Source organism: Pyrus communis, chromosome 6, assembly GCF_041283825.1.
Source record: "Pyrus communis isolate YQ-2024b chromosome 6, ASM4128382v1, whole genome shotgun sequence".
NCBI lineage: Eukaryota > Viridiplantae > Streptophyta > Magnoliopsida > Rosales > Rosaceae > Pyrus > Pyrus communis.
This window is the reverse complement of record NC_142570.1, coordinates 7,480,812-7,549,956: the sequence shown is the minus strand read 5'-3', so window position 1 is coordinate 7,549,956 and position 69,145 is coordinate 7,480,812. Positions and strand designations below refer to the sequence as shown.

General features: G+C 36.6%; 3 protein-coding genes across 3 annotated transcripts; 1 reads left to right on the top strand and 2 right to left on the bottom strand.

Annotated features, from left to right (window-relative positions):
- Positions 1-34,238: 34,238 nt before the first annotated feature.
- Positions 34,239-35,068, bottom strand: LOC148696206 (uncharacterized). The gene is made up of 3 exons (XM_088696144.1): positions 34,842-35,068; positions 34,442-34,750; positions 34,239-34,353 (listed from the first exon to the last, which is right to left on the bottom strand). Exons 1-3 carry the CDS (start codon positions 35,066-35,068, stop codon positions 34,239-34,241), a joined length of 651 nt encoding a protein of 216 aa, XP_088552270.1.
- A 563-nt stretch (positions 35,069-35,631) lies between these two features.
- Positions 35,632-37,107, bottom strand: LOC148696205 (uncharacterized). Its single transcript, XM_088695161.1, has one exon. The coding sequence runs from the start codon at positions 37,105-37,107 to the stop codon at positions 35,632-35,634; it is 1,476 nt and encodes a 491-aa protein (XP_088551287.1).
- A 17,301-nt stretch (positions 37,108-54,408) lies between these two features.
- On the top strand, positions 54,409-56,421 carry LOC137711733 (transcription factor bHLH14-like). The gene is made up of 2 exons (XM_068450989.2): positions 54,409-55,203; positions 55,457-56,421. The coding sequence occupies exons 1-2, from the start codon at positions 54,477-54,479 to the stop codon at positions 56,134-56,136; spliced, it is 1,407 nt and encodes a 468-aa protein (XP_068307090.2). The 5' UTR covers positions 54,409-54,476; the 3' UTR covers positions 56,137-56,421.
- The last annotated feature ends 12,724 nt before the right edge of the window (positions 56,422-69,145 follow it).

Below are 69,145 nucleotides of genomic sequence, written 5' to 3'. Positions count from 1 at the left end.
GTTTAAAGACTGTTTTGCTTAGCATTACACTGAGATGCCAGGTTTAGATTCAACCTTAATAGAACACATAATGCTTATTAAAGAGGCATATAAACCTGTGAAGCAAGCACCACGGAGGATGTCAAAAGAGATCGAAGAAAAAGTCAAAAAAGAGATTAAGAGACTGGTAAAGGCTGGATTTATTAGCTCACCAAATATATCGAGTGGTTAGCCAACATTGTACCTGTATTAAAGGCTATAACTAATGCAGTTTGATGTTGTGTTGTATAGAAACATTAACGGAGCCACACCTAAGGATGAATATCCCATGCCCATGGTTGACTTATCCATAGATGCAGTTACCAAACACAAAATCCTATCTTTCATGGATGGGAATGCCAGTTATAATCAGATAAAAATGGCTAAAGAAGATATACACAAAATAACTTTTAGGTGCCCATGACATGTTGGAGCATATGAATACTTGGTAATGTCATTCAGGCTAAAAAATTGTTGGGGCAACTATCAAGGAGCGATGAAAGCCATTTTTTATGACTTGATCGGCCATAGCATGGAAGTATACATTGATGACATCGTGGTGAAGTCTAAAACTGAAGAACAGCACTTGGTAGACCTCAGACAAGCCTTAACAAGAATGAAGATCCATAAGCTGAAAATGAATCCAAAGAAATGTACTTTTAGTGTAAGGTCGAGCAACTTTTTAGGATTCCTTGTTCATCAAAGAGGGGTGGAGGTTGATGAGAACAAAGTTCGGGTGATAATGGAATCACCTCATCCCACCAATAAAGTACAACTGCAAAGACTACTGGGAAAAATCAGCTTCTTAAGGAGATTCATTGCTAACTTGGCGAGCAAGATTTAACCGTTAACTCATTTGCTAAGATTGAAAGACAAAGAAGAGTTTGAGTAGGGCCCACCACATCAAGAGGCTTTCGACAGCATAAAGGCTTACTTGACCTCTCCACCAGTGTTCATGCCACCTCAGAGGGGGAAGCCTTTAAAACTTTGTATTTCTGCCTCTGAAAAGCCAATGGGAAGCTTGCTGGCCCAAAACAATGAAGAAGGGAAGGAACAAGCAATAAATTACCTTAGTAGAATCTTTACTGAGGTAGAGATAAGATACAAATCAGTAGAGAGGTTGTGTTTAGCTCTATACTTCACTGCCTGAAAGCTAAGACATTACATGTTACCTTGCCACATCCACATCATCACCAAGACAGATGTGATCTCTGACTTTGATGTGCAAGGAAATGCGTGAATAAACTACTATCTCTAAAAAGGGCAATATAGTAAAATCCCAAAAAAGTAAGTATGGTTGATTGGGAAAGAGATCTTCTACGAATCTTTTCCATCAAGGACATCAGATCAAGTGATCCGGACCCTTGAAATTTGATCCAATGGCTAAAGTTATTATAACTTTTAAAGGAGACCTCTGTTTTTCGCCGTTCGATCAAATGTCAAGGGCCCGGATCACTTGATCCGGTGGCCTGTGAAAGAGATACGGAGAGGATGTCCTTTCGGTTGATTGAACCTCAAAATTTGAGTACTCAAATTTTTAGAGGTTGTCGGTTTGCCCTTCAAACTTTTAGGGTGTCAATTTCTTTTCTTGACTTTGATTTTAGCCGACTACGTCTCTGAACTTTTAATTATTTAATTTCCCCATGAAATTTAACTTTAGAATAACTTGCCAATTCCCTTAACATTAGATTTTTTCAATTTTTTTCAAATTTTTTCATCCAATTTTCATCCATTCAAATTTCTATTCTTTTTATCCCATACAAATTGTTATGTGTTATTTGTGAGATCTAAATAGGTGGAAAATTGGATGAAAATTTCGAAAATCTAGCGTTAGGAGAAATTGGCTATTTATAAAAGTTCACGAGGGTAATTCTTACAATTAAGGTTCAATGTGAAAATTGGCTAATTATAAAATTTCAGAAAGATAATCAGTTAAAATTAAAGTTTAGGAGAGAAATTGAAAATTCTATACAAGTTTGGTGCAAATTGACAAATATGCCTTTTTTTTATTGAGTTAGGCAAATACCGATTACTTTTGCCAAAATCCCATATTTGTAATTTACTTCCTGACAGTTTCACCATTGCAACGTGCATGTACTGCACTCAAAACATTTTGCAGTTATGCAGACAACAAATCTTTTCTAGTCTTGCTTTTGGACGAACAAGAATTAAGAGTGGGCGGTAACTTGAGGGTTCACGTTTAGGTGCACTGACATATGATCTGACTTTGCATCCGCTTAACAAATTCATCAGAGTCAAGAGGTACAAAATTTCTTATAATTCAAACTGATGCGCTGAAATAATGTAGTACGTTTCGCTGAATAATTCATCCCCGTGATGCATGCTAATTCATACTGTCCCATTCAAATTCTATGAGACAGAATAATCTCTGTTGTACGAGGGACCAATTAGCCAACATTGAAGTGCAAACATGTGGGAGTGAAACATGCATATCCACAAAATAGCTAATCACTGTACCACGTTGCACAATATTAGGATCTTTCCAATTGGGACCATATTAGATATCTTGTAAAATCATTGGCCCACAAGAATAGTTGGAGTACTGTTTTAGGAAATCGAAGAAATATTGTTTTTTTTTTTTTTTTTTTTTTTGGGTTTTTATCACCAATGATCCTTGATATTGACCAAACTCATCATTTTGGTCCCTCACTTTCAAATCAATCAATGTCGTCTCTGACATTCACTACTGCACATCAATTTGGTCATTCCGTTTAGATTCTGTCAACTATTTCTGTTAGTTTGCATGTGGGAATGACAAATCTAATAAAATGGTGACACGTGGATTACACAAAAAAAATAATTTTTTATCACAAATGGTCCCTGGCATTGATCAAATTCCTTATTTTGGTCCTTGAGTTTCAAAAATCAATAAAGTTGGTCCCTGACTCTCACTACTGCACTTCAATTTAGTCATTTCGTTAAAATTTCGTCAAAATTTTTTGTTAGTGTAATAATATGGTCCTTCTGGTCCAATCATATGGCGCCACATGGATTAACTATAAGAAACTAATTTTTTTTAGGGTGAACCAATTGGCGAGTATTCCGCGCTGAATTTCTCTTGCATCCCACAATCCCAATTGGAAAATAAGATTCAATCTAAATTCGATAAAATCGAATCCAAATTTGATTCAAATTTGATAGGATTATAACCAACTAGAGAGGATGAGAAGTGAGTTTACGGAGGACAAGAGCTTTAGTGGTGTCATGGTGTGTTCCTTTTCCTTTTGAGCATACCTAGATGAAGACGATGATGTCTTCTTTTTTATTTTTCCTTTTAGTTTTTTGCTTTTAATTTTTATCATACTTTTAGTTTTAAATCTTAAAAAAATAATTTTTTTTTATAATTAATTCATGTGGCGCCATATGATTGGACCAGTAGAATCATATTATCACACTAACAAAAAATATTGATGAAATTTTAACGGAATGACTAAATTGATGTGCAGTAGTAAAAATCAGTGACCAATTTTATTGATTTTTGAAACTTAGGGACCAAAATGAGAAGTTTGATCAATGTCAGGGACCATTTGCGATAAAAATCTTTTTTTTTTTTTTTGTGTAATCCACGTGTCACCATTTTATTGGATTTGTGGTTCCCACATGCAAACTAACAGAAATAGTTGACGGAATCTAAACGGAAGGACCAAATTGATGTGTGGTAGTGAATGTCCGAGACGACATTGATTGATTTGAAAATAAGGGACCAAAATGATGATTTTGGTCAATCTCAAGACCATTGGTGATAAAAACCCAAAAAAAAAAAACAATATTTGTTCGATTTCCTAAAACAGTACCCCAACTATTCTTATGGGCCAATGATTTTACAAGATATCTAATATGGTCCCAATTGGAAAGATCCTAATATTGTGCTAAGTGGTACTATGATTAGCTATTTTGTGGATATGCATGTTTCACTCCCACATGTTTGCACTTCAATGTTGGCTAATTGGTCCCTCGTATAATAGAGATTATTTCGTCTCATAGAATTTGAATGGGACAACATGAATTAGCATGCATCACAGCGATGAATTATTCACTGGAACGTACTACATTATTTCGGCGCATCGGTTTGAATTAAAAGAAATTTTGTACCTCTTGACTCTGATGAATTTGAATTTGTTGAGCGGATGCAAAGTCAGATCATATGTCAGTACACCTAAATGTGAACCCTCAAGTCACCGCCCACTCTTAATTCTTCTTGTTCGTCCAAAAGCAAGGCTAGAAAAGATTTGTTGTCTGCATAACTACAAAACGTTTTGAGTGTAGTACCTGCATGTTGCAATGGTGAAACTGTCGGGAAGTAAACTACAAATATGGGATTTTGGCAAAAGTAATCAGTATTTGCCTAGCTCAATAAAAAAAGGCATATTTGTCAATTTGCACCAAACTTGTATAGAATTTTCAATTTCTCTCCTGAGCTTTAATTTTAACCGATTATCTTTCTAAAATTTTATAATTAGCCAATTTTCACATTAAACCTTAATTGTAAGAATTACCCTCGTGAACTTTTAGTTTTAAATCTTAAAAAAATAATTTTCTTATAGTTAATCCATGTGACGCCATATGATTGGACCGGTAGGACCAATTTTAACAGAATGACTAAATTGATGTGCAATAGTGAAAGTCAAGGACCAAATTTATTGATTTTTGAAACTCAAGGACCAAAATGAGAAGTTTGATCAATGTCAGGGACCATCCTTCTTTTGTGTAATCCATGTGTCACTATTTTATTGGATTTGTGGGTCCCACATGCAAACTAACAGAAATAGTTGACGGAATCTAAACGGAATGACCAAATTGATGTGCAGTGGTGAATGTCAAGGAAAAGATTGATTGATTCTGAAAGTGAGAGACCAACATGATTAGTTTGGTCAATCCCATGCACCATTGGTGATAAAAACCTTCTTTTTTTTTTTTAATAATTAATTTAGGGCCAACAAGATGTATTTTACTATTCAATTTGTTTAGTTTTAAGTATTTTGTTAAAAATCATTTCTATAAAAAGTCACTTAAATCTGAAAGTGCATGTGTGATAATTTGATAAAATTTCAAACACATACATAAATTGCCGTGTGCAATTTTTCTCTCTACATCACCTTTTAATTTGTATAAACAATTCTATAGTTGACAACTGACCACATCATATAATTTGTAGAAAGAACACCGAAATCGTAGAGTTTTGTAAAAATAATACTGAAGTTGTAGAGTCAGTGATTGAAAAGCACCTTACAGTTTGTAGAAACATTACTTCTAGTTTGATTGATAGATAATTTGTAGAAACAACACTACTTCTAGTTCGGTTGACTATCTATCCAATTCTCTCTCGATGAGAAATCTTTGAGTCCCTGTGGAAAGAGTCATCTCATTAGCTTCTCCACGAATAAAGTGTTACCAGGGGTCCAGGTTACATCATCTGCACATTGAAAAAGTCAAACCTTATTTGTACTTCGAAGTAACTAGCAGTCTTGTCTTTAGACTTTATAATCCAAAGGTTGAGGCGAATTTCTTCCTCGGCTGCAATCGCTTGAATAAAGGGTTAGCAAAGCGTTCGACATCACCACCCCAATATTTCATTTACATACCCACTGAGCTCAGTCGTTGAGTTGACACATCTCGCATTCAACTGCATGACGTAGTTAGCTCATTAGCTATTTGGCCTACGTTCCTTGTAGGTTTGGTAGTTTTTAGGGTCAACACTACCGTTGCACTAGAAGAAAAAAAAATTGAAGATATTAAGAGTTTTACTGGTTGGGGCTTTAAAAAAAAAAAAAAAACATTAGCTATGTGGAGCTTCCAATTCAAAAATCTTAGCATTAGTTCCAACTGGCTTTCGAAAAGAGTTTCAACTCAACCATGTTTCACCATGGGTTTATAAATATGTTTTTTATCACGATAATAGTTAAAGAAATTGTTTGGGTTATTATTTAAACATTGGGCATCAAGAATAAAGAAGCCCAGAGATGCCAATTAAAAGAAGACTTGCCCAAAGCCCAGCACTAGGCCCAAAGACAAATTGGCACATGTCCATTAATGCATAGACCATGTGTCTATGATTTAAATGTCGAGTGATGAAGACTAAATCACAATCAGTTAAAAAGCACTTTTTAGTGGCAATACAAGTAAAAAGATGATGAGTCACTACCCTCCAAATGCTTTCAGGCAAAAGTAAAGTCACAACAGTCGGGCTAATTCACCTATAAAAGGAAGAAGAGACCCTAGAGACAAGGACACTTAACCAATCAAACAAACAAACATACAAACTCTACTCTCAAGCTAGATTTGCATCCAAAAGCTGAAATTAACCCATATTCAGTCATTTTTAGTGACAAGCTATCTTTCTCTCTAGTTTAAAACTCTGATATCTCCTTTAGTGGCGTAGTATCGATTTTCTTGTGTAAACATGTTTACCATCCATCCATTTTTTAGCATACAAACCCCTGTAATCACAAAGAGAAATGACTGCAAGAAGTTCAACCTTGACAAACAAGGTGAAATCTTGCCTGAAGCTCTTTGTTTGTTTTCTGAATTTGTAGATCTATTTCGTAATGCATTCCCCAGTATGTATTCAAGTCAAGTCCACCTGTTGTCCTACTTTAAGAGTCCCATTTGCTTCTAAATCTGGTTAGTTTAATGGATAGGCTATCATTAAAATCAATCAAGAACCAAGCAAACGGCTAAATGGCTTAAAAGGGATCCAAACTCCCTTCATACGAACATACAAGATTATGAACTAAAAGTCCTTGGTCATAAGGCAAGAAAAAGAACTTAATGTGGACTTAACCTATCCACGACAATCCTTTGATAACAAGAAGTCCGAGTAACTTAGGACGCAAGTAATCAACTAAACACACTATTGTTCTACATCTGCTATACTGAGATAGTAGTGACTTGCCTAACATTCAGTTAGTTTTGATTGGGAGCCTCAAAGCCTACACCTAAGGCCCCACAAAGGCACCTTTCAGAACTAACTCCGTCCTCCACTTGCATCACATTAAGAAGTAAGAGCCCGACTACACATCCAAAGTGCCAATCTTTTAGGGAGCTTCGTTGAGGTCCGAGGAGCCCTCTCCGAATATATTTTTGCCTGAACATAGTTTTGGCAGGCCCTGTGGGACGTTCATAGTCATGTATGCCAAGAAGAAAAAGGAAGGAGAAAACCTTCAGGTGTAACACATAATACGGGCCACTCCAGTGTCCACCAAGATCAAGCATGACAAATCATCTAGAGGATTTTCCTTCCTTTCAAGGGCCAGTTATTCTCAGAAGTTTGACTTCATCTGAGAAGTGAGGGGGAAATGTGATCAATGAAGATTTGCAAGCCCCCATGGTACAATTGCTAAAAAGTATGGAGAAAATCGCTTTGGAAACCAGAAGAAACGTAAGCAGACTCTGTTCTTTAATAGGGAGTCTGCAAATAAGATTAGATATGGAGTTTTTTTACTCCAAAAAATGGTTATGCCAATGAAGTGATGAGAAGAGCTAGTCCTGAGAAAGAACCAGTTATTCCCCTATTTCCTTTGCTTGAGGAAAAGAGGGATAAGGGAAAAAACAAGGAAGGATATGGAGCTAGTCAACCAGTGTTTGAGGAAATCCCAAATGCGAAGTTGCCCAACCCCTTATTATTTTCACTAGATAGTAGGGGGCAGAGCGGGCAAGAAAGAACGGAGTATGGGATACCCTAGTCAATCGGAGAGCCCAGTGGAAAAGGTGAACCTACCAAGGCAGACAAGCCTTCTCCTTACAGGCCCCCACCATTGGCCAGTAAGGGAGGAAATGCCAAATAGAGGAAGCCCAAGCCAAGGAAGGAGATTTTCTCGGGCAATGGTCACAGCCCGAAATGGGAACCTCCACATACCCTATACAACAATATAGCTAACCAACAACTCAGAGACGAGTTAGCCGAGTTGAGGAGGATGGTGGCCTAGAATGCCCAACCCCAGGCTTGCCCGCTATTAATGAGCAGAATCCTTTTTCCACTCAACTTTAAGATGCCCACATTTCCCACTTTTAGTGGGGAGGTTGGCAATGTATCCTCTAGAGACCACATCTTCAAGTTCTCCAACCGTTGCGTGGCATTTGAAGACAATCCTAATTATAAGATAAGATTGTTTAGGAACTCATTGGTTAGCCTAATATCTCAATGGTATTCTCTATTGCCTCCCAATTCTATTGCTAACTGGGGGCAAATGGAGATGGCTTTCCATAAGCAGTTTTATAGAACGGAGCTCGAGATGTCTATCAATGACCCAGTAGAGGTAAAGTAATATGAACATAAGTTTACAGAGGACTTCATGATGAGGTCTAAAAGGATAAGAATGAGGTGTCAATTCCCTATCAATCATGCCCAACTTATATCCATTGCTCAGAAGGCCTTGAGGCTGCATTTGAGAAAGAAGTTCTATGATGTACAGTTCAATGAGTTGCAAGAGTTAATGATTGTTGCTACAAAGTATGAGAAGTTGTTGCTTGAAGAACAACAAGTGAAACACTCTCATTTCTACAAAAGCAAAGTTACAATTCACCAAGTGGAGTTTGAAGAGGCAGAGCCAGAAAAAAGTGATGGTCATAGAAGATAAGGGATGGACATATGTGCGGCACAGATAACTACCCCCTTTAAACCTTTAATAGTGAAGGGGTTAGTCCAACCAGTCAAGGAGCAGAAAGTGATGATTAATGATGGTTGATTTGTCTCCATGAAGCCTCCCAAATACCAGAGTTATTCCTTTGATTTAACCAAGGCCTCAGAGATCTATGAAGAGTTGGCGTGGGCAAGAGTGATTGTGCCCGATAGCACAAAAAAAGATGCCAAAACCAGAGGAATTAAGAAGGAAAAAGTATTGCAAGCTTCATTATACTTTCAATCACTCCCTAACCAACTGTGTCCAGTTTAGGGATTGGATACAAGACCTTATAGTGAAAGGAAAGTTACTGTTGGAAAAACCACAAGCAAATATGATGAGTGACACGGATCCCTTCCCAGAAGCCCCAATAAATATGATCAACATGGCGTGGGCTGAGAAAGGGAAAGGGAAGGCTACCTGGGAAGTCATAACAGAAATAAGGCAAGTTGACAAGCCAACATAATGAGCTATCAAGTTGCCCGAGAAACCCAAAGCAATCATAGTTAAAGGAGTGGTATTATGCAGTAGGTGTCAGTGTGAATGTGAGTTGGAAATACCAGCATCAGGAGCTATCATTGATCAGAAGTTGATCAAAAAAAGAGAGAAAGAAGAATAAGAAGCCCACAGAAGTATCTTACGGACAGCTGAGAAAGAGACTTCCAGAAATGTTTTCCAAAGGTTAGGAGGAGATTCTCAATCAAGGGGCTTATCAAAGGTATTCATAAATTATGAAGCCTCCTAAAAGGTGGAGGACAGAGAAACCAAAATACCAAGATGGGTGGATGTAAGGCCACCTCAGCGAAGCTATACTGGTGGAGATGTTAGAACAAGGGAAATGATAGTGAATCAAGTCATGAAGAAGAATCCTGCCCGACTCATGCGAAAATGGTATGTGGTTGGAAAGGATGGGAGATCCATCAAAGAAATAAGAGCCTATACGATTAGGAAAATTCAGAGGTAGCACAAAACCCATATGAACCCATTAAAAATCCCCACTACCTCAGAAATCTCTGAGAATGTGAAGTTTAAGAAAGTACCTCAGGGGGAAAGAAATCATCTTCAATGGAAGAGCAAGAATAAGGTAGAAAATAAAAATAGCAAGACTGAGGGGGAAGGAGATCATGTGCCACAAAACCCTCATCCAAGAAAGTACATTATCTTAAGGAGAGCTTAAGAAGATATGGTGACAATGCCAACCCCAAGATGGAGCCCAGAACCCATATGTTTTAGAACTATCTCACTTGAGAGAGGGATACCCTTACCATTGTTGATCGATACTTTTTGTGAAATTCTAGGACCAATGCCAAACTTTGGCGTAGCTTAAGAGGAAGCGTTACCTGAGCTGATATTGCCCAAAGATGCACAGGCCTGGTTAAATGAATTCATGGACCATATCGGGGGCAAAAAGAAAGACTTACCTAAACCTAGCAACTTCCACGTAAACATGACATATGTTTTATCTACCATGTTTTATCCCAAGCATCATCAACTTGCCATAATAGAAGGTGATTACTTGGCAACAGAATCTATGATGGCATATATTAGTGTTGAAGAAGCAGGAAAAGAGGAGTTGGGTAAAATAGGTTTGCCTGAGCTCACAAAGAAAGAGCCCGAGAAAGTATACTCAGATAGAATGGTCTTCAGTCACTTGAGTTTGATCTTAGCCAACCATCTCAAGCCTATTTATGTAACTGCTCATCTGGAGGGAGTGCCCTTTATGAGGGTTTTGATTGATGGAGGACCTAAGGTCAATGTGTTGGCGTACAAGCAAATAAAGAGGATGTGTAGAAGTGAGGAGGATCTCATCCCCATGGATCTAACAGTTTCCAGCTTCTCTGGAGCCATCACTAGAACTTATAAGATATTGCCCCTGGAGGTTGACTTAGGTTCCAAGCAAATCATGTTAGCTTTCTTTATGGTTGACAACACTTCCACTTATGGAGCTTTACTAGGCCGAGATTGGATTCATCAGAGTCTCTCTGTGCCTTCCACCCTACACTAACAGGTAGCAGTTTACCATGAGGAAGAAACCATGGGATCAGGATTTTGGGAGATGGTGGATGCCGAGTCACGGCCATTCCTTCCCACTGCTAATGTGGTAGAAGCCAACTTTTACAATCCCAGTGTTAAGATTCTCCAATGCTTAGGAGCTGATAAGAACAACCGCCCGACTAAGTTGATGGCCCAAAAGCTTCTAGAAGAAGGATTATTCTTCACCAAGGAAGAATAGGATAGGCCCCATATTGTCCCAACTCCCCAACACCAGTAATGACAGTTCAAAGAAGAAAAGACCAAGTAGTTATAGTCAAGTCTTTAATCAAAAGACTGTTGGTATATGAAAGACAGAAGAAGCAGGAGATGGAAAGCTTGGTCGACGAACAAGGGGAAAAAGCTTCAAGCAGCCAGAGCCAAGGTGAAGAAAAGTTTTTTGGAAGAGAGTTGGAAGTGGTCATACAAATGGCCAAATGTATATATGACCTGGATGGGCTAGAAGACTTGCCCAAGAATCCGGAGTTAGTCGAGTTTTTGTGTGTAGAACTTAACAAGCCACCATCAAAGGTGCAAGACCCATTAGAGACCATAGATTTGGGGATTAAGGAAGATCTAAGGCCTATACAGGTTAGTGGTTTGTTAGAAATGGAGGATCGGGCAACGATAGTCAACCTTTTGCACTAGTTCAAGGACTGTTTTGCTTGGCATTACATTGAGATGCTACGTTTAGATCGAACCTTAGTAGAACACAAGATGCCTATTAAAGAGGGATATAAACCTGTAAAGCAAGCACCACGGAGGATGCCAAAGGAGATCAAGGAGAAAGTCAAAGAGGAAATTGAAGGGCTAGTAAAGGCTAAATTTATTAGGCTTGCCAAATATGTCGAGTGGTTGTCCAACATTGTACCTGTATTGAAAGCTATAACTAAAGCAGTTCGATGTTGTTTTAACTATGGAAACACTAATGGAGCTACGCCTAAGTATGAATATCCCATGCTCATGGCAGACTTATCCATCGATGCAGTTGGCCAACACAAAGTCATATCTTTCATGGATGGGAATTCTGATTATAATCAGATAAAAATGGCTAAAGAAGATATGTACAAAACAACTTTTAGGTACCCAGGTCATGTAGGAGCATACGAATACTTAGTCATGCCATTTAGGCTCAAAAATACTGGTGTGACCTATCAAAGAGCGATGAATGCCATTTTTAATGACTTGATCGGTCATAGCGTGGAGGTATACATTGATGACATCGTGGTGAAGTCTAAAACTAAAGAACATCACTTGATAGACCTCAAACAAACTTTAACAAGAATGAGGATCCATAAGCTACAAATGAATCCAAAGAAATGTATTTTCGGTGTAAAGTCGGGCAACTTTTTGGGATTCCTTGTTCATCAAAGAGGTGTAGAGATTGACAAGAGCAAAGCTGAGGCAATAATGGAATAACCTCTTCCCACCAATAAAGTACAACTGCAAAGGCTGTTGGGAAATATCAACTTCTTGAGGAGATTCATTGCTAACTTGGCAGCCAAGATTCAGTCACTAACTTATCTGTTAAGATTGAAACACCAAAAGGCTTTTGACAAAATAAAGACTTACTTAACCTCACCACTAGTGCTCATGCCACCTCAAAGGGGGAAGCCTTTAAAGCTTTATATTTCTGCCACTGAAAGGTAAATGGGAAGCTTGTTGGCCCAAAATAATGAAGGCAGGAAGGAACAAGCAATATATTACCTCAGTAGAATCCTTACTGAGGTAGAGACAAGATATACACCAATGGAGAGGTTATGCTTGGCTTTATAGTTTACTGCCTGTAAACAAATCCATTATATGTTGCTTTGCCACATTCACATCATCGCCAAGAAAGATGTGATCAAGTACATGCTGTCAAAAGAAAAAATGGCTTCATCCGCGGTGCAATTTTTCATTATATCTGGATGGCGAGATAATTCTATCTTGAAAAGAGACACAGCCTGGTCCCGGAGTTCTCGGAGCCGAAGATCCTTCGATGCTACTAACTGGGAGAATTGGAAAGTGGATTCTAAAACTATTAAAGTTTAGCTTTTAATATGTGCCTCAAAGATCGATCAAGGGATAAACAATTGCAGACTTCTTGGCTGAGCAACAAGAGTCTCAAGAGGAGATTATCAACATCCCAGGAACTATGGAGGTAGCCAGTGTGTGGATCCCACTAAGCAAAGCCTTCTCGGGCATAGAAGAATGGATCCAGCAAGAGATAAAAAGAATAAATAGCCTCTGGATCACTCATTGGAAACTGTATTTTGATGGTTTTGACATTAAAAAAATGCTGTTGGATCTGGGAATGTCGTCATTGATCCCAGAGGAACGCACCATTATTATTCATTCCTCTTGGACTATCAAGAGACTGCCAACAATTGGGTAGAGTATGAAGCATTGATAATTGGCCTAGAAATATTAATAGAGTTGGGAGCAACTGAAGTTCAGGTGTTTGGCGATTCAGAATTAGTGATCAATCAGTTAAATGGAGAATACAAATGCAGACACATCACAATGGTAGATTACTATTTGGCATCTACACTATTGGGGCAATGAAATATCAGTTAACCATATCCCTATAGAGTTAAACGCAATTGCCAATGAGATGGCATAATTGGCTTCTAAAGCACAGATCCAAGAAAGAAAGTTTGAAGGGGATATAGAAGCGCAGAAAAGACATCTCTCTTCTATCTTTGAAAGGGGATTCAGCTTAGATGTGATGACTGAAGAAATGGAGATAGAGGATTGGAGGACACCTATTGTTCAATATTTGAAAGATTCATCATTCCCCACAAGTAAGCAAAATAGACGACAAGCAACTAAGTATGTTTTGTGGGGTAAAGCTATGTTAAGAAAGACTCCAGATGGATTTTTTTCTAAAGTTCTTAGGCTAGGAAGAATCAATGAAAGTAATGGCCGAAGTACATGAAGGAATATGTGGGGGACATTAGGCTGGAACTAAGATGAGATGGTTGCTTAAAAGATATGACTATTTCTAGCCCGAGATGGAGAAAGACTGCAAAGCTTATGCCAGAGGGTGTGAAAAATGCCAAAGACATGGACTTTTTCAATATGTGCCCTTAGTACCTTTGAACCCTGTGGTCAAGCCTTGGCATGTTAGAGGATGAGCAATGGACTTTATTGGGCAGATTCACCTAGCCTCTAGCAAATGATACACGTTCATAATTGTGGCAACATATTATTTCGGCAAGTGGGTAGAAGCTTCAGCTGTGAAGATTATCACTTCAACTGCAGTTAAGAAGTTCATTAAAACCAAGATCTTACACAGATTTAGGGTGCCCGAGACAATTGTCACAAACTGCAGGTCATCTTTTATTTCTAGAGAAATAGAGAAGTTTGCAAGTAAATTCAAGATAAAAATGATCCAATCTAGTCCTTACTATCCCCTGTCAAATGGTCAAGTAGAAACTAACAACAAGGTCTTGGTGAACATTATCAAAAGAGTGGTGGCAGATAGTCTAGAGAAGTGGCACGAGAAGTTGGGAGACATTTTTTGGGCTTACAAAACCTCCAAGAAGGCAGGAACTGGAACTACTCCTTATGCCTTGACTTTCGGGTAAGATAATGTACTCCTCACGGAGATTAATGTGAGTTATGTTAGGATTCAAAATCAGTTCGGGCTGCACAGTGAAGAATATATTTAGGCTATGGAGTTAAAGATCTAGATATAGCCTGAATTGAAGCCCTAGATAAAATTCAAGTAGGGAAGAGAGCTGTTGCCCGATCATACAACAAGAAGGTAAAATTAAAGATTTTCAAGGAAGGAGAGTTAGTATGGAAATTAGTTCTGCCTTTGGGAACTCAAATAAGAGGCTTTGGGAAGTGGAGGTCGATTTGGGAGGGTTATTTCATTGTTAATCAAGTACTAGACAAATGATGATATTACTTGGCAAATTTGGAAGGAAGCTTGCAGAGGCATCCAATCAATGCTAAGTTTTTAAAGAAATACGACCCAACCTTGTGGGATGTTAGGGATTGCTACATTGAAGAAGTGTAAATATTGTGAGAGATTTAAAGTCAGCGTATATATTCATCACAATTGATTTTCAAGGAGGAAATGCAAGCTAAAGAGGATTAAAGAAGTCATTTTAATTTTATTAAATGTTAAAGTTACATAAGAAATAGCTCAATAGTTTTACATCCTTGGCTAATTGTGCTTCAGCATCTTCAACTTCAACATTTATTTTCTTGACCTCTTCAATCTTCTAGTAAAGATTGGTTGGTTTACTCCTCCAACCTCTCAATGTCAAAAGACACCTCTGTAATCATTGCCTCCATAACAGCACCTTCCTCCATAAGTCCTACCAAAGTTTGTGACATGGTAGTTGATCCTGAAGCATACACCTATGATGATGAAGTGATCAAGAAGGCAAAAGCTATGGAGAAGTCTGGGCTTGTGAATATCAGTGCAAGGGAAGATAACTTCATGTGATCAAATAAGATTTACCGGTGCGATTAAAGCTAGTCAACTACTCCTCAATGCGATAGAAGTCCATGTAGGTCCCAAGGAGTGCACTCCTCCCTTCTCAAATAAAAGATAAGTATGCAGGCCTACCCAAGGGTGATGAAGGCCGTTGAGCAAGTGGTGCATGGTGGAAATCCCCTCACCAGTCTCACGAGAAGATTGAATTCGAGCAACTTTGGGTGTCATTGGATGATCTTGAGGAAAAGATGGGAAGAAAATCGGAATTAGGGGGCAAAAACTGAAAAGCAAGAAGAAATTTCTGCTAATTATGAAAGTTCTGATGATTCTGGGAAGTTCTAGAAATTTGAAGGCTTGAAATGGCTAAGATAATTTGCCAAGAAGGTTAAGTGAGAATTACATAGTGAGCGGTTACTTAACGATGGAGTTTGTGGGTTTGTGCAAGGGTTTTAGTTAACCAACGACCATTTTAAATGGTGTAAGTCCCGCGTGAAGGCATGCGACGGCTGTTTAATCATTATTAGCATCTTGGGTTGCAGACTTAACAATGATTAAAGGGGGCATTATTTGGTTTAATATTTGAACATTGGGCTGCAAGAATAAAGACGCCCAGAGATGCTAATTAAAAGAAGGCTTGCCTGAAGCCCAGCACCAGGCCCAAAAACAAATTGGCACATCCCAATTAATGCATAGATCGTGTGTCTATGATTTAAATTTCAAGTGATGGAGACTAATTCACAATAAGCCAAACAACACTTTTTAGTGGCAATATAAGTAAAAAGATGATGAGTCACTACCCTCGAAATGCTTTCAGGCAAAAGCAAAGTCACAACAATCAGGCTAATTCACCTATAAAAGGAAGAAGAGGCCCAAGAGATAAGGACACTCAACTAATCAAACAAACAAATATATAAACACTGTTCTCAAGCCAGATTTGCATCCAAAAACTGAAATCAACCCAAATTCAGTCATTTTTAGCGACAAGCTATCATTCTCTCTAGTTTAAAGCTTTGATATCTCCCTTAGTGGCGTAGTATCAATTCCCTTGTGTAAACCTGTTTACCATCATCCCTTTTTTAGCATACAAAACCCTGTAATGACAAAGAGAAGTGGCTGCAAGAAGTTCAACCTTGATAGACAAGGGGAAATCTTGCTCGAAGCTCTTTGTTTGTTTTTGATTTTGTAGATCTATTATGTAATGCATTCCTCGGTATGTATTCAAGTCATGTCTACCTGCTGTCCTACTTTAAGAGTCTTATTTGCATTTGGATCTAGTTAGTTTAATGCACAAGCTATCATTAAAATCAATCAAGAACCAAGCAAATGGCTAAATGGCTTAAAGGGGATCCGAACTCCCTTCATACGAACATACAACACTATGAACTGAAGGTCCTTGGTCACAAGGCAAGAAAAAGAACTTAATGTGGACTTAACCCATTCACAACAATCCTTTGATAACAAGAAGTCCAAGTAACTTGGGGCGCAAGTAATTGACTAAACACACTCTTGTTCTACATCTGCCATACTGAGATAACAGTGGTATGCCTAGCACTCAGTTAGTTTTGATTGTGAGCCTCAAGGCTTACACCTAAGGCCTCACAAAGGCACCTTTCAGAACTAACTCTGTCCGCTTCTTGCAGCACCTCAGCAAGCAAGAGCCCGACTACACATCCAAAGTTCCAATCCCTTGGGGAGTTATGCTGAGGTTCGAGGAGCCCTCTCCGGAGAAATGTTCGCTTGAACAGAAATTTGATTAAACAAGTATAGATTTGCAATAAGTTTTTGGCAAAAACATTCGGTATTTGTCGAGCGTAATAAAACATACTCAGGTTTTGAAAATTCATTCTAACATACTCAATTGTCCTTTATTTTTACTATATTGCCCTTTTGTAGAAAGGGCTTTATTCACCCCTTCCCAATGCATATGCAACAGCAAATTCGCACCCAAAACACCTTTGCTATTTTCTGTTTCCTCATTTTCCTCCATTACAATATGAAAAAAATAAAATAAATAAACCCAGAAAGAAGCTTAAAAATGCAATCCAGTAGGTTTGTGAAAAGAAACCGTTTTTGTCTTCTCCACATTCAGATATTATTATAAACTCAACCTGCCCGGTCAAAATTTGTTTCCTTCCAATCGATTTTTCATTTGCAGTATATTTACATATACATAAAAGCACTTATGATTTATGGATCTGGCAGAGGGAGGCTTTTTGATGTGATACCCGACTTTTTGAGAGAATGAAGACCAAGTATTCTACTTATCCTCGCCTTTGATTATTCTTGGGTTTTAGAAGTGGCTATCTATTATGTTCGAGAAGTGGGCGATGCATGGGAGGTAGAAGGGGAGGTGGCAGAGGTTTCTGCATTTTGCTGATGGGCAAGGAAATGTATGAATAAAGCACTATCTCTACAAAGGGCAATATAGTAAAATCACAAAAAAGTAAGTATGGTTGATTGAACCTAAAAATCTGAGTACTCAATTTTTAAGAGATTGTTAGTTTGCTTTTCAAACTTTTATGTTGTCAATTTGTTTTTCTCTAACTTTGATGCACAAGGAAAAGTATGAATAAAGCACTATCTCTAAAAAGGGCAATATAGTAAAATCTCAAAAAAGTAAGTATGGTTTATTGGGAAATAGATCCTCTCCAGATCTTTTCTATCAAGAACATCGGATCAAGTGATCCGGACCCTTGAAATTTGATCCAACAGCTAAAGTTATTAGAATTTTTAAAAGAGACCTCTTTTTTCGCCGTTGGATCAAATGTTAAGGGCCCAGATCACTTGATCCGAAGGCCTTGGTGGAAGAGATCCGAAGAGGATTTCTTTTCGGTTGATTGAACCTCAAAATCAAAGTACTAAATTTTTTAGAGGTTGTCGGTTTGCCCTTCAAACTTTATGGTGTCAATTTCTTTTCTCGATTTTGATTTTAGCTGACTACCTCTCTAAACTTTTAATTAGTTAATTTCCCTATGAAATTTAACTTTAGCATAAATTGCCATTTCCCTCAACGTTAGATTATTTTAAATTTTTTCGTCCAATTTTAATCCTTTCAATTTTCTATTCTTTTTATCCCGTACAAATTGTTATGTGTTATCTGTGTGATCAAAATGGGTGGAAAATTGGATGAAAATTTCTAAATTCTAGCGTCGAGAAAAATTGACTGTTTATAAAAGTTCACGAGGGTAATTCTTACAATTAAAGTTCAATGTGAAAATTGGCAAATTATAAAAGTTCAGAAAGATAATCAGTTAAAATTAAAGTTCAAGGGAGAAAATGAAAATTCTATACAAGTTTAGGGCAAATTGACAAACATGCCTTTTTTTTATTCAGCTAGGCAAATACCGATTACTTTTACCAAAATCCCATATTTGTAATTTACTTCCCAACAGTTTCACCATTGCAACGTGCAGGTACTGCACTCAAAACATTTTGCAATTATGCAGACAACAAATCTTTTCTAGTCTTGCTTTTGGACGAACAAGAAGAATTAAGAGTGGGCGGTGATTTGTGATAGACATATATTGTATGGCTAAGATACTACCACTTGTATTCAGATTAGAGAGTTTATTAGGATCTTTGAGAAGTGTATAAATACTGTTGTATGAGATTGCTTAGCTATGAAGAAAATCAATATACTAAAAGTTTCTGTTTTCCACTGTCTCCAAGACTAGCATATTCCAAATGAAGTCCAATCTGCAAACAATTAAAAAGGGATTTGATTATGTTGCACAATATTTACAGAAAATCAAAGAGGCCAGAGATTATCTATCTGCTGTTGGGGTGTATTTTGTTAATGAAGATATTGTCATTCTTGCACTAAATGGCTTGTCACCAGAGTATAATACTTTTGGAACAGTAATCCGGGGGCGGGAAGAAGCTATTCTGGAGTCTACTGTCAATGTGCCATTTATGACTACTATGGTTGCAAATAATTCAGCTCAGAGGGCACCTAATCAATCTAACTTTGTATCTGGTGGATTCAAGGAATTTAATGCTCACAAAAACAAGGGCAAGGGCAGGTTTCATCAAAATAACAGGAATTATTCATCCAGGCCATATTTTCCTACTCAAACATATGTTCTCTAGACTTCAAGCCCTAGTGTTCTTGGTTCATTTCCTCATCAGCAACAATCCAGTCCTTCTGCTCCACCATTACTATCCTATCAACTTTGCAACAGTGATGGTCACTTTGCGCCATTCTGTCCATCAAATTCTCCTGTGAAGTCACGATGTCAAATTTGTGGCAGGTTTAATCACAGTACATGGTTTTGCTTTTATAATGAAAAGGGTCCTAACTATATTGGTGCTGGAAATAGTTCATCTCACTCTCAGATGGCTTCATATCCACAACATAGGCATCAATATTCTCAGATGTCTCCGTATCTATAGCAAGGATCTTCATCACAGTTTCATGCCCAACAACAACTTCAGTCTCAAGCACCAATGCAGGCTTTCCATACTATGGTGACACACCCATCTCTTCCAGTTGCATCTTCATCTAATTCCCAAGTGTGGATAACTGATTTCGGCGCAACAAATTATATGACTGCTGATCTCTCCAACCTGTCTCTAGCCTCTCCTTATCCCACTAATGAAGTCATTCAAACTGCTAATGGTGAAGGTTTGCATGTATCTCACATTGGTAGTACTGTTCTAAAACCATCTATACATCTTATAAACACAAAATCTCCTATCAGTACACTGAATCTGTTTGGATAATAATTGTTGGCTTATCTTTGATGCCTTTTGTTTTTGGATCCAGGACAAGGTCACAGGGAGGGTGCTCTATAAAAGGTTGTGCAGTAATGGACTCTACCCAATCTCATCTCTAGCCAATGTGTATCCTGCAACTTCTCAAAGCATTGTTCCAAATAAAGCTCTACTTGGTCAGCTTGTTACCTCTACTACCTGGCACAATAGATTAAGACATCCATCTAATTTTGTTGTGTCTCTCATGTTGCATAAGTCAAAAGTTACATTTACCAAAGAATCCAATCCTGTTATGTGTCAGAATTGTCTAGAGGGTAAATTCTGCAAACTTCCTTTTGCATTGAGTATCAATAAATTTGTAACTCCTTTTGAAGTAGTGCATAATGATCTTTGGGGTCCTGCACCTTGTAAATCTGTGGATGGATATAGGTACTATGTTACCTTCATTGATGAATGTACCAGGTATTCTTGGATATTCCCTTTGATTAATAAATCAAATCTTTGTGCCAATTTTATTGGTTTTCATGCTTATGTTCTCACTCAATTTTCTGCAAACATTAAAATACTGCAAAATGATGGTGGTGGTGAGTACATTAGCAAATCTCTTCAATCTTTTCTTCTCCAAAAAGGCATTTCTCATCAAAAGTCTTGTCCTTATACCCCAGAACAAAATGGCATGGCTGAACGAAAACACCAACATGTTATTGAAACCACAATTACTTTGTTGCAAACAACTAAACTAGCTTCCCAATTTTGGTCATTTGCATGTCAAACCGCCATTTATCTCATTAATAAAATGCCTACTCTCCTCCCACATAACAAGTCTCCTTTTGAAGCTTTATATGGTGTTGTTCTATTGAGTCATCACTTATGAACATTTGGTTGTACTTGTTATCCTTTCTTACGACCATATACTGCTACCAAACTCCAAGCTAAGACTACAAAGTGTGTATTTTTGGGGTATGCATCCAACTTCAAGGGGTTCATCTGTTATGTAGTTTCTCAACATAAATTCTTTGTGTCTAGACATGTGGTGTTTAGTGAACATAAGTTTCCTTATACAGATTTATTAACACAAAGCACAACCCACTCTATCAATTCTGTTCCAATTACAGCTATGCCATCTCTGCCTGTGGTCACATCACAGAATGTAGTCATCATTCCCCCATCTAATATTTCATTCCAACCATATCCCCTTTACTTGATACACAGAGCTCTCATCAGTCTATTACTGGTGCAGCACTTGATCATAGTCCTGATACACTGCAAGTGGTTCATTCCATACCACCATTCAATATACATCCTATGCAGACTAGGAGTAAGAGTGGTATCAGTAAGAAAAAAGTTCTTTTGTCTACACTTGTTCATTCCATGGATGTTGACTTGTCTATGTGTGAACCCAAAACTTACAAATCTGCTCTCAAGAGTTCTATGTGGTTTCAAGCAATGAAGGAGGAGATAAGTGCTTTGCATACTCAAGGAATATGGAGTTTAGTTCCTTTACTAGCCAATAAGAACTTAGTAGGGTGCCAAGGGATTTAGTCAAGAACCTGGTCTAGATTACAGTGAGGCTTTTGATCCAGTTGTTAAACCCACCATAGTGATGATTGTTTTAGCACTTGTTGCTCACTTTAATTGGTCACTCAGGCAACTAGATGTCAAGAATGCATTTCTCCACGGAATCTTGCAAGAGGAAGTGTATATGGCTCAGCCACTTGGCTTTGAGGATCCCCAGAATCCAAATTTGGTATGTCAATTACATAAATCCCTTTATGGATTAAAATAAGGCCCGAGCGCATGGAATGACCGGTTTACTTCTTTTCTGCCTAAGTTGGGATTCTATAACACATATTCTAATTCCTCATTATTTGTGAAAATTGTTGGTACAAATATTGTGATATTGTTGTTATATGTTAATGACATTATCATCACAGGCAATGCAACCACTGAGATACAGCAAGTCTTCAGTGACTTAACTTCTGAATTTGATATCAAGGACTTAGGTCTTCTTCACTACTTTCTGGGAATTCAAATTTCCAAGACTGGCAATGGTTTATTTCTGTCACAACAGAAATATGTGCAGGATTTACTTATCAAAACAGAAATGCTTGACTCCAAAGTTTGTGAAACACCATGTTTGCCTTATAATAAATTACTCAAGGATGATGGTGAACCTTATTCTAATCCTACTTTATATAGGAGTGTGGTAGGTGCCCTACAATATCACACGTTTACCAAGCCTGACATAGCTTACTCTGTGCATGAAGTCTGCCAGTTTATGCAGAATCCCATGGTCTCTCATTTCACTGCGGTAAAAAGGATTTTGTGGTATTTGAAAGGCATTATGACTCTTGGCATTACCTACTCTAAAGGGGCCTTGGCACTGCATGCTTTTAATGATGCTGATTAGGCTGGAGATCCCAATGATCGCCAATCTACAACAGGGTCAGTTGTGTTCTTAGGAAATAACCCTATCTCATGGTCCTTTAAGAAGCAGCAGACCGTATCCAAATCTTCCATTGAAGTAGAGTATCGTGCCTTATCTTCTACTACAGTAGAACTTGATTGGATTCAACAAATCCTTACATTTCTGCATTTTCCGATATCTACACCTCCTGTGTTATTTTGTGACAACCTTTCTGTTATAACACTGTCTTTCAACCCAGTACAACATTAACGGACTAAACATATTGAAATTAATGTACATTTTATTCATGAGCGAGTTGCCAACAACAAGCTTTTGGTGCAGTTTGTATCCTCAAAGGAGCAGTTTGCTGATATATTAACCAAAGGCCTTAGGTCCTCATTGTTTCATATTCATTGTAACAATCTCATGTTAGGATCATCCAAACACGAGATTGAGGGAGGATGATAAACATATATTGTGTGGCTGAGATACTGCCACTTGTACTCATATTAGAGAGTTTGTTAGGGTCTTTGAGAAGTGTATAAATACTATTGTATGAGATTGCTTAGCTATGAAGAAAATCAATATACTAAAAGTTTCTGTTTTCTACTTCTCTCTCTAGAATTTCTCGACTATCTTCTTTCTCTCACTACATTTTTTTGTAGATTAACAACTTGAGGGTTCACGTTTTGGTGTATTCACATACGATCTGACTTTGCATCCGCTCAACAAATTCATCAGAGTTAAGAGATACAAAATTTCTTTTGATTCAAACCGATGGGCCAATGTAATGTAGTACATTCTGCTGAATAATTCATCGTTGTGATGCATGCTAATTCATGCTGTTCCATTCAAATTTTATGAGACAGAATAATCTCTGTTGTACGAGGGAATAATTAGCCAACATTGAAGTGCAAACATGTGGGAGTGAAACATGCATATCCACAAAATAGCTAATCACAGTACCGCTTAGCACAATATTAGGATTTTTCCAATTGGGACCATATTAGATATCTTGTAAAATCATTGGCCATAAGAATAATTGGGGTACTGTTTTAGGAAATCGAAGAGATATTTTTTTTTTTTTTTGGGTTTTTATCACCAATGGTCCTAGAGATTGGCCAAACTCATCATTTTGGTCCCTCACTTTGAGATCAATCAATGTCGTCCTTGACATTCACCACTGTAAATCAATTTGGTCCTTCTGTTTGGATTCCGTCAACTATTTCTATTAGTTTGCATGTGGGAATCGCAAATCCAATAAAATGGTGTCATATGGATTACACAAAAAAATAGATTTTTATCACAAATGGTACCTAACATTGATCAAACTCCTCATTTTGGTCTATGAGTTTCAAAAATCAATAATTGGTTTCTGACTTTCATTACTGCACATCAATTTAGTCATTCCGTTAAAATTGGTCATACTGGTCCAATCATATGGTGCCACATGGATTAACTATAAGAAACTAATTTTGTTTTTTTAGAGTGAACCAACTGGTGAGTTCCGCGCTGACATTTCTCTCGCATCCCACAATCCCAATTGGAAAATAAGATTCAATCTAAATTCAACAAAATCGAATCCAAATTCGATTCAAATTTGGTAGGATTATAACCAACTTGAGAGAATGAGAAGTGAGTTCAGAGTTCGCGGAGGACAAGAGTTTTAGTGGTGTCATGGTGTGTTCCTTTTCTTTTTGATCAAACCTAGATGAAGATGATGATGTCTTTTTTTTCCTTTTAGTTTTTGCTTTTAATTTCTTATAGTACTTTTAGTTTTAAATCTTAAAAAAATATTTTTTTATAAGTAATCCATGTGGCATCATATGATTGGACCAGTAGGACCATATTATCACACTAACAAAAAATATTAACGAAATTTCAACAAAATGACTAAATTGATGTGCAATAGTGAAAGTTAAGGACCAAATTTATTGATTTTTGAAACTCAAGGACCAAAATGAGTAGTTTGATCAATGTCAGGGACCATTTGTGATGAAAAATCCTTCTTTTGTGTAATCCACGTCACTATTTTATTGGATTTGTGGATCCCACATGCAAACTAACAGAAATAGTTGACGGAATCTAAACGGAAGGACCAAATTGATGTTCAGTGGTGAATGTCAAGGACAACATTGATTGATTTTGGAAGTGAGAGACCAAAATGATGAGTTTGGTCAATCTCAGAGACCATTGGTGATAAATTTTTTTTTTTTTTTAAATAATTAATTCAAGGACAACAAGATATATTTTACTATTCAATTCATTTAGTTTTAGGTATTTCATTAAAAATCATTTCTATAAAAAGTCACTTAAATATGAAAGTGCATGGGTGACAATTTGATAAAATTTATGGTATGAAAGAAGATAATTCCATTACACTACAAAAAAAATAAAAATAAAAATAAAAATAATAAAAATAAAGCACTTGGACCGCAATCATGCCTTGACATCCATATGCGAAATTCAACTAATTCTCAAAGGGAAAACTAAGCTTTTCTTAAACAAATGTGTACAAGGGAAGTACTATTAACTACGTGCAACACAAAACAGTTTGTAGGTGATGTACAAAAGTATTAACATACAAATAAATTAAATCACAAAAATTACAAAAAATAAATTAAATAACTTAAATTAATAAGAAATAAATTAGCTAATAAAATACCTTCAAATTCGTTCTTCGTCAATAATCGTAAAAAAACAAATTTAATTTTGTTAGTTTGAATTCACAATTGAAAATTTTAAATACAAAATCAAATCGTTAATCGGATAGAGAGGGATGGATCGAGGAAGGAGAAGAGATAGAGGTGGAGATGGAGATGGAGAGAGATGGAGGGAGTGAAGGATGAATTTGAGAGAGATGGAGAGAGTGGAGGAGGAATTTGAAGAAAGATGAGTGAGGGAGAGACATTATTGCTATACATATACCGTCGATAAAAAATCATATCCCTAAAATGTTTCACTGACCATTTCAAATGAATTGCACGACAAACGATAGTCTTTGTCACACAATATCAACAGCGCAAAAGATATTTTTCTTGTGCAAGTTTGAATATGTTGCGCAATAATTTGGCGCCAAATCTTCATTTTACCGCGTTTGTGACGAATTATCCAGTTCGTTATGCAAAGTCGTCTTACGACGATATCCTTAATTTGTCGTGTAAAGGTCACTTGGGCAACGAAATATGCTTCATCGCCTAAAGTATAGTTGTGCAAGTAGTCTTTTTAACTAGTGGGTGATAACTTCATTATGAAGGAGACATTGATCGCATCATCAGCTAGGAATTGTATTGAATATTAATTAGACATGAGTCGTGCTTTGAAATTAAATAGGAAAAATTAGTATTTGGTCCCTAGTTTCTAATATTTATTGATTAAGACCTTATTAGTTTTTAAATTTTGATCAAAGTTCCTATCATTAATATATTAATGAATTACATGTAAGTTACATAATTTTTATAATAAAACTTAGTAATTGATTTATAATTTTAATACTCATACCCTTATTAAACTCCTAATTAATTTTCAATGCAAACATTTCTAAAATATAAAAAATAAAATTAGAATAAGTTTGTACCCATTAAATTTTTATAAAAAAATTGATATGTACCCATTTTTTTAATATACCAATTTGTCATATGAAAAATGTACCCATTTTTTATATAAAATTCATTCAATTTTTTCTCTAATCCATTTCTAAACTTATATGGGTACATTTTATTTCGTTGATTTGAGAATGTATCTATGTCAAGTTTAATAGAAAAAAATATATATATATAATAATGTTATTAAGCCTAATATCCTTTTTTTTTTTTTTTTTGAAAAATGTACCCATGTTTTGGTATAATGTTTTTTTGGTTAGTTTTTTTATGAATGTACCCATGTGTACACACACACACACACAAAATATTGGAGAGTATAATTTATCTTTAATATTTTTAGTCCCATAAATTATGGGGTTTTATTTTAAATCTCATTAATATAAATAACTACAAATTTCATTTTTAAGTTAAAAATATAGCCTACATAGAAATACATTATTATATTAATGTCAGGGACTTCGATCAAAAACTAAAAACTACAAAGATTTCAGTCAAAAAACATTAGTAGTTAGAGACCCCATCCAAAGTGTCCCTGTATATATAGTATTTTTCTATATAAATCATAATATACACTACTACAATATATGCTATCACCGGCGGAGGAAAAACTGACGAGAAATCAAATTTCTGTAGGAAATTTGGCACAAATCCGACATTAAACAATGTAATGTCGCATTGGAATAGCGACACTATTGCTAGCTTCGCGAAAGGGCTTCAGTGTCGCTTTTTGGGCTTAATCCGCCACTACACAGCGTCGGTTTAAAGCGACACTAACACAGCGTCGGTTTAAAGCGACGCATACTTACACCTGCGTCAGCTATTTAATTCTAAAGTATACAATCTACTGTCACTTTTAAGCGACATTATAATAAAATTAAATAAATAAAATATCCCTTAAACCGACGTTAGATAACAATTAAATAAATAAAATATAAAATCTAGTAACGGTCTTAACCGACACTATTTTTGTTTATAATAATAAAAATAGACGGACTGCATGCAATTTCAATTAATTCCAACTAAAATAAATTATATAATCAAAATAATAAATTTTAAGATCTAAATAAACATTAATGAAAATAAATAACAAGAACAGTAGTGTCAAACTGTACATCTAACATTCCACATAAAATACAAAAATTCTTCCGTCGTAACAAACACTAAATCTAACATTACAAACATCACATAAAAAAAACAAAAAGACAGAACGACTATAGTGTCATATTTAACTGACAAGAAAATGAACCAAATAAACTACCCAACCGAATCTGCGCCTGAACGTCGTCCAGATCCTTCTGCTTGAGATCCTCCTCCTTGAGATCCTCCATCTGATCCAAAAATCCTCGACAAGTCCACATCAAATCCAACACTTGCAAGCATTCCAGAAAACCCCCCAGCTGGAACTTCAGGAAAAAATCCACTAGGAGCAGCCATCTCAGGTCGATATACTGGCACTTGATAAGGTGGTTGCTGCATGTATGGCATGGGCGGCTGCTGCATGTATGGCATGGGCTGCGCAGGCATCGGATACACAGGATATGGAGGTTGCTAATTATGGCCAGCATACGGATATGGAGGGGGAGGCTGACTTTGGCCCGACTGTTGAGGAGGTTGACTCTGGCCTGATTGTTGGGTTCCCGGGCTATACGGTGGTTGTGGCTGAAATCTTTGAAAAAACCATGCAAACAACTGATTTTGCTTGTTCTCTAGGTCCAAAATCCGTTTACTATTATTTTCGTCCCTCATTTTCAACTCATTATTTTGAGTCATCAGCAATGCCATTGAACTCTTAGATGATCTCTTGGAGGAAATTGATGTAGAAGATGAAGAAGATGCATAAGACACCATATCAGGAGTCACACCATAACCGTATCCTCTGACTCTATTATGCCTCTCAGGACCCATAGTGTAACATCCCACATCACCCAGGGGAGTGATCCTTAAATGTATATTCACATCCCTACCTAGCACGAGGCCTTTTGGGAGCTCACTGGCTTCGGGTTCTGTAGGAACTTCGAAGTTAAGCGAGAATGGGGCTAGAGCAATCCCATGATGGGTGACCCACTAGGAAGTTGCTCGTGAGTTCCCAAAAACAAAACCGTGAGGGAATGGTAAGCCCAAAGCGGACAATATCGTGCTATGGTGGTGGAGCGGGTCCGGGAAGTCGTCCCGCCCGGGTTGGGATGTGACAAATTGGTATCAGAGCCTTACCGTGGTCGCGTGTGTGCCGACGAGGACATCGGGCCCCTAAGGGGGTGGATTGTAACATCCCACATCACCCAGGGGAGTGATCCTTAAATGTATATTCACATCCCTACCTAGCACGAGGCCTTTTGGGAGCTCACTGGCTTCGGGTTCTGTAGGAACTCCGAAGTTAAGCGAGAATGGGGCTAAAGCAATCCCATGATAGGTGACCCACTGGGAAGTTGCTCGTGAGTTTCCAAAAACAAAACTGTGAGGGAATGGTAAGCCCAAAGCGAACAATATCATGCTATGGTGGTGGAGCGGGTCCGGGAAGTGATCCGTCCCGGGCCGGGATATGACAAATTGGTATCAGAGCCTTACCCTGGTCGCGTGTGTGCTGACGAGGACGTCGGGCTCCTAAGGGGGGTGGATTGTAACATCCCACATCACCCAGGGGAGTGATCCTTAAATGTATATTCACATCCCTACCTAGCACGAGGCCTTTTGGGAGCTCACTGGCTTCGGGTTCTGTAGGAACTCCGAAGTTAAGCGAGAATGGGGCTAGAGCAATCCCATGATGGGTGACCCACTGGAAAATTGCTCGTGAGTTCCCAAAAACAAAACCGTGAGGGAATGGTAAGCCCAAAGCGGACAATATCGTGCTATGGTGGTGGAGCGGGTCCGGGAAGTGATCCGTCCCGGGCCGGGATATGACACATAGTATCAACATAAACTTGGGTCCTAAGATCTTCACTATCCTCCTGGCACGACTCAATCAATGTTTGCAGATTGCTCTCCATTGTTGACTTGCATTACAATTTTTAAAAACAAAAATTCAATCGTAAAACAGAAAAATAAGCTATAGATAATAAATACTAATAAAATCAAATACTAACACGAAAAAATCAATTACCCCTGTACGCTCCGATGTTTCATCAATCCATGTTTTATCTTTTCGTGTATGACATTCACGAAAAAAGGTTACAGGATCTGCTTCTTTCCCATGCTTCTTCCGCTTTATCAAAAATAAAATTTCATACAAACAACTTAAGCAAACCTCATACTAAAAATAAATATAATTATTTAAAATTAATCATTTCTTCAAAATGTACAATCCTTACATATTCTTCCCGCACTCTTGCAAAGGATTTTGTACCAGTAGTATGGTTCATTGATTTCAATCCCCGATTAATCTTATTTTTTTCAGCAACCTCCTGAAAAAAAAAACGAAAGAAAAAAAAAAGATTATATTAGGCAACTTTAAAGTTATAACGAAATAAATCGTGTAAGGTTTACCTTTGTTTTGTCTCTATTCGAATATGCCAACAAATCATCCCACTGGGCAGGAATCACATCAGAAAGAGGCTCGCTGCGCACTTCTTCTGCTCTTTTAGTATAATACTTTTTTTTAAACTTATTTCTAAACTCTTTGTGCGCATGCTCCGCAATCTTAAGCGTCATATGACGGATCAAATGCATTTTTACTATATCTGCATCTTCAAAAAAAAATATTTCCCTACATACATAAAAACAAAAAACAAAAAAAATCACGCTAGTCAATTATTATTACAATCATTGACTTATTCTTCTCTTTTCAACTAAAAATAAAAACACCTATACCTTTATTCTATTCCAGAAAGCTTCCTTATCTTCTTCCGTAACCTTACGCCAATCTTTCTCCAACGGCAGATTTCTATTGTCCCTAACCTCCGCTGCTACATGTTTTGAAAAAGCACTAGCATTATCACTAACGCATTTTCCGGACGAATCAAACGAACAAAGCTGTTTCGTCCATTTAGGAATTGAGGGTCCACGCCTCCGTTGAGATGTACCTTGTTAATACAAACACACAATTAAAAACCAAGAAACAAATGTATATTTTCAGTTTAGCAATAATAATAGTTCAAACACACAAAAAAAAAAAAAAAAAAACTGAGATTAATAACAATTCAAAAAAGAACCAACATCACCCTCGTCCTCTTCCAAATGAAGTTCCTCAGAACGTTGATCTTCACGAGAATTATCCATTGCAAAACTTAATGGAAGGAGAAGGAATATAGCTGAAATGAGGGAAAGAGGAAGCCAGAAATAGGGGATAGAGACAGAGAGACAGAAGTGGAAACACGGAAGTGAAGGGAGACAAAGAAGATTAAATATGGATAAAAACTTAGCGTCAAAATATGAACACATTACGTCGCTTAAAACCGACACAATGTCTGACTAAACCTCCCCGCACGTAACCTGACATACTTTTGACAGAAAGCCTGCACTTTTGACAGAAAGCCTGCTATACTTTTCAGTAGAAGACTATTGCATCGGTTTAAACCGACGTTATCTTGCATAGCGTCGAAATAAGGACCTAGTGCGTCGGTTAAAAGCGACGTTAGTTTGCATAGCGTCGGAATAAGCACAGGTTTGTGTCGCTTAAAACCGCCACTATATCTGATTCGACCTATCTTTATAGCCTGACATAGTTTTGACTGAAAGCCTGACATAGTTTTCACATTGTGTCGAAATAAGGTCACATTGCATCAGTTTTAACCGACGTTAGCCTGACAGATTTTCATAACGTCGAAATAAGAGCAAGTTTGTGTCGAAATATGAAAAAGTTTGCGTCGAAATAAGAATTGTCTCTGACAGAAAATCCATTGTAGCAGTAGTCTCGAGAAAGTGTATAATTTTGCATCGGTTAAAACCAATACAAGCACGAGTTGACATGCCAATGACTGACAAAATCTTCCAACCCATTCCCCCTGCAAAAAAACCGGGAAAACTCCCGCCCAACATAAAAAAAAAAGTTTTAACTTACCAAAAAAAAAAAAGGAACAAGGATAAAAACAAAAACAAAAAAAATAAAAAAGTTTAACCCAAAATTAAAAAATAATTAGTTATGTTATCTCATATAATATTTTAATAAATCAATATATTAAGTTGAATCAATTTTTTTTGCACTGTAATTGTTATTTTAATTTGTTGTTATTTTGATAATTTTTTGTTGTTATTTACTAGAATGGATTGGATGAACATAATTTGAGTTGTTATGAGAAAATGGAATGAATAATATTTATAAGCATTTATGTTAAATTAACAATATTAAATATAACCTAAACTTATAATATTTAGGAATATAAGAATATATTATGTTAAATTAATTTTTTTTGCACTCTAATTGTTATTTTAATTTGTTGTTATTTTGATAACTTTGATAACATTTGGTTGTTATTTACTAGAATGGATTAAGCACCATTGAACCCAAATCAAAGTTGGAAGTGTGGTGATATGTAGAGTTGCTCCACATCGGAAAGTTAATTACCCTAGAAGGCTTAGAAGAGTTGAGTCACTCTCTTGTTACTTATCGCTTCAACTTTATTCATAATATTAGAGCATAATAGTGACTTGGCGTACAAGTAAACTAAGTTCATAGGGAATACGAAAAATCTAACCCAAGAAGACTTGGAATCCTAATCAGATTCTCCTATGTACACTAACTCATGTGCTTCATGTTATCTTGTTAAATTGTCAAGGTCTTAAGCTTGAATATTCGGCACACATGAAAGAGTGTGTTTGATAATAGAATTGTCCCTAGTATTAGAAAGTTAAAAAAAAAAAAAAAACCTTGCAAAGACGTATATAACGTTGATCAATTGCTTTTGGAGCTTCCCAAAGAAACCTCCTATTTAAATTGCGGTTGCCATTGTAATTAATATAGTTGATAATAACTAATATATATATATATATATATATATATAGTGGTTGTTGAAGCCTTGATCGAAACTGGAAGGTAGCACATGCAATGAGGAAATGTACTTGATCATGACTAATTAAAGAGGGCAAATGAAACATTCTCGGAGTGGGTGATGCATGGAACATTATAAAACCAGTTTAATCGTTGTCTGCATATCTCGAGACAGATTATTACATGCATGTTATAAAGGCGTGCGTATATTGATCAAGTGCAATGTAACATTCAGGAAACGCAGCCTATTCATTTGTACTAATTATGTTATTGTTAATTATTTTATAAGATATATGTAAGATAAGATGTCTACCTAAAGCACATGTTTACCTTATAGAACTCCACTGATCATAAAATACTTGTTATATCAGTTTTTAATCAAGTCAATTAATTAACTCAAAGATTGTCAGGGTCATGAACTTGTAACATTTTGACCACGTACGTATATATAATTGTGTGTGACCGAATTAATTATAAGATGAGGACCTTAGGACATGAACACAAAGGTGGAAGACAGAAATGTTGTTATCTTATATATAAAAACGCACCGTTTTTGTCCAAAAATGGAGATAGTAAGTCAGTTTGCATTGTGATGGCTGACAATGATATCATAGTAGAGATTCTGTGACCAAGTTAAATGTATTTAGAGAATTTCTCAATATTTACATAAGTAACTACAGAAAATTTAGTTATAGTGGGACTACATAACCGTCAAAATTTTTTGACCCGTTATTTCATCCCAGAATGTTTGTTTATTGCGATTTTTTTTGTATACGATCTCGAATTATATACAAACATGTTTGACGGTTGGATCGTTGAAATTAGTTTCGTAGAATGCGTATCCTATCAAAACGATAGATTCACTAACACTTAAGAGTTTATTCATACTTTCATTAAGTATGACGTAAGATTTTGTGGTATCCACTAGTATAAATATTTTAATTTGAAGATCGAATTCATTCATTGTATTCATATAGGGTCAATGAGTGTAGCTATAAAAAATCATCAAAATCGGATTTAAAATACCCGTTAAATCGTCATTTTTCGTTGACGGTTGCATCGTTGAAATACGATCTCAAATTATATACAAACATGTTTGACGGTTGCATCGTTCAAATTAGTTTTATAGAATGCGTATAATAATTATATATATAATTATTATAGTTTTTAGGGGTGTAAAACCGTTAAATTAATATATAATTATATATAATTATTATAGTTTTTAGGGGTGTAAAACAGTTAAATTAATATATAATAATTATTATTAGGGGTATAAAACTGCAAATAATAAAAAATAATCGTCCTTATTTCGCATTAATACATATGATTGACAACAGGTACCTTGCGTGGAAATAGTCTCATATTGCGTCGAAATAGGCTAAGGTTGCGTCAGTTAAAACCGACGCCAACTCTGACACACATGTCATGGCGTCCAAATAGGCTAGGGCTGCGTCGGTTAAAACCGACGCCAAGTCTGCCCATATGACCTAAGGTTAACATTGCGTCGAAATAGTCTCATATTGCGTCGGTTAAAACCGACACCAATTCTGACACACATGAGATACGCCGTCGGTTAAAAGCGACAGAAAACAAGTAAAAAAAAAAAAACAGAAATATAATTTTATGATACATATCATAGCATACAAAATAAAACAAAGTCTAATTAATACAAAAAATAATTAATATATTTATTCCCCTTCATCATCGGTTAGCTCATCGTCGATATTGGCATGATTAACGAACCCGGTAGGCAACGCTAATGATTCAAGTAAGGGAGTCTCTTCCACGCCAACCCTTGTATGGAAATTTTCATTATCAAGAATTCGATCATCCAAGTTCGGCGTGGCATAATCATCAATAGCATCACTGTCCTCTAATACGTCAAATAAATCTCTTGGCTGAGTTCGAACAACTACGTGCCAATCTTTTTCAATCGTGTCCTCCACGTAAAATGCCTGTAATGCTTGTGATGCTAGTATGAAAGGATCCTCTTTAAATCCCAATTGATTGAAATTCACCATAGTAAATCCATATTGATCAGTCTTCATTCCTCGTGGACTTTCACTATTAACCCATTCGCACTTAAATAACATCACAGCTCGACCCCTATCTCCTGCTTCAGTAGGACCACAATATTTGACCTCGAACATATCTACAACTCTGCCATAACAATTTACTTGCCCAATTGCTCCAGGAATATTTGCAGGTACAAAGACACCACAATTTTGATTCTTATGTTATCATCCACAGATTTTATACGAAATCTAAATCCATGAACAATGTGACTTTTGTATCTACTCACAACCCTACTAGGATAATTAGTTAGCCAATGCAAGTCTTGAGATATCAATGTGTCATTAGCATCATATCTTGAATTCATCTGTAATAAGTATAAAGATAAAAATTGACAGAATAACTATAAACATGTTATAATTAAAATGCAAAACAATAAATAAATAATATGATTGTTATATCAACTCACATGTTGCTTGAACCATTCTGGAAATTCTTTCTTGCTTAGCTCCTTAATTTGTTGCATAGTTAACCTTTCTCGACGATGTTTAGTTTTCAAGAATTCTTCATGTTGCCTACACAATTATGTCCAATTTAGATAATTATTTTTTCAAAGTTAAGAAAACCAATAAAACATTAAGACGTATGATTAAACGTTCTTACCTTCTAAATGGGTTAACTTCATCACAATTATTTAGAATGTATCTATGGCACTGATCAAGAACATTTAGATCGAGCTCCACATTTTCTCCTGAACCCATATAACATCCTTTCGAGTCAAAAATTGATAACCCACCAGATACTCCACATCCAATACCATCTTCATTTCGGCCTCTACGGGTACGATGAGACTCAACGTCTCTAAGATACATGGAACAAAATGACAAGCACTCATCCACCAAATATGCTTCAGCAATAGAACCTTCAGGACGACCCTTATTACGAACACAGCGCTTCAGTGTTTGAAAATACCTACAATTATAAAACGAAATACAAATTATTATAATTATTAATTAAAGTTATGACTACAATTGTAAAAAAATTATAAAAATTTATTCATTACCGTTCAATAGGATACATCCATCTATATTGAACAGGCCCTGCAAGAGCTGCTTCATCTGCCAAGTGAACTGGGAGGTGCACCATTATATCAAAAAATGTAGGAGGGAATATTTTCTCAAGTTGACATAATGTCAAGGCAATTCTTGAATTCAGTTGCTTAAATCCTTCCTCAGACTCATTCTTACTACATAACTGTCTGAAAATTGCACTCAACTCTAATAAAACCATAGTAACAGCTTTAGGCAAAACCGGGCGTATTGCAAGCGGGAGTAACTGCTGCATTAAAACATGGCAATCATGACTTTTCAACCCATATATTTTTCGTTCATTCACGTGCACACATCGCGACAAATTTGATGAATATCCATCTGGGACCCGAATAGTAGACAATACTTTACAGAACGCAGTTTTTTCTTCTCTTTTCAATGTGAACAATGCTGGAGGTCGAAATGTTCTATTTCCTTCTCTACGTGGGTGTTGACTATGTCTTATGTTCAAGAATTCAAGATCTGCACGTGCAGCCAATCCATCTTTAGACTTTTCTATATCTAGCAATGTTCCCACCACACTGTCACATATATTCTTCTCAATATGCATAACATCAAGATTGTGTTAATCAACAGATGCCTCCAATAAGGTAGTTCATAAAAAATCGATTTCTTCTTCCACTGACTGTTACTACTTGTACTGCTCGAAGCTCTTTTTCTGCGTTGCCCAACTGAAGCATCTTTGTTTGGTTTTCCAAAAGTAAATCTCAATGTAGAAAGTTCTTCGAGACATTGTAAACCAGTTCACTGCCTTGGTGTACTACGATGCTCTCGACGACCATTAAAAGTGATGGTTTGCCTTCGAAACCTATGATTATCTTCAAGAAAACGTCGATGCCCTATATAACAAATCTTGCGACTCGCTGGCAAGTAAATAGATTCTTTATCATGCATGCAATGTGGACAAACTTTATAGCCATGTGTACTCCATCCTGACAACATTCCATAAGTCGGAAAATCACTTATAGTCCATAACACGGCAGATTTCATCGTAAAACTTTGGTTGGAATACGCATCATAAGTGGGAATGCCCACCTCCCACAACTCATTCAGCTCATCAATCAATGGACGCATGTATACATTAATCTCTTTACCAGGACTGCGCAGTCCTGGTATTAACAAAGACAATAACAAATTTGGTTGCTTCATGCACATCCAAGGTGGCAAATTATAAACAGAAAGCACCATAGGCCATGTGCTATGATCATTCCTCATTTTCCCAAAAGGATTAAATCCATCACTGGCCAACCCTAATCGGACATTTTGAATTTCTGACGCAAAATCCAGATATAAATTATCCAAATGCTTCCATGCGAGAGAATCTGAAGGATGTCTCATAAACTCATCCTTAGGACATTCAGTTGCATGCCATCTCATATGTTTAGCCATATGCTTCGACATAAAAAATCGTTGCAATCGTGGTTTTAAAGGAAAATACCACATGACCTTAGTTGCGACCTTTTCCCTCGAGCTATCCTCTGCATTGGTAATTTTATATCTTGATTTACCACAAACTGAGCACACGGTGAAATCTGAAGTATATTTCCAATAGATCATGCAATCATTGGGACATGCATCAATTTTCACATACGACAGACCCAAGTCATTTATAAGTTTTTTTGCCTTATAACAGGATTCAGGCAAACAATCCCCTTCAGGCAACATTCTTTTAATTAACTCCAATAAAGTGGTGAAGATCTCGTCAGGCATTCCTGCTAAACACTTGAATAGATACAATCTTACAACTGCTTCCGATTTCTTAAACTCCTTACAACCTAGCCACAAATCTTGATATGCCTCTTCAAGCAACTTAAAAAAAGTCTGCACCTCTTCTGGACGGCCTTCCCCAATAGGGGGTTCAGTAGATGGCCCAACACCTTCTTCTGTTAATGGTTGGACAAATACATCATTAAGAAAATCATGCATGCCAATCACCTCATCTCCTGTTTCTTCTTCTCCAATTCCCACATTTTGCTCTCCAATGTTTTGCTCGCCATGATGTCGCCAACAAGCGTTTTTATAATCTTTATCCATATCATACAATATGAGATGTTCAACAATGGTGTTCCTAACAAAAGTATATCGATTATAACATCTTTTGCAAGGACATCTAAACTTATCAGGACCAACACCATTTGCAACTGCTTGATCCAAAAACAAATTAATTCCAGTTGTATACGCTTCAAAATTCCGGGGTATTGTCAACCAACTCTTGTCCATATTTTACCACTTTATGAAGGTAAAATATTACGTTGACACTAAGATGCCTACAATCTTTCAATCCCTATCATGTAGGCATAACTATCAAAATTTTCAATTTCTATCTTTCACCCCTCGAACTCTATCACGATTGCAATCTTTTAATTTTCAACACCTATTATAGTAAAAACAAATTATGCTCATCTAATCCATTCTAATAAATAACAACCAAAAGTTATCAAACTTATCAAAATAACAACAAATTCAAATAACAATTAGAGTGCAAAAAAAAATAATTAATATATTCTTATATTCCTAAATATTATAAGTTTAGGTTATATTCTTATATGAAAGGATATTCTTATATTATAAGTTTAGGTTATATTCTTATACCTAAATATTATAAATTTAGGTTATATTCTTATTAGAGTGCAAAAAAAAAAAATTAACATAATATATTCTTATATTACTCAATATTATAAGTTTATGTTATATTTAATATTGTTAATTTAACATAAATTCTTATAAATATTATTCATTCCATTTTCTCATAACAATTCAAATTATGTTCATCTAATCCATTCTAGTAAATAACAACAAAAAATTATCAAAATAACAACAAATTAAAATAACAATTAGAGTGCAAAAAAAAAAATTAACATAATATATTCTTATATTACTCAACATTATAAGTTTATGTTATATTTAATATTGTTAATTTAACATAAATGCTTATAAATATTATTCATTCCATTTTCTCATAACAATTCAAATTATGTTCATCTAATCCATTCTAGTAAATAACAACAAAAAATTATCAAAAGAACAACAAATTAAAATAACAATTAGAGTGCAAAAAAAAATATTAACATAATATATTCTTATATTACTCAACATTATAAGTTTATGTTATATTTAATATTGTTAATTTAACATAAATGCTTATAAATATTATTCATTCCATTTTCTCATAACAATTCAAATTATGTTCATCTAATCCATTCTAGTAAATAACAACAAAAAATTATCAAAATAACAACAAATTAAAATAACAATTAGAGTGCAAAAAAAAAATTAACATAATATATTCTTATTTTACTCAATATTATAAGTTTATTTTATATTTAATATTGTTAATTTAACATAAATGCTTATAAATATTATTCATTCCATTTTCTCATAACAATTCAAGTGACAAAATTAATTAATTCGACTAAATTTTTATTAATTTAACAAAAATAGTAGAATTTTATCTAAGTGCTTAAATTATAATTTTTAAATAAATAAACTTGTGTATTATACAATTTAAAAATTAAAGAAGTTAGTGATACAAACCTGATTTGTTGAAGAATTTCGACGTCAACAATTCTTTATGTACTCAACCAGCTCAAAAAAATTTCCTACAAAAATTAATTGTAACTAAAAATTAAACATAAGAGGAGAAAATAAAAATATTATAAGCAAGAAAAACTTACTGTTGTGATGAGGAACAAATGAAGTTGAAAACCAAAGGAGAAAGCTGAAAGAGAGAGAACACGGGAGACTTTGTAAATTGGAAGAACGAATAAGAAAAATGCAAGAGAAGAAAAAGAAAACACGGGGGAGAGCATATAAAGACCATCAATGTGTCGCTTACAACTGACACTGGTTTTCAAAATATATGTCGCTCAAAACCGACGCAGGATTTAAAATATTAAAAACAAGAATTAGTGTCGCCTAGAAGCGACACCCATAGTTTATGTCGCTTAAAAGCGACACTATTTTATTTAAAGCGACGCCAGTACTTAAAAATATTAAAATATATGTCGGTTATAAGTGACACTAAATTTTTACGTCGGTTTAAAAGCGACATAGAAATTTTATGACGCTTATAAACGACAGTAAATACGACGTCATCTTCAGTGAGTGTCGCAAATCTCTTTTTCGCCACTATATAATATTAAACCGACGCAACAACTGACACTATTAGGTCCTTTTGTAGTAGTGATAGACTTGACCATTTGTAGCTTTGATTTTGTGTGTGCGTAATTGCGTATAACACATTTGCTCACTGCTGTAGTTTACTTTTCTAGTTTTGCCTCTCCTACTGCATGTCGTCTAAGTTCGACGAATTCTAAAGTCCTTCAACGGTGCCTAAATTAAGTTTTTTAGCAAGTTAATTTTGTCCACAATTGGATTTTGCTTTACACGTAATTTTGTCCACAATTCGATATAAACTTATTACCCACTCTTAGTGTAAAAATATCTCTATATTAGGGTTTGGACTTGTCACGCTTTTATTTTTGTAAATCAAGTAACCTTACGTATATACATTGAACTATACATAATATCATCCACTTCTCTAACTTCAACAACTGGATGTAACATAAAAATTTTCCTTTCCTTAATTATTATTGGTCAAATACGAGAGCTAAGCATTGATTATTAAGACCTTTGATACTGGTGTATAGCTATCTGACATTTCATATGCTAATGAAATAAAAACATGTAGATAAAAATATACATACATCTTTATTTTATTAACATAAAACGTCGTCATAATAATATATCTGTACTATATAAATCAATTTACATAATCTAGAAGATATAATATCTATTTAGGATAAGTAGAGCTAATACGATGAATCCAAAAAGTTTCCAGCTTACCTGATTGATAAGCCTTTGTACCGAGCACATCATTTAGATGGGCCCCAAAAAGCAAGTAGGAAATAGCAAACTGTGAAAATAAGAAATTAAAAAATTCTAAAAGATCCTATTGGTTCTGTCAAGCTCATCACATATGCCGACACGGAGTTTGGCGCTTTGCATGGTGTAGATTGGTGCGTACGGTTCCTTGAAAAAGAAGTGGCCACCTACTGGAGCTTTCACCAATCACCACTGGTGGATGTATCATTCCTAGATCGATCAATGCAACAACAATTGCTTTATTTCGAAAAAAAGAATCTCCAGCCACCATGATAGCCAAAGTCTTGGGCTTGGGAACGTGAATTTGAAAATAGAAGTCCTGCAACTATCAACTTTTCATGTATGACGCCCAACGTTGTTTGTTTGCTTTGTCGGAGCGGCACCAAGGACAATAATGTGTGAGACTTTTCTGTCAGCTACCGCAGATACTTGGGACAGAAGAATCTCGATTGTACGAGGAGACAATTAGCCTACATTGAAGTGCAAACATGTGGAAGTGAAACATGCATATCCACAAAATAGCTAATCAAAATACCGCTTTGCACAATTTTAGTCCGTTCCAATTTTGACAATATTAGATATCTTGTAAAATCATTGGCCATAAGAATACTTGGAGACCGTTTTAGAGAAATCGAAGACATACTGTTTTTTATATATAATTAATTGAGGGACAACAAGATGTATTTTATTATTCAAATCGTCTATTTTAAGGTTTTCGTTAAAATAATTTCTATCAAATTCAAAAATGCATGTGTGATAATTTGATAAAATTTATGTGTGACAATTTGATAAAATTTATCATATAAAAGGAGATAATTTCATTAAGAAGGAGATATTAATCACATCATCAGCTGGGAATTGTATTGAAGATTAAATATGCAATTCATTAAAAATGATCAATCGTGCTTTGGAATTGAACAATGTAGTCTGTTTTTTTATGTCAATCAAGGTAAATATGGAGACCATTTGTAGCTTTGATTTTGTGCATGCGTGCATCACATTTGCTCACTACCGTAGCTTACGTACATCCACAAAATGGAGTAATTTCTGTCCGTGTGATGCTACTAAATTCACAATTGACCACAATGGAACAAGATATTAGCTTATCACAATTTAGTATGCACTGTAACAGTTTCTGGGGGACTCGAATTATTGTTAACACTGACTACGATGATGTATAGTGCACAGTCGTTTTCGCTGACGCGAGAATAGGACTTTGAGATCTTGCGTGAATATTTCGTTTATGTGTGAAAGGTTTGAATTATTGACCTTCTAATCGATGTATGTGTATAAAGAATTAAATCTCATCCGGATCTGGAGATCCTCAAGGGTATCTCCAATCAAAGGAGGGTCAGAGGGTTCGTTTTAGTTTTATAGTCTTCTAAAAAATTAATATTTTAATAAACAGTGTCAGACTATATTTTTTATCATCTCCAACTAAGGAACCAGAGGATCATAGACCAGACATAGCCATGTAACAAAAAATCATCTCAAACTAAGGGGGTCAAAGGGTCATAAGGCCAAACATAATTTATTATTTTAATTTAAAAACTACAACTTAAATTTAAAACCTACAAGCATTGGATGATATTCATTGTTCATAAAGCTAAATTTCTATCTTTTATATTAACCTAAATATTTGAGTTTGGGTCCATGCATTGGAGTTGGTATAATCAAATATCGTTTGTATAACCTGTAGAAACTCTGTGTTCTTGTAAGGAAGAGAGAGAGAGAGAGAGAGAGAGAGAGAGAGAGAGAGAGAGAGAGATTCTTAAGAGTTAAGAAATGTGTGACTTTTCATTAATTACCGAAAGAATGAAACAATTACATATATATAGCCTTTTGACTATTTACATTTAGCTATCTAAACTAATCACATAAAACAAACTAATTACATGAGTAACAAACTTATGACAAACTAATAACCAACTCTAGTTATGATATAGCATCTTCATCTTTACACCCCCTAAAGCTAAACATGGAAGAATCAAGGATTCCAAGTGAAAGCTTGGACTGTGGAAACTGGAACCTATTTTTAGAAAAGGCTTTGGTATAGATATCTGCAATTTGATCCTGATTGCACACATATTTAACTTTAACCAAATTTGCAAGTACTGGCTCACGAATATAATGATAATCAATCTCTACATGCTTAGTTCGAGCATGAAATACAAGATTAGATGCAAGAGATATAGCAGAGATATTATCACACCAGAGTGTAGGTTTGTGAAAAAGAGGAAAACCAAAATCTTTAAGCACCTTGCAAATCCAAGTAACCTCTGCAGTAGTTTGGGCTAAGGATCTGTACTCAACTTCAATAGATGAACATGCTATGGTGGATTGTTTCTTGGCACTCCAGCTAACTAAGTTGGTGCCCAGAAAAACACATGAACCACTCGTGGATCTTCTGTCATAAGAACAACCAACCCAATCTGCATCAGAATAGGTTGACAGATGCAGTGAGCTTTTCTTAAACAAGAGACCATGAGTTGGAGTCCCTTTGAGAAATCTCAATATACGTTTGGCTGCTTGTATATGAAGAACAGTGGGTGCATGCATAAACTAACAGATTTGATTCACAGCAAAGGAAATATCAGGTCTCGTCCAAGTTAAGTATTAGAGAGCACCTACAATTGATCTGTATTCAGTGGGATTGACAAGTAAATCCCCACTGTGATCTAACTTAGTAGAACTAAGAGGAATGCAACAAGGTTTTGCACCAGTCATGTTTGTTTTCTGTAACAGATCAAACAAATACTTGCTTTGATGAAGAAGCATAGTATCTTTGGTTCGGTGAACTTTTAGACTTAGAAAGTAATGCAATGGGCCTAGATCTTTGACAAGAAATAAAATGCTCAACTTTGCTATAAACTGATTGCAAATGGTAGCATCAGGACCACTGACCAGAATATCATCAACATAAACAAGGACAATAACCATAGTGGGAGCATGTAGAACAAATAAAGAAGCATCAGAGGATGATTGACTAAATCCCAGAGATTGGAGAGCTTGAATCAAGCTCTAGGAGCTTGTTTAAGTCCATAGAGAGATTTTTCTGAGCTTACACACATGATGAGGTTTGTTGAGATCTTGAAAACCAGGAGGTTGAACCATGAACACATCCTTTTTTAAGTCACCATGCAGAAATGCATTACTTATGTCCAGTTGGTTGAGGAACCAGTTAAATTGGACAACAAAGGATAGCAAAAGTCTGATAGTAACTGGCTTTGCAACTGGACTGAAGGTTTCTGTATAGTCAAGACATTTCTTTTGGTGAAATCCCTTAGCAATAGCCTTGCTTTATATCTCTCAATTGATCCATCAGGATTCTTTTTAATTCTAAAGACCCACTTGCAGCCAACTACATTTTGAGAGGGTGAGGAGGGAACAAGTGTCCAAGTGCCAGTAGATAAAAAAGCATTGAATTCATTTTGCATTGCCAATCTCCAATTTTCAAACTTAGAGGCTTAAAGATAAGTATTGGGAATGTAATCAGTGGAGGAAGGAAGTGGATGTTTGGTAGCTGTGAAGACTTTGGGTTTATGAATTCCATTTTTGGATCTAGTAACCATGGGATGAACATTAGGAACAAAATAATGCATAGGTTGTTGTGTAGGCATGGTAGGAGAAGAATGCACAGATGGAGGAGATATAGGGGGTTGTGAGGAAGGTGAGATTGTTGGTGATAAAGGCATAGGTGAAGTGGATATAGATGTAGGCATTGAAAACTGAAGATCAATAGATGAAGATGTAGAAGTAGACGGATCAACAAAGGATAAAACATGAGTAACAACTTTAAATGGAAAAGTAGTCTCATCAAAAGTAACATGCCAAGAGATATAGATCTGATTGGTGTCCAAATCCAAACACCTATAACCTTTGTGTTGTAAACTGTAGCCCAAGAAGACACATCTTTTACTTTTCCCATCAAGCTTAGATGAAATGTAGGGCTTTAACCATGGATAACAACAGGACCCAAAAACCTTAAGTTTGGAATAATCGGGATACTTGTTAAACAACAACTCCCAGGGTGATTTAGTATTTCCTGATAGAGGTAGCCTATTTATAAGATAAATGGCAGTAGTAAAAGCTTCAACCCAATGTGAATGAAGAACACTAGATTCAACTAATAAGGTCCGAGCTATCTGAACAAGATGCCTATGTTTCCTCTCCACACAACCATTTTGTTCTGGTGTGTGTGGACAACTAAGTTGGTGTACAATACCATAAGTATGTAGAAGAGATTTAAATTGTAAACTGGTAAATTCACCCCCAGAATCTGAACGAAGGATTTTGATTTTATTACCAACAATATTCTCAACATAAGCTTTGAAGGTTACAAAAGTAGTATACACCTCTGATTTGTTCTTTAAAGGAAAACATCAACTGTATTTGCTAAATTCATCAACTATGAGAAAGTAATATCGAAAACCACTCACTGAAGTGACAGGAACTGGTCCCCACAGATCACAATGTAATAGCTCAAAAGACTTAGAGGTAAATGTAGTTGATGAACCAAATGGTCGTTTATGATTTTTAGCAATAGCACACTTGGAGCAAAAGAAGTCAACAGAGGTGTTACCTTTAATAGCAAGCTTATTACTAAAGATTATTTTGCGAAATATAGATGAGGATGGGTGTTCTAGTCGGCTGTGCCAGAGTTTGACTAAACCTTGAGCACTGACAAGAGCATAAGAGCATCCAGGAGATTGATCAGTGGAAGAACAGTTTTACAAAGTGTAAAAGCCATCTTTAACTAGACCCTGCAAAAGCGTCATCCTTGTAATACAATCGTTTACTATAGATCCATCAGAGTCAAGTGTTAAGGCACAGTAGTTATCTTTGAGAAATTGGTATGTAGATAATATATTGTGTTTCATTTGAGGAACATGAAGCACATTACTCAAATGAAATTTAGCAGTAGAAGAATGCAAAGAAGAAGAGTCAATATGATGTATAGAGAGACCTTTACCATCACCGACATACACTTTGTCCTCGCTAGTGTACGGTGTTGGTGAAGAGATGTTGGCAATATCATTAGTGATGTGAGATGTGGCACCAAAATCCAGTAGCCAAGATGGAGAAGTCTTGGAGGTATAGTGTGCACACATTGCTGCAAGTTTTGCAGGAGGAATCTTCCCAGAGATTTCAGGATTCATGCGATCGAAGCAGTCAATAGCTTCATGACTGGTGGAGCCACAAATTTGACAAGGAACATGATTACTACTGAATGAAGAGTGACGAACACCTTGTTGATGACCACGATTAGAGGATTGACCTCGATAATTGCCTTTATGTCCACGATGTTATTGTACCAACCAGGATTATGGTAGTGATGACCCTTATTAATGTTCCTTCGACGGTGAAAGTTGAATCGAAAAGATTGGTGAGATTGTGCAACATATACTTGAGGAGGTGGAGTTCGAAGAAGAGGCAGTTGACACTGAGCAAAAAACGCCTGAAAAGACTCAGTAGTGGAAGAAGAGAGCTTCTTGCGACGAGACATTGAAAGCTCATTGGTGAGAATAATGCCATGTAACTCATCCAAAGACGTGGAAGAAAGACGTAACATGACAGAATCAAAAAACGATTCGAATTCATCAGGTAATCCAGCAAGAGTAGCCGCAATTAGATCTCGATCAGAAATAGGTGTACCAGCAGCAAAAAGAGAGTCAGAGATTTCTTTGAGTTATTGAAGATAATCCGTCATAGATTGAGCACCTTTTTGAATTGCTTGAAGACGAGACCGGAGTTGATGAATATGAGCATCTAAAACTCCACCAAAACGTTGTTCAAGCTTGATCCAAAGATCTCGAGCTGAAGAGACACCAACAGTAAAAGGAATGACATCTTTCGAGAGTGTAGAATTCAACCAAATCAACAGATTCTGATCTTTTTCATACTAGATCTCGAAGGCTGAATTAATCGATCGATCTGGAAGGAATGACGGTGGATATGGCTCAGTACCTTCAACAATGCCAAGAAGTTTGTAGCGCCTGAGAATTGGTGTAAACAGAGTACGCCATGGAAGATAGTTAGATCTCTTGAGCTTAATCAGCACCATCCTTCCAATGTTCTGAATTGTGAGAAAAGCATACAAATTTGACAAATTAAGGTTTGTCAAAGAGTTTGGGGCAGAATTTTTAAGGGATTCATGAGATGAAGAATCTGATGGAGATGCCATTGCAATCAGAAATAAGAATTACAAGAGAAGATCATCGAGAATCAGAGAGACGAAGCGGAAGAAGGGATCGAATTAGCTGTAAGGCAGAAGGCAAAGGATACCATGTAGAAACTCTGTATTCTTATAAGGAAGAGAGAGAAGAGAGAGAGAAAGAGAGATTTCTTAAGAGTTAAGAAATGTGTGACTTTTCATTAATTACCGAAAAAATGAAATAGTTACATATATATAGCCTTTTGACTATTTACATTTAGCTATCTAAACTAATCACATAAAACAAACTAAGTACATGAGTAACAAACTTATAACAAACTAATAACCAACTGTAGTTATGATATAGCATCTTTATAACCATCGTTTTGAGGTATTTAGTTTTTCAAAAGCGGCATTTTTAGAATCACATCAATATTTTAATCAAAATGCAATGTTTTTATTTATTTATTTATTTATTTTTCTAAAAGCACTTACAAGACGACTTTTAACTTTTTCTTCCAAATATTATTAGAAACACTTTTAAGATACGTTTGTTGTATCATATTACTTCGGACTGGACTGGCCTCGGAACTAAGCTAATATGATTTAGTAAAGCATTTGGTGTAGTGTCGAATTAAAAAAAAAAAAAAAAGAATAGTAACAAATTCAAATATTATATTATTAAAGTCATATTTATTAATATTTGATTAATACTTATGTTTTTCTATTCACTCTAGAACACCACTTCTTCCTAGTTTTCTTGTCCACCTCCCTTATTTTCTTCCTGGACTAGCTTCCAACCCTCTCCCTCTTTGCCTTCTCGATTTCAAATCACGAAAAAGGAAAAACCTTTCCTTCCTCGTTTTCTTCATCCATCTCCCTCTTTTTCTTCTTGAACTAGCTTCCATCCCTCTCCCTCTATTTCTCCCTTCTCCCTATTTGCCTTCTTGATCTCAAATCACAAAAAAGGGAAAAAGCTTGCTTTGTTCTGCTGCAACAAGAAAATAGCTTCTCCATTGAATCACCAACGGGATAATGCACAGTAGCATGGAGGAACTTGAGACTTGGAAAGAAAAAGAAAAAGAATTATAAAGGAGGTTAATTTTAAAGAAAGAAAAAGAAAATACCTAATGTTGTTATGGAGTAATGGTGCTGACTTTAGTCTGTTTGGTTACTGAGAAACAAGAGGAGGGCTGGCTGGCTAACTGATCTTGGTCAGCCCGCTAGCCTGTTTTGAGATTTTTGGTTAGGTGGGTTTCACAAACCCTTTGGCCTAGCCTTCGGTTGGAGACAGTTTTCATGTCAAAACAAGCTATTTTTAGCCTTTTGGCCAGTTCAGTTGGAGATGGCCTAAGATCCCCACAAAATGGATCTGGGGAGAATCTTTTTTCCTGTGTATACTATGTTACTGATCTACATTGAAAGTTAGGAGTGAGGGGGGTTCATAAATCAATCCATTGGAGATTTAGAGTGCTCTAATAATAAATGGTGATTACCTTGGTCAATGTTTTTTTATTTGTTTTTAACAAATATGAGATTTCTATAAATATACTCGGGCCATGTGGTCTACTATCCTAGTAGATACATTGCTGAATTTCTCCCCATGCGTTTCAAGTTCGAAACTACCCTTGCATTAAATTAATGTAATAGTTTTAAACTCATCCCGCTCTCCACTTAGTAATAATAATTGGAAAGAAAAAAAAAATACTCACAACAGGGGGCTATGAGCCATGCATAAACTACTATCAAATCTGAGGCTTCTTCTAGTTAAATAAAAATAAGTGTTCTTTTTTTTTTTGATAAAAAGACGATATATTTCATTCCAAGGGCATAAACTAGGCTAAATAGTACAAGGAAAGATGAGGTCCTCCTCCAGAAGATCATAGATAAACAGAGAAGGGTTGCCAAACTAAGTACAATTACTCTCTGAATGAAGAGCAAGCCTAGCAATTCTATGGGCTGCAAAGTTGGCATCACGGCAAATATGGGCAATAGAAACTTTAGCGATCATTTCCATAAAGAGCTTGGCATCTTTTATCATAAGTCCGAATCGCTTTCAAAAATTATATTTTGTAAACCCCTTTCGATCACTAATTCGAAAGCAACTCTAACCGCTAATGCTTTGATTTGAGCAGGAGATCACACCTCCTAAAAATTAAATGAGGCAGCCCCAATAAAACCTCTATTAGAGTCGCGAATTACCACACCCACACCACCAACAATCGAGTTTGGAACCCACTCCCTATCTACATTAGCCTTGAGTCTACCCGGAGAAGGCCTAGCCCACCGTGGCACTACTACCCGATGGTAAACCGAAGTAGGAGTGTGGTTAATTCTTAGAAACTCTTGACACCAATCCATCACATACCTCACAACCACTTGAGGTTTAGGGCACAAATCACACCCCCATAATTTAGAATTCCTTGATGTCCATATTGCCCAAATCAACATCAACATACAATCAAATTGAGCAGGTTGCAAATTGAGTGAGAGTTGAGATGCCCATTCCAGTAGTAAACCCGGTCGACAATAAGGTGGTCGGAGGCCCAAGAGTGATGAAATCCACACACACTTAGAAAAAAGGCATTCGGTTAGAAGGTGGTAGGTGGTTTCATTTTGAGCACCATAGAGAACACATAAGGGATCCACCTATAGGTGTCGTTTGCACAAGTTATATCCAGAAGGAATGATGTCAGACAACACTCGCCACACAACCATTTTAACCTTGGGATGGATACATGATTTCCAAAGCATATCCAAAAAATCAGTGTTAGTGAACCGAGGTGCAGATGTTGAAGACAAAGCAGATGGATGAGTAATGTATTCCCAGGTCACATGATAAGCACTTTTAACAGAAAACCTGCCTTTCTTGTGAAAATGCCAAACCAAGCGATCATTGGCAAGAAGTTTGCCCAGTGGTAGAGAACGAACCAAATCTACCTCCACTGCAAATAACAAAGAGTTGATGAAAGGCAAATTCTAGTTCCCCGTCCCACTGATAAGATCATTTACAAATGAGATGTCCACCATTTCCGGCTTAGGTGAGAAAATTTAGAAATTTGATGGTAGTGGTAGTGGTAACCATTGGTCTTCCCAATTTTTAATGGAACGTCCATCACCAACTTGCCATTTTGATCCTTGCATAACTACCTTTCTCCCTGCGTAAATGCTTCGCCATACATATGATGCATTTAGTTTAAGCTCCATCTCCATGAACGAGGAATTACAGAAATACTTAGCCTTAAGCAGTCATGCCACAAGAGAAGAAGGCTCATGTATTATTTTCCAACCTTGCTTAGCTAGAAGACCAAGATGAAAGGAGTAGAGGTTTCCCAAGACCACTTTCGTTTTGGACAACAAAGCTTGTCCCAAGCCATCCAATTAATCTTTTTAACATCCCCCATCTCATTCCACCAAAATGACGCAATAAGTTGGTGAAGATCGTCACAAATGACACACCCCAGCCCAGATATCCAAATGACACATAGATGGAACGTGTTGGCCGACAACCAAGGGTGACGAAAGCCATGAGTGTGTGAATCAGTGAAAACATGAAGGAACAAGCAACACAAAAATTATGCAAGAAACAACATTCACAATGAATACACAACTTTAAGAAGTAATAATAAAAATATATTCGATTTAAGCATGAACGAAACAAGGTATTCAATGATCATGAATATGTCCAGAGCATATAACTAAACGCAAGTGCTAGAGCAAAGTAAAACAACAAGTAACAATGATCATAAAAGGAATCCATACTCAAGTGGAGAGATGCAAGGTCATTGGTAGGGAAATACCTCAATACTCAGGTCTTACATGTTGTTACTATGCCCTGAGAGGGTGCAAAACAGAAAAGGTGAGTAGACCATAATTTATAATAATACTAATAGTACGAAAAACCGATATTTTTCTAGACATATTAACCCCCCCCCCCCCCAACGTTTTGAAAACATATATAGTACTATGTATAATAAGTTTTTTGAAAACTCTAACATGCCATGAAATCGTTCGTAAAACATGTATGCGTAAAAACCATGCTCAGTAATGATGTTATCGCCACTTTACTAGGGGTATCATAGTCGCCCAAAGGCAGTACCTGTCCATCACCCGAAGGTGAAGCTGAATAACTTGCCCATCATCCGAAGGTGAAGCTAAATATAATAGCATACATACACACCGACACTAGCCGTGGCTAGTGAGCTGTCCGACACCGCTTTTGGTGGTGAAGCTGGGGGTATATATATATATATATATATATATATATATATGTGTATATATATATATATGTGTATATATATATATATATATATCTTACTACTCCTCCACCGTGTCTTATGGCCATAGACGTCATACCCGTGGTGTGTGTATGTGCTGTATGATAACCCACTAGATAAGCATCAAAAACATTTCTCAAAATCTCATATCATAAATCACAATAATGCATATTCATAAAACCCAAGTATTTCATATACGCAAACCCCATAATTTGTAACCTTTAGAAAAACGTAAATTCAATAATTCACAAGTATTCCATAAAACAATTTAAATGAATCATAAGTATATAAATCCATAAAATATAATGGAAAACATGCTCATTTTACGAAATATGCAACGCATGCAACCTAATATTTTATTAAATCATGCAAGTTAAGAAAGGGTCCACTCACAAATATTGCTTTATCAGAGAACCACTCGAACTAGGGAGGACTAGATCACTTCTAACCTGTGCACCTATACATAAAGAGAGTACATTTAATAAAATATTTCGAATATTAGGATTTGGTCATTCAACAATTCATGTTTTTCAACTTCTTCTTTTGCATGTGGTCTAATATCTTAGTGGGTATTAGACTTTTACCCTATGAGCTCCGAGTTCAGAATTCCAAAAAAAACTTTAGTTTTAATGAAAAATGGCAAAAAAAGGTGTCGTGAATAGTACAAGAAAAAGGGAAATGTGGTTTTTCGTTAAAATTGAACAGTACCGGGAGTATTTTGTTAAAACTCTCATTTTTTTAATGACCTAAATAAAATCCCGTATTTAGTTTTAGGGTTAATCTTAGTTTATTACCCTAAAATTTATTAGTTGTCAACAATTGGTACATGAAGTTATTTTCGTCCCAGTCTGGTACATAGTCATAATTTTGAGACACTTTCATACATCAGTTAAGTTTTCTGTCAAAACTTCTATTAATCGATGACATGGCGCCCATATAGACAATGGCTAGGTGCCACGTGTCAATATAGTCCCACGTGGATATTAAAAAATTAGAAAAAAAAATTAAAGTTCATGTCTATTTTTACGCCTCATTCCACGGCAAACCCATTTGCCCATTCGCCCAACACTTCATCGTCAGCTCCATCCACCAACAACCATCATCTCTATCTTAACGCCTCATTCCACAGCAAACCCAGCAACCCCTAAACTCTAATTGGCTAACCTCAAATCAAACAGTACAAGTGGTTGGGCAGCGATGGTGGGCACGGGATCACTGCAGTGTTTTGCTGGCCTTGAAGATGGTGTTGGGCTGCGGGCGCAAATGGCTATGGGTTAAGAACGGCAAAAGGAGAAATTTCTCCTTTGTTGCTGTTGGTGCTGCTTGGCTGCCATGGTTGGATTACTGCGGGTTGCATAGGAAAGAAATGAGGGATGGCATGGGGGTGAGGTAGGAAATGGGTGGGTCTATTTTTTTTTTTTTTTTAATTTTTTAATTTTTAATTTTTTAATATTTATGTTGGCTTATACTAACATGTGTTATCTAGTCATTGTCTGTGTGGGCGACATGTCATCAGTTAACGGAGGTTCTAACGGAAAACTTAACAGATGTATGAAAGTGCCCCAGAATTATAACTTTAGATATCAGACTAAGATGAAAAAAACTTCATGTACTAAATGTTGAAAACCAATAAACTTCAGAGTGGTAATCTGAGATTAACCCTTCGTTTTATTATGTTTGGGGTCTTATAAACAAATGGTTTCACATCTAACTTTCTAAAATTTAACTTTAGTCTTGTATCCAATTTGATGATAATTTTGTCTATCAATTCTTTTTTATGGATATAATAATTCATTATTTTAAACAAGGATACATAAAATGGTCTAAATACAAAATTAAGCACTAATAAAAGAGATGGACTAGCCAAACAACAAAATAATCAAAACTAAAGAAACCATAGGAACCCTAATTACTCCTCTGCCACAAAAATCGTCATCGCCGCCATCAACAACTAAGGAAAAGGCAAAGAACAAGTCTCGACAAGTGATCTATAGAGCTTCGTACTCGAGCCAACCTGTATCATTCTCAGTCGATCAGAGAAAAGGTCAAAATTGGATCGGATTGGATCCTAGGACACATGTATATATCAAACCAAGTCAGATTCTAACTATATGTAGACTAGATTCTATAGTAAAATCTTACATCAAAAATCTATTTTGATCAAATGAAAATTTCATTAAAACTAATAGTTTCAAGCCGACTAAGGCCCCGTATAGTATTGCTATTTTTTAAAACTAAAAACTGCTATATCTTTAAGTTAAGCAATAAAAAAGTGTTTGCTAAAATAACTATCTTGCATATTTTTAGAGCAATGGCTTCCATGCTGCAACTTTTAAAAGCAGTCTGTAGGTTGCTTTTGTTTTGAAACAAACAATATTATCTACACTAAAAGGGTGGAGGAGTGGGTTAAGCCTCACAATAGGCTAGCAACAATAACGTGGTTCAAATTTGCCTTTGACATCGAACCTAAGACCTCTCACTTACAAGTGCAGAGGAATACAACTGGACTGTAGTACTAAGTGGCATCTAAAGGTTGTTTTTAAAAGCTCATTTTATAAAAAGTGGAGGTAAGCCTTTAATGAATATTTCATTCTTGTAATACCCTTACTAAGTTTTAAAAATGACATTAGTTATCCTTCTACATATATTTTATCCCTTCGAGAACAAAGTGACTGTCGTCACTTACCAAGCCACTAACCTGACATTATCACCACCACTACCACCACCACAATCACCACCACCATTGCCGCCGCCACCATCACTAGCACCACAACTTCCATTATCACCACCATCGTTGTTGTTGGCCCCTCTATAATTATCACCACCGCCACCACTACAACCAATAATACCACAACCGCCATCACCACAACTACCACGGTTGTTGTCAATGCCTCTACCAACATTTGAACTTGTGCACCACAACCACCACACTGCACTATTGGCACCGCCACCATACCTTTCCAATTGTTGTTTCCATCACCATCACCATTATCAGGATCACTGCCACTGCTAATACCACCGCCCACCACATCATCACCATCACTTACAACTGCAACCACCAGCCTTACAATAATGTTGCCGTCACCACCACCATTGTTACGACCGTCAACAACACTTCAATCGTCGCCAATGCCGTTGTCACCACTGCTACGTTTTCACCCCAACCAATAGACCCCCACCTTTGCCACTACAATCATCACCACTAACCCCGCCGCCGTTGTTGGTGCCACACCCCTACTGCTATATCTATTTTTGTCGTTATATAAAATTATGTCACTTTTACATTAAAATTTACCAAACATTTTTACATTGCTTTTCATACTCACATCGTTTTTAAAAATACAGTTTATCAAACACTAAATTGCTTTATTTTACAGCTGATTATTCTTAAAGTATACCAAAAGTAGGATTTTTTTGTTTTTTAAACACACAGCAATTCCAAACTGGCTCTAACACCTACATATTTGTGATTGGATGAATGTGATTTACTCTATATGCCGCGCAAGTTTCAAAATTTATATTTATTCAGCGAGAATGAATAACCTCCTTAGTCCTTCCCAATATTAATTTGACCAACCTTAAACCCTAGTCAATAGTCCACATGATAACCTTTCTAGTCTGTCGTAGGTGACATGTAAAACAGAGGAAAGAATTCATGCCGATTTAAATGCAAAAAATAAGCAGTGCCATCTTATCACCCTAGCAGATATCCAAAAGGAAACTGTTTCACGTCCTTGTTCCAAAATTTCTTTCACATAGTGAAATGGAGAAAACGAGTAAACTTTCTATCAATCTTTTAAATACTGTCTGTAGAACAAATAACTTGGTGACAAGCAATTCAAGTGCAATAAGTTTCCAAGATCGGATGATGACACGAGTTCACGAAGGAACCACAAATTATATTGGAGATGACACGAGTTTCAAGTGCAACAAGTTTCCAGAATCGGATGATGACACGAGTTCACGAAGGAACCACAAATAACATAGTGACAAACAATTCAAGTGCAATAAGTTTTCAGAATCGGATGATGATGACAGAAGTGCAATAAGTTTGTAATATAATTTAAAAAATTATCCTTTGTTCTTATTCTCTTGTTTCAATTATATTTTCAATATCAATAAGAGTTGCTCGTACCGCCAGAAATTTCTTATATAAAGAAATTATATTGGATTTTACCGTTCATTTCTCACTGGCTTTGTCGCCTTTCCTAATATTCGTTTTATATATAGAGAGAGAGAGAGAGAGAGAGAGAGAGAGAGAGAGCCGGAGACCCATGGAGGAAACTAATTCCTCCTGTTCTTCATACAATTTTGGTCAAGAAAACTCACCCACACTTCAACGTCTCCAGTTCATAATTCAGAATAGGCCCGAACAGTGGGTCTATTCAATTTTCTGGCAAGCCTCATCAAAAGACAGCAATGACCTAGCTTCTTTGTCGTGGGCTGGTGGCCATTTTCAAAGCACTGGGGACTTGGCCTCCAAACAAAGTTACAACAAAGCCAATGTTTTCGATGTTGTGGAGAGGAAGAATGGGATTAGTAGAGAAGTTGAAGCTCTTTTCTATGAAGGCATGGATTTGGATGGTGGAGACGTTACCGACGCCGAGTGGTTTTACTTTTACACTGCCTCTTTAACCCAGTCATTTACTGCCGGCCACGGTAACATTCTGGGCCGTACGTTTTGTTCTGGTGATTTTGTTTGGCTGGCAGGTGATCATGAGCTTCAGTTCTATGAGTGCGAGAGAGTGAAGGAAGCAAGAATGCATGGAATTCACACTTTGGTCTGTATTGCAACTTCATGCGGAGTACTTGAACTCGCTTCTTTGGATGCGATCAAAGTAGATTGGGGTCTTGTGCAGATGTCAAAATCGCTTTTCGGATCAAAGAACAACAACATGGTCTCAAAGCAGCTGAGCAGCAGCCGTGAGGACCATGTACTTGTTCCGCTGCTAGAAAGTGGAATGTTTTCAGGAGCTGAACAAATAGAGGGGACAACACAAGGTAACAAAATTGGTCCGAAAATTTTCAATACCACGAGTGTTTGGTTGGTACCAATACCAAAGACCAATATACAGATCTCGGGTCTTTTCTTTCTTCACTTAAAAACATTTTCCCGATATTTGATTTTAGGGCATTTTACTTAAAATATTCAGTTAATTTCTCTAATTAAATACCGATATCTTGTTGATATTTGTGTATTTGTACACTCCTCCAAATATTTCATTGCTTTGATGTTTTATATTTTGACGTGAAGGTGGTACAAAAGAAGTAGATCCTGTGACTATAGGTGGATCATCATCCGACTCTGTTGGAAATTTCACCTCTGAGAATATGGAGAACATACGACTAAAAAAAAGGGGACGATCATCAAACAGTGAAACTGGTAGATCAGAAACACCAATAAACCATGTTGAGGCAGAAAGACAAAGGCGAGACAAGCTTAACCGTCGATTCTATGCCCTCCGTGCCGTCGTTCCCAATGTGTCCAGAATGGACAAAGCTTCTTTACTTTCTGATGCAGTTGTATACATCAATGAGCTGAAAGCAAGGGTTGAGCAACTGGAGGCCAAAATCCAAGCACAACACCTGAAGCCCGTTGTTGACATTGGAGGCCAAACCACCAGCTCCATAATTGATCATCATCAAACAAGGCCGCGGCTATCATCAAGTTATGATAATAAAGCAGCTGGGGTTATGGAAATAGATGTGAAGATCGTAGGCTCAGAAGCCATGATACGAGTTCAGTGTCCGGACTGCGACTACCCTAATGCTAGATTGATGAATGCACTCAAAGACCTGGAGTTACAAGTTTATCATGCAAGCCTATCAAGTGTAAAAGAGTGGATGCTTCAAGATGTTGTGGCAAGAGTGCCTCAGGGCTTCACAAGTGAGGAGGCCCTGAGAATTGCTATTATAAAAGGATGGTACAACTAGAAGTTACAATTAAATAATTAGTTTCCCTTGCTATTATAAAAGGATGACGATCTCATTCTTCTTTCCTTGTTATAGTTGTTATTCAAAATTTAAGATGTGTTGGGCAAGTTTTATGTTTTAAGCTTTTGGCCAAGTTTTAGGAGGGAAATATGCATATCGAATATAAAAAAAATAAAACATGTGTATCTTGTACATGTCATGGTAACTAATGAGTTTAGCTCATTGGATAATGGTTGTATGTATCATTTGTTACATCGTATATAGTGCACCAATCTAGTATAACTATCTAGTCCCTCTAATTAACATCACCCTTCGAAATTTGCAAATATTATATAGAACATCTACAATGGCGGAGCTAGAATTTTCATATAATGGTGTTATAAATCAACCAAAAAAGCATTATTGGACATTTCGTTGAGCACCTAGTAAACAACTACCAATTCCTGCTAACATATGCTGAAAGCTTATGCCAACATAAGTTGACAACTACTATTATTTATAGAGGCTTGTTGAGGGTGAATGCGAGATCCATCATGTAATGTTGAAGACTGTCGAGACTTGTCAACTAAGGCCTTTCATAGAGTAGATGATGCATACAATAGATTCACACACAAGAAGAGAAAAAATGAATTCAAATAAGATACAAAAAATACAAGAAGTAGAAGGCAATTGTAATTTAGTTTGCCTTTACTATTTATAGAGGTCAAATACAATACACAAACAAGTATACATTAAAGTTGTTAGGGTCAAAGACAACCAATGACCCCATAATGACTTCGCAACTACACATCCACGTCTAGCTATTTTTTTATTTTAGTTTTTGATGAAGGAAAATACATAGAAGAAGCTAGAGATATAAAAAATGATCGAAGATTATGTTTTAATTTTTGTTGATAGGCGAAGAATATGTTTGAAGAAATATATAGAGTAAAGCAATACAAAATGAAAACAAAAAATAAAAAACTATTTTGATTTTTTTTTTTTTTTTTTGGTTATCATTCATTTTTATTTATATATTCCTCTCTCTCTCCCACCCATTCTTATTTAGGGCTCGAAAAAAATCCCAAACCGTATCCAAAAAATCTCAAAATCAAACTGAAAACATCCCGAATCAGAAATTTTGAACCATTTAATACCCGATCCTGAACCGATCCCAAAAAGCTCGATACGGAATTTGGAATCTCATGTGACTTCGTTCGGAAATCCCGAACCAAATCGATAAATTTTTTAAATCAATTATATATATAATTGAATTAATAATGGCCGTTAGATTTAGTTGAGATTGAATCTCAACCGTTCGTTACTCTCTGTCACCTCACTTCCTCTGTGACTTCAAACTCTCCAATCTGTCACCTCACTTCCATAAAACTTCCTACATCTTTAGCCATCATTATTATGTCTGGAACCATAATACTTCCACCTCTTTGTTGGCACCTAGACTCTAGGCATATTGACTTTCAAACATAAAGCAAAGAGGCCTTCATAGTACAAATGACCTCTCTCTTGGTTCATACCCAGATACTCTAGCATATTCTCAACTCAGTTCATATTCTTACTCGAAGGAGGATTCTCTACCCTCTTAATCTCTTTCTTCTTCTCTCCTCTCCTATTTGAATGGTTACGGTTAAATCACGTCAACATCTTATATTGATTTTTTTATAGAGACAATAAGACAAAAAGTAATATGTGAGAAGAGGGAAGAGAATCCTACTTCCTCTCTCTCACTCTCCACCCCCCCCCTTTTCTCTCTCTCTCTCCTCTGACTCGCCCAGCTAGTCACCCCCCCCCCCCTTTTCTCTCTCTCTCTCCTCTGACTCGCCCAGCTAGTGCAGCCACCACACACCACCACCAAATGACTTCGTCGTGCAGCCACCACATCTCCACCACCACGTCACGCAGCCACCACGACTCGCTTGCTGTTTCTTTGTCTCTTGATCTCTCCCCCTCCCTTATTCTCCACCCCTGTCAGTCCATGGCGTCGAGGGAAATCTTTGCACAGAAATGATCAATCCCAAACCCTTCCAAAATTCCAAAACAATTTCGAAATTCCTGAACCAAAATTTCGGTTCGGGTTTGATTTTCAAAATCCAATCCTGAAATAGATTGGTTCAGAATTTGAATTATGTGTTTCAGTTTGGGATCCCGTCCGGAACCACCCCTCTTATCTATCCAATTCCTTCCTACATATAGCCTTACATCTCAAGCACAAACACGCAAATGTAAAAAGCAAAAGCTAAAGTTAGCAAATCAATCCCAAAAATTAAACATTAAAAATTTAATTTTAAAAGAACCAAAATCTAAAATTGTTATCAAATGGACGGTAAGTAAACCATTACAAGAAATAAGAAAAGTACCATTCAACAATTTAATTATAAAATGTTAGCTTCTCACCAAGTTCCATTTTTGAGATTAAGGATTCAACAATATTAGAATTTATTTTTATTTTTGTTAGATAAATGAAGACTTCCATTGTAATACAAGCCAAACTAAGAGCGTATTCATTTTGTTTTTGGCTTATTTTTATTTTTAATTTTGTGCTAAAGAGATGAAGAGTATGAACAAAATAAAGAAATGCAGAAAAACCAAAGCTTTGCAGAACAAAAAATGAAGGCAAAAGTAATCGAGAGAATGAGAGAGAAAGAGAAAGAAAGACTGAATATTTGGGTCTTGTATTACTGACTTGATGAATGTATTACAGGTGTATTACAGTATTCATAGAGAGTAGCTTATACTCTTTACACTTGTAACAAAACTCACTCACTCCTTTATCTCTCTAACTTCTTCGTGACAGTCTCGGTACTAGTTTGGTACTGAGGTACTTTTATAAAAAGTGGGTATCAAAAAAAGCTGAGCTCAAAAAAGGTGTTTGGTAATTACAAGTTTATTACAGTATTTATAGAGAGTAGCTTATACTCTTTACACTTGTAACAAAACTCAATTACTCCTTTCTCTCTCTAACTTCTCCGTGACAGTCTCAGTACTGGTTTGGTACTGAGATACTTTTATAAAAAGTGGGTATAAAAAAAAGCTGAGCTCAAAAAGGTATTTGGTAAACACTTAAAAACAGCTTATTTTCACAAATTTGGGTGAAAAAAAACTGAAAACGTGAAGCAGCAAAAATGAGCTTATTCTCACAGCACAGAAGAAACAGTTTTTTTTTTTTCAAAGCACAGTAATGCCAAACCAGTCCAACCTGACATTAGGGGTGGGCACGAGCTAGACCAAGGCCAAATTTGGAGGAAATGGTTCGGATTCTGAAATTTTGAGTTTTAAAACTGGACCTAACATGGCAATTTTTAAACGGACCTGGTCCACTAGTCCAATTATTTTTCTTCTTTTTAAACTGCAATGCATAACACATGCTGCAACATCACATTAGCACATAACATAGTTCACAATGGGATATGATATCCACACTCTTTTTTACTTCTCACACACCCTTTTAATTTTCAGCCGTTGGGTCAGATGTATTGAAGAAAATCAAAGGACAAAAAATAACGTGTGTGAGAAATAGAAATGAGCGTGTGGATAACACAACCTTTTCACAATAAAAGTAGCATATATTGTGGCTTCGTGCACAGTAGCACACATTACAGAATACAAAAGCACAAATTTTATCCAAATAACATCCAAATTTTGTAGTTCGAAAATCAAATTAACATCCAAAATAACATCAAATGTCCAAAGATCATGAAGAATATGAAGGGATCATTCGCTTTTAAGGGGTTGTTTGAAAATCAATTTGTTTTTATTTTTTAATTTATGAAAATTGAAAACTCTTTTGATACTATTAGTTTTCTAAAAATTGAAAATTGAAAATTGAAAGTCCCATTTTGAAAACTCAAGAAAAAAATTTGAAAAGAATAGCGTTAATGAGTTAAATTGTTAGTTGCTAAAGGATAAGGTAAGTCGGTGGGGCTCAAACCTACACCATGGTGTATCGACAAGATTGTTTTAGAGCATCTCCAATGTTGATGTCAATAGACATGGCAGTGTCAGATTTTCTCTTTTTCCAACCGATATGTTTTTTTTTTTTTTTGTTGTTATAAATGGTATTTGTAAGACCAATTTTAAAAAGAAATCAATTAAAATAAATTTTCAAGATCTATAATTTGTGCATTAATAGAATCCACACAATAAAATAATTAAAAATTATTTGACATCACATTTTCCTTTTATGTCAATCCACATTGAATTGATATATTTGCTGGAGCTTGCTCTTACTTTCAAATTTGATTACATGATATTCCACTTAGGATTTGACATCTCATTTGAAGATGGTCTTACATTGCTACGGTAAAGCATCATTTGCTTCTTTCATTTGTTTTAACTTAAAAAATTGATAGTTATCAAATGAGGTTTTAGCTTTCAATTTTCAAAAGGGTGAAAATAAAAACTGAAAATTGAAACTGAAATAATTATCAAACAGCTATTATTATTGTTATTAATTTATTAGTTCCAAAGTCGAAAAGTTATGTAAATGGTGAATTACTCTGGTAGTTATTTATGGTCATCTTCCCGAGCAGACTATGTCTCAAATTCCAAAACAACCCCTATTTAGTAAAAAGTAGTGTAGAATAATACCTGTAAAAAAATTAAATGAAAAAAGTCTGAAAGGTTATACGTACATCCACAAAATGGAGTAATTTATAGTATTGGTTCGGTATGGGATCTCAAACTGAAAATTTTTGGGACATGAATTTGAAGACTAATTCCGAATCAAAATTTTGGTACTCCCAATTTTCGGGATTCCCAAAATGTTTTCGGTATTTTGGGATGTATTGGGAATGGATTTTGAGTTTTGGGCTTTTGGGTTGAAATTTGAGATTTTTTGTTTGTGGGCTAAAATTTGGGTTTTTGGCCTGAAATTTTGTTGCCCAATTTCATATCAATTGAAATTTAGTTTTTTTTTATCTCTTACCAATTTGAAATTTAATACCAATTGAAATATCAATTCATTCATACCAAGTCAAATTGACCTTCCAAAGTTCCGAACTATTTAATTTCATACTTCTATTTCTAATATTAGTCTACTATCATACTACTTAAATTCAATATTCAACATGCATGCAACCAAACCAAATATATATATACACACACACACACACACACACACATATACATATATACATTTTTGGTTTAGTTCGAGATTCTTGAACCATGAACATGTACTCCCGATTCTTGTATTGAAAAGTTTGGGATCAGTTTAGTATGGATCTCAAAAATTTAGGTATTATAGGTTTGGGTTTTTCTGTATGGGATCAGGATTTTTTGGTTTGGGGTTTTCGGGAAAATTTTCCAGCCCTAGTAATTTATGTCCTTATGATGCTACTAAAGCCACAATTGACTACCATATAACAAGAATTTTTTTTTTTTTGAGTACATCAATATATTTTTACACTAAGGGGAAGGGAAGTTCAGCTAAGCCACACAATGGGCAACCTAATTTGGTATTAAATTCACCATCTACGAGATTCAAACCTAAGACCTCTCACTTCAAGTGAAGAGGACCTCTTACTTCAAGTGAAGATGAATACCATCAGACCATAGTACAGAGTAGCTAAAACAAGATATTAAGTTATCATAAACAAGGTTACATAAAATGGTCTAAATACAAAGTTAAGTACCAATAAAACAGATAAACGAGCTTTAAATACATAGTTAAGCACCAATAAAAGAAATGAACTAGCCATAGGAACCCTAGCTACTCCTCCACCGCAAAAAGCATCAATAAAAGGGATGGACTAGCCATAGGATCCAAAACTAAATAAACCATACGAACCCTAGCTACTCCTCCACCGCATAAAGCGTTATCGCCACATCAACAATCAAGGAAGAGGCAAAGAACAAGCCTCGGAAAGAGATCTATAGAGGATGGGGTGGGAGCTTCATACTCAAGCCAACCTGCATCATTCTCAATCTATCAAAGAAATGATCAAAATTGGATTGGATTGGATTAATTGGATTGGATCCTAGAACACATGTATATATCAAATTGGATTGGATTCTAACAATATGTAGACTGTATTCTACAGCAAAATCTTACATCAGAAATCTATTTTTGATTGATCAAATGAAAATTTGGTTAAATGTGACAGTTTGAACCAACTAACACCCCTATTAGATAGGCGCATCAATATCATTGCATTGGATTACTATTATATATTTGTAATTAGATAAATGTGTTAGACAAATAAGGAATATGGTTGGAGTCCTTGTGTAATTGTATATAATATTATTATTGGAAGAATAAGCCGTCCTACAGCCGTCCTACCTTGTCCTACCTACACACTAGCCGTCCTACAGCCGTCAAGCCGTCCTACAGCCGTCCTACCTTGTCCTACCTACACACTAGGACGGCTACCTTGTCCTCTACAGCCGTCCTACCTTGTCCTACCTACACACTAGGACGGGTATCTTGTCTTACCTACACATTTGTATCATGTATATATATCCTTGTAATCTTGTAGAGAAAGATAATGAAAAAATAAGCATTCTCTTCCATTTGCATTCTCTTCCATAAGCATTCTCTTCCATTTGCATTCTCTTCCATTTTTCCACATTCACGTATCAATAACAAATATATTTTTTTAGCCTACATACCTTTTTCTACATGGCATACAGAGCAGGTTTATAACCCTAGCCCTAATTTTTTTTTCGGCAGCTTTCTCTGCCGTTCCCATGGCTGTTCGTGGCCCGTCCCGTCCTTCCTCTGCTCGTCCTCCCCTCCACTGCACCTACTGCAATTTTGATTATCATACCCGAGACACCTGCCATACACTTCATGGCTATCCCGTTGGCCATCCCCTCCATGGCCAACCGTGGTGACCACCGCGCCGTGCCACTGCTTCCAGTTCTTCCCGCAGTCATGCACCTTCCAGTCCTCCCCGGCAGCCACGGTTTTCTGCTTCCCGGCCCCATAATTTCACCCAGGCTCATCACGTGCAAGGCACCCAGGCCCCCGCCTCCTCTTCTACTCCAGCGATCCACCAAGTGCACGGGACCCAGCCCACTTTGCATGACTTGCAGCTTGCCATGCCTAACCTCTCTGCCGAGCAGCACTCCCGTGTTCTAGCTGCTCTACGTGACACCACCACCCCTCCTCAGGCCAATGCCGTGCTCACTACTGATTTTGCCCAAGGTTTGTTACCTGTCACCTCTCGTCATGGTCAATGGATTCTTGACAGTGGTGCTACGGATCATATTACTTCTTCCGCTTCATGTTTGGTTAATCGTTCTCCTTCACATTTGCCGCCTGTTTCTTTGCCTAGTGGTGTTTCCGCTCCCATTACTTTTACCGGCACTCTTCCTTTAAATTCCTCAGTTACTTTGAAGGATGTTTTATGTGTCCCTAATTTCCGAGTGGACCTTTTATCGGTTGGTAAACTTACAGATGGATTATCGTGTTCCATAACATTCTTTCCTTCTTGGTGTGTTTTGCAGGACTTGGTTTCGAAGGCGATGATTGGTGTGGGTAAGCGACGTGGCGATCTGTATTACCTTGTGGCCCTTACCTCTTTTCTCCCCACCCGTCAACCTCTCTGCAACATCATTACCATCCCCTCCTCCCTCTGGCATAGGCGTCTAGGTCACCTCTCCTCCACTCGTTTGCAAGCTTTAGCATCTAGCTCTCTTAATTGTACTTTTGATTCTAGTCATATTTGTGATGTTTGTCCGTTGGCAAAACAAACTCGTCAACCTTTTCTTTTGAGTTCAATTTCATCAACTTTCCCTTTTGCTTTAATTCATTGTGATATTTGGGGCCCGAATCGTCAATCTTCTCTTTCTGGTGCTCATTATTTCTTAACCATTGTGGATGATTTTTCTCTCGCTTTACGTGGGTCTTCCTCATGAAACATAAATCCGACACTCAACAATTAATTAAGGATTTTTTTGCTTATGTCACTACCCAATTCCGCACTACCATCCAATGCATTCGTACTGACAATGGTGGTGAATTTTTATCTCTTTGTAGTTTTTTCTCTGATCATGGGGTGCTTTTACAAACTTCTTGTGTTTATACCCCCCAACAAAATGGCATTGTTGAAAGAAAACATCGTCATCTTCTTGAAACCGCTCGCACCCTTCGTTTTCAATCCCATCTTCCTATCAAGTTTTGGGGGGAATGTGTTCTTACCGCTACTTATCTCATCAATCGTCTCCCTACCCGTCTTCTCCATCATAAATCCCCATTTGAGGTTCTCTTTTCGAAAACCTCATCTTATGACCACTTCCGCGTCTTTGGTTGTCTGGCATATGCCACCTCTGTCACTCCCACCACCAAATTTTCCCCTCGGGCTCATCGTTGCATTTTTCTCGGTTATCCTCATGGACAAAAGGCCTATACCCTTTACGATCTCGACAATCACCGCATTTTCACTAGTCGAGACGTCATCTTTCACGAAAGTACTTTCCCTTATGCCGTTTCTCACCCTCTTATCCCATCCTCTTCGCCTACACTACCCATCCCACCCCCTCTGGACTTTACATATAACCCACCCTTTCCTGCCCCGACGCCTCACCCTCCTTCACCTTTCTCCCCTTCCACGCCTCCCACAGATTCCCTTGCTGCCCCATTACCCGTTCCTCCCCATGCCCCTGCCCTCTCGGCATCCCCTCCTTCCCCCCCCCCCCCCGCGGCTACTTCCTTATCTTTCACCCTTTTACCCACGGACATCCCTACCCCCCTCCCCCCACTACCTACCAATCCTCCCCTTCCCCACACCTCTTCCCGTGCCCATAAACCTCCATCCTATTTAAAAGACTACGTTTGCTCGCAGATGATTCTGCCATCCCACCCATCTTTGACTTCGCAACCCGGTTCTACACAAGGTACGCGATATCCACTTTGTAATTTTCTCTCTTATCACCGTTACTCTCCCAGGCATTTTTCTTACATTAACTCTGTCAGTCGGACTGTGGAGCCTTCCTCTTTTACCGAGGCTGCCACTGACCCCAATTGGCAACGTGCTATGACTGAGGAGCTTCAAACTTTACATGCTAATGGTACTTGGACTTTAACTTCCTTGCCCCCTGGCAAAATTCCCATTGGTTGTAAATGGGTGTACAAACTCAAGCACAATTCCTACGGCTCTGTTGATCGCTACAAAGCTCGTTTGGTTGCTAAAGGCTTCACTCAGGCTGAAGGTATTGATTATCATGACACTTTTTCTCCTACTGCTAAGATGATTACGGTGCGTTGTCTTCTTGCTCTTGCTGCTAGTCAGTCTTGGTCTCTTCATCAGCTTGATGTTAATAATGCTTTTTTACATGGTGACTTACATGAAGAAATCCATATGTCTCCTCCTCCTGGTCTTCGGCGACAGGGGGAAAATCTTGTGTGTCGCCTTCACAAGTCACTTTATGGTCTTAAGCAGGCTTCTCGCCAATGGTTTGCCAAATTCACTAGTGCCATCATTTCTGTCGGTTTTCAACAATCCAAAGCTGACTATTCATTGTTCACTAAAAAGTCTGGTATTTCTTTCACAGCTTTGCTCATTTATGTGGATGATATTGTGATTACAGGCAATGATGCTAGTGCCATTAATTCTCTGAAGTCTTTTCTCCGTGATCATTTTCGGATAAAAGACCTTGGTGATTTAAAATATTTTTTGGGTATTGAGGTTTCTCGTTCCAAACAAGGGATTTATATTTCTCAACGCAAGTATGCATTAGAGATTCTCAAGGACTATGGTTTTTTGGGAGCACGACCCATTGCTTTTCCTATGGATGACACAAAATTATCTGATAAAGGAGAACTTCTCAAGGATCCTGAAAAGTATCGACGATTAGTAGGTCGGTTAATATATCTCACTATCACTCGGCCGGATATCACCTATTCTGTGCATGTTCTAAGCCGTTTTATGCACGAGCCAAGGATATCTCATATGGATGCTGCGCTTCGTATTGTTCGTTATTTGAAGGCTACTCTAGGTCAAGGTTTATTATTTCGTTCTGACAACCAGACCAAGTTAACTGCGTTTTTGTGATTCTGATTGGGCAGGTTGCCCTATCACTCGCCGTTCCACTACTGGGTATTGTGTATTCTTGGGCGGTTCTTTGATTTCTTGGCGGACGAAACGACAGAAAACCGTTTCGCTCTCTTCAGCAGAGGCGGAATATAGAGCCATGACAGGTGCTTGTTGCGAGATAGTTTGGCTTCGTTTTTTGTTGAAGGATTTGAACATTCCTTTGGATGGTCCTTCCATTTTATTTTGTGATAATCAAGCAGCGTTACATATAGCTGCCAATCCTGTTTTTCATGAACGAACTCGTCACATTGAGATGGATTGTCACTTTATATGAGATAAGATTGTAGATGGCACAATAGAGACCAAGCATGTGGGTACGGCACAACAGTTGGCAGACTTGTTTACCAAACCTCTTGGGAAAGAAAAGTTTTCGGGTATGTTACGCAAGTTGGGAGTTCTTGACATCCACTCTCCAACTTGAGGGGGAGTGTTAGACAAATAAGGAATATGGTTGGAGTCCTTGTGTAATTGTATATAATATTATTATTGGAAGAATAAGTCGTCCTATAGCCGTCAAGTCGTCCTACAGCCGTCCTACCTACACACTAGCCGTCCTACAGCCGTCAAGCCGTCCTACCTTGTCCTCTATAGCCGTCCTACCTTGTCCTACCTCCACACTAGGACGGCTACCTTGTCCTACCTACACATTTGTATCATGTATATATATCCTTGTAATCTTGTAGAGAAAGATAATGAAAAAATAAGCATTCTCTTCCATTTGCATTCTCTTCCATAAGCATTCTCTTCCATTTGCAGTCTCTTCCATTTTTCCACATTCACGTATCAATAGCAAATATATTTTTTAGCCTACATACCTTTTTCTACAGAATGTGATACTCTATATGCTACACAAATTTCAAAATTTATATATTCATCCAGTGACAATGAATAACCTCCTTAATCCCTAGTCAATATTCCACATAAACTTTCTAGCCTTTCGTAGGTGACTGATATAAAAAGGGGAAAGAATTCATGCTGATTTCAACTGACGAAGAGGAAATGCAAAAAAATAAGCCTTGCCATTGTATCAACCTAGCAGATATCCAAAAGGAAACTGTTTCACGTCCTTCGGTTCTTGTTCTAAAATTTCTTTCACATAGTGAAACGGAGAAAAGAGTAAACTTTCTATCAATCTTTCATATGAACACATAACATGATGACAAACAATTCAAGTCCAATAAATTTCCGGAATAGGACTGATGAGACGAGTGCACCAAGCAAACCCGCAAAAATTGAACTACATTCGTACTCTCTCCTCCGTGTGTGTGTGTGTTTTTTTATCACGCAGCAGCATGTGGTACGTGTCCTACAAGTCACAGTAACAATTCCAATAGGATAGGGTTTTGTATTAAAGTTTTAGAGAGATGAGGTCCCAGTTCACTACTAATAGTATTGATATTAGGGAATTTTTATGAAAAGGGTTTGGACTGAGTTTATTTTAATCAACAATAATGCTATAACTTTATTTAATGAAAAAAATTAAATGTTAATGAAAAACCCTTAAATTTTAATAAAAATGACAAAAGAACTTAAATTTTAATGAAAATGACACAATTTTAACATTAAAAAAAAAAAAAAAAAACCTGATGTGTGGACCCTATGCATCCATCACAGACACTATTTATGAAACTGAACGGTAGTACAATATTTATTAGTCCAATTTTATAAATAGTGTCTAGTTCTTGGTCCACTTTCATAAATAGTGTCTAGTTCTTGTTCATGTTTCATACATAGTGCCTAGTTATTGGGTCCAGTTTTTATAAATAATGTATATTAATTGGTACAGTTTCATAAATAGTATCTCTTTCTTGCTTCAGTTTCATAAATAGTGCCTATAGTTATTGATCCACTTTCATAAGTAGTGCCTAGTTCTTAGTCATGTTTCATAAAAATTGCTTTTTTTTTTTTTTTTTTTAAGGAAACCTCAATGGTAAAAGGGAATTTTATTGATATGAAAAAAAGAAGTGACAACTAGTCAAGGGGGAACAAAAACCTTACCCCTCATTTAAACAAGAAAACCAAAATACAAGAAAAGAGGGGGGGACATAAACCTTACCCTTCTTGAAAAAGAAAATACAAGAAAGGAGGAAGGAAATAAACCTTACCCCTTTGGGAAAAGAAAATACAAGTGATATAGGGGTCATAAAATCAATCCCATCTAAAATAAAGCCTAAAAAGTTACCTGCAAGATAAGCTACAAAACAGAAAGGAAAACATAAAAGGATTAGTAAAAAAGAAAATCACACATCAAGAAAGGGAGATAAACATGTAAGTTGGCATGCCTAAGAAGTTTGAATGTAGAAAAGGAAGAATCTCTATAGGAGGAGTTGCATGTCAAACAAAAGAAGACGAAAGAAGCCTAAATTGGACAATTTCTCACCAATGACATTCCCTTCTCAAAATGTATGAGAGCAACGGAAATCCACGTGCTATAATCGTGAAATACAATTTTTTCAACGAGTTCAGAGTGATCAAGGAGGAGAAAGAGATCCAAAAGCAAAGCAAGATGTCACACTAGAAGAGTTACCTTCAAGCCATAAATTTTGCCAACCTCGCGCAAGAGTCAACTCCACAACAAGGATGACAACATGAAGTTTTGCATAGAAAGAAGTATGATGCCCTAAACTCAAGGAGAAACCACAGAGAAAATAACTCGTAGAATCTCGAAAAACCCCACCACAAGCCGCAGGACCTGGGTTACCTTTAGCTAGGCCATCCGTATTCACTTTGACCTAAGGAAATGGAGGGAGATGCCAAGAACAGGAACTATAGAAGGAGCTTTACAAGACTCAGCTAAGATTCCAAAGGATACTAAAAGCTGCTTATCCAAAATACCACGTACATGACCAAGAGTGAAAACTCCAATCTACCTAATCCAAGACAAAGTAGAGCAACAAATGTGTGGAAGTGAAGGAGGCACACTTTCAAACTTCACCTTATTACACATCTTCCAAATAGCCATTAATAAGAAAAATAAT

Coding starts and splice junctions, on each gene's coding strand:
- LOC137711733 (XM_068450989.2), top strand. CDS start 54,477: ATGGAGGAAACTAATTCCTCCTGTTCTTCATACAATTTTGGTCAAGAA. Junction 55,204..55,456: donor AATAGAGGGGACAACACAAG/GTAACAAAATTG, acceptor TTTGACGTGAAG/GTGGTACAAAAGAAGTAGAT.
- LOC148696206 (XM_088696144.1), bottom strand. CDS start 35,068: ATGGTTTTATTAGAGTTGAGTGCAATTTTCAGACAGTTATGTAGTAAG. Junction 34,751..34,841: donor TGGATGTATCCTATTGAACG/GTAATGAATAAA, acceptor TTATAATTGTAG/GTATTTTCAAACACTGAAGC. Junction 34,354..34,441: donor GAAGTTAACCCATTTAGAAG/GTAAGAACGTTT, acceptor ATAATTGTGTAG/GCAACATGAAGAATTCTTGA.
- LOC148696205 (XM_088695161.1), bottom strand. CDS start 37,107: ATGGACAAGAGTTGGTTGACAATACCCCGGAATTTTGAAGCGTATACA.